Raw genomic sequence first — 60948 nt, 5'->3', positions numbered from 1 at the left:
CTGGAAGTGCTACTCATGATATATTGTGGCTTTTACAAATTTCAACCAATGTGAGAGAATGTGTTTGAAACATTTTTTCCTACAAGCAGGAATTTACTGGTTTTGGAAATTTACTATGTGTTTTTGAGGTCCAAGTTTTAAAAACTGTGTTGCCTTTGTTAAGTTGAATGGATCCAGAAAAGTTTATTAATGAAATTCCAAAAAGTTGATTCATGAAAATTAAGGAACTAACTTAAGATATAATAACCAAAGGCAATATATTAACCAACAACCTTCAATAAAGGCATCCTGTTTAGTTACTCTGTGTCTCATGACTTTGTTCCATTTACTGGCCTCCATTGTTAGTCCGTTTATGAGAGATATAGAGATAAAAGATAGATTAATGATATTCATTTAATAAGTGGATTTTACCGATGGATCTCATAAGTTTTTTATTTGTGTCTATTTTTCCTCATAAATCGATAACAAATGGAGGATATAAAATGGAGCAAAGTCAAACTTGTTTCATATTGAAAGAGTCAAGATTTGCTCCAATTCCTTATGCTCGAGTTAATTTCGTAGATCACTAATGTGGTGCTTAAAATTTTCAGCAGTCAGGATTAAAAGCATAAAAATCAGCTTTTTTTTATTAATAAAATAAATAAATAAAGAGAACACAATGAATGTGTTCCTTCCTCCTTCTTCCTCACCACTCCTTGCCCAACTTTCCCACCTCAATGTCACGACCACCATCCCACGCCCACTGCCTTTATCGTCGTGTTCTCGCCGCCTCACCGTTGTGTTTCTTGCCGTATTCTAACCTCACTGTCACTTCGTGTTTAACAATGGGAAAGTTGAAAAATGGAATAAAATCAAATTCAAGTATAATCAAAACTCTAGTTCACATTCACTCAATCTCAAATTACAACATATGTTGATATAAAATGAAAATTTATTTTGGTACAGTGGATGTTACTTAAAATATTGTATAGGAGTGCGCACTTGTACCTTACTCTTTCTATAATAACACGGAAGGACAATAGCACCCATGGTCGGGGCAGTAACTTCTGCCAATAGGCAAGTAGCGCCCAATCAAGCAATAGAACATAGGTCTCCTAGTACTCGAAGACCAAGAGAAGAGGATGTGAACTGGCTTGGTCTCGTGATCTCATTTACGCAAATGTTTAGATCTTTCTTTGAAGGCCAGCCCCAAGGCAATTCAAGGGATGTAAACCCGCTTGCCCGATCTAAACCGTCCACCAACGATACTATAGTGTTGAATATTGACGGCTAATATTTAATGAAAATCAAATGTTGTGATTGTGCAGTTCCATTCATAAATGAAGAGGATTCAAACCTGTTAAAAGATGAGGGTTATTTTTTTTTTGGATACAGACGAGGGTTATTTTGTAATAGAAAAATCACTTTTACAACAAACTAAATATTATTTTATTAAAAAAAGTGATTTTATCATTAAAAAAAAGGGGAAAATTACACTACAAGTCTTTTATCTTATTTTTTTGTAATATTTTGGTCCTTTATCTTTTTTTTGTAACATTTTGGTCCTTTATCTTTTATTTGTAACACTTTAGTCCTTTGTTTTTTTTATTTGTAACACTTTAGTTCTTTTTTTTGTAACAGTTTGGTCCTTTATCTTTTTTTATTTGTAACACTTTGATCCTTTATTTTTTATAAATAAATAAGGACCAAAGTGTTACAAAAAAAAAGATAAAGGACCAAATTGTTACAAAAATAAGATAAAGGGCCAAAATGTTACAAAAAAATAAGATAAAGGACTTGTAGTGTAATTTTGCCAAAAAAAAAAGTGATTTTTATTGCCATAAACAAGCACAACTATAAAATGTTGATGAAATTCTTGTCGCTCTTACTGGTCACCAGAATCACATAGCTCTCTCTGAATCTCATCATTCGATTTCACCATTTCATCATTTATTGTCAAAGTTCAAACCAATATTCAGGTACTTCAACTTATATTTGCAACTTGTATGAACAAATTTTTAGGGTTTAAGTATTTCTTTAGCTATATGATTTTGGATCTGAACCCCATTTTAACTTAGTTACTTGTCAATTCTGAATTTTCCTTCATCAATATATCTTTTAAAAGTTTGCATCTTTAGTTATATATATTTTTTTGACAAGCGCATCTTTAGCTATCTGATTTTTCAGCTAATTATTTACCAATTTGATGAAGTATGTGTATGGTTTTAAATTGCGGTTGCCAATGCGGTTGCCAATGCGGTTGATGTGATGCACATTGCGGCTGTTGCGGCTTGAAATGATTTTTCATTTTCACAACATATACCAAGTTGCACCACCACTATTGCACTACTACTACACTATCTATCGACTATAGTAGAGTTTCAGTTTGCTCTGTAAATACTGATTGTGAGAAGCTTAAGTACAACAATGTTGAGAGATCGTTAAAAATAAGATTTTTTTTTATTAAATCTGATTATCTGAGGGTATTTTGGGATTTGGGGTTCTGAAATTTTAGTTTTTGGTGAGAAAATTTAAACGAACATGCTCAAAATTGTCCAATGCGACTGCGTTGCAACCATACATGTGATTAAAGATCACACCGTAATTGCGGTGCGATGTGGTTGCGGCCACAATTGCAGATGCAGACTGCAAATTTGAAACCATAAGCGATCATTGCAAATGTCTGTCTATTTTTGCTCCCTTTTTCAATGTGTGCCACAGTCAGTTTTCGTTGATATGCTGTAGTATGATAATATCATATGCTAATAAAAAATTAATGCAATGATATAGTAATGATTTGATCCTTTAATGTATAAGTCATGAATTAATATTTCTTCAATTTCAAGTTTTACGTGTGTCAAGAAGAACTTTGAGTATTGGTCTTTAGATTCGGATACAACCCTTTGTCTTATTATTATTTTTAAAATGCAACCAGTTCTGATACAACCCGGGGTGCTCTTTTTTAAAATTCGGTTCTTGTTAACCGAATTTGAACTAGAAAAAACTTGGGTTTCTACGAACCGAAGTTTTTATCAAGGGCAAAATTGGATATTTTTGGTATAAAAAATATGCTGGGCCATTGAGGTCAATACAGTAAAGCCCAAATTAAAAACTGGGCCATTGAGGTCATCCAGTAAAGCCCAAATTATGTATAGAAACCCTAAATTGAAGATACAAACATTTGTTACATGCTGCCGCCGCCACTTCTGTCTAAAAGCTCACTTCTTCTAAACTCTGCGCTTTCTGCATATCATGCTGCAGTTTTCTTTTCATTGTCAATCTACGTTACGTTCAAGAGAGTGAAAATCTACGTTCAAAAATTGAACAATCACAGTAAATTTTGATAAATTACATGTATCCTTTTCTTTTCATTGGCAACTGATTTAATGAGCAGAAAGGATACCTGTAATTTATCGGGTGATTGAGCAACTTTTTGATCGTAGATTTCCATTCTCTTGGACATTTTGTACCAGTCTAAATTCAGCACTAGAAATCTGGGGCAAATAGAAATTATATTTGCAACTTCTATGAACAAATATTTAGGGTTTATGTATTTCTTTAGCTATATGATTTTTGATCTGAAATCCATTTACCTTAATAAGTTGTCAATTGTGAATTTTCCTTCATCAATATATGTTTTAAAAGTTTGCATCTTTAGCTATATGGTGATTCATTTTTCAGCTGATTATTTACCAATTTGATGAAGTGTATGGTTTTAAATTGCTGTTGATGCGATGCACATCGTGGCTGTTGCAGATTGAAAATGATTTTTCATCATTTTCATTTTCACAACATATTACAACTTTTTTAATCGATAGTTATTATTACATTGAATAGGTCCATTCTGTGGCGCTGCTGGATGCTTTAGATGAATAAAACAGGAAGAGGAGGAAAAAGAAAGCTTACGATGAGCATCTATTTGAGTCGATTATTTCCAAGAAGTAATTCAAGTTTATTCTTATGTAATGGAAAGGCCTTGCAATCTAAAGTTTTACGTTTAGGGAAAGAAATGTTCATGGTGGATGCAGGACCTGGGACCCCTAGAAATTGTATGCAAGAAGAGCTTACAAAGTTACAAGAGTGCCAATCAACTGAGCCACTAGGTTTGAGAATAAGGTGGGATTCCTGGATCAGGTGGCCGGTGAATCACAGATCAGAAAGAAGAATTTGGAGAGGTTATTCGTCGATCTAGTGGCCGGTGTATCAATGATCAAAGAGCGAGCAGCTGCCAGGTTTAATGATTTGGTGGGATCCACAGATGCAGTTGCTGGTGAACCGCGTCTTCTTCTTCCACGAAGATTCAGACAAAACTGATCATGGATCCAACTAAACAAGATTTGGCAAACAAATAAAAAGGTAAAAGGCTTTATTATTGATAAAGTCAAAGGGGAGGTTATTGAGTAGCCATTGCGGGTTTCATTACTTCCTTCCATTCCGTTCTTACAACCAAAAGAGAACGAGGAGGATATCAAATGACCAATTCACCATTGAGAACATTAACCCCAAAACGAATAATATTGTGGTGTTCTAACAGAGACAGATCACACAATAACTTGGTGTTCTAATAATTTAGGTTAATATTGGTGAAGTCATTGTTTCTTGAACTCGATCAGAATTTTGTTTGTTTCCTATGTTTTTTGTAGTGGTTCGTAGAATCTTGTTATTCCCATTGCATCTTATTATAATCACAGATAATGACTGTGGAATCACACAGGGTCCTATTTTTGTTTCATTGTTATTGTTATCGCCTTTTCTGCCATTGCCCAAAATCTTACTGTATGTATTGTTATCGCCTTTTAAGTATGTGATTCTGGTAGGTATTGTGGATTAGCAGGACCTAGGGCACCATCTTCACTGTCTTCCTTAACCTGAATCACGAATTGTAGTTTGTCACGCCGTCTCCATTTATTCATTCAATTCCCTTATAGTTTTCAACTGCCTCAGCCTCTCTTGTTCAAGGCTCTCTTACATATTTTCCCTCATGGATAACAGTCCCTCAAGGCTCAAATCCACATACCAAAATCGCCATATGCATGTCCGTGCCTCGTGTTTAAACCATCTAAGCCCTAAGATATAGGTCTAACTCTTGGAAGCGTTGAAACCGGAATGGTGGGGCACTACAAGATGGAGCAAGAACGTCGTTGATGTCATTTTAATTTTTGATGGAAAGTTGATATCATTTGTTACTTACTCCTACTATGTTCAACACATTCTGTTACAAAATATCAATATTGGGACCTAATTATTGTGATTGAGAAAGAAATATAAGAACTAGATTTAAGCAATTGAAAGTCTACAATTTCAATATCAATATTGGGACCTAGTTTTTTATTGATGAATAATTTTTTATTTGATGGGTTTGTTTGACATCACATATCAGAGTTATACTACAAAGTTTTTATTTGATTTTCAAATGTATACCAAAGGTATTCACATATAATTTTTTGCTGTGGTGATCAATGCATTTTCTCACATCAATGTTTCTTAGTTAATGCTTGCTAGTTGCTAGTATAGGTTCATATGCTTAGGTTCAAAATTCTAACAGCATTAGCATCACTCTCTGTAAGTAGAAGTTTGTGATATTTACTCATCCTTACAATTACATGGTGACTCAATGGAGGCTGGTATATTAGTGTTCAAAACTCAATTATCTATTTTCCTTTGTTTTTTTGAATCAACACCGTCCAAGTCACTATTTCAACCGTAAAGATATAGAGGATTTTGAACGTCTAGATGACAATGTTAGTTATAAAAATGTTTACGATTTTTAAGCATCAGTTCATCATAAAGTCCATATTACCATAACAATTTTTCTTAAAAATAAAAGGTGAAAAATAAAACTTGATTAATTTCTAGTATCTTTTTATTTGGTCAACTTGATTTGTGACACGACAGACAATTTTTTTTTAGTGCATATAGGGTCAACTCTCATTAGTTCCAACACCCACTTATTTTACCTTACTTTTCCCTCAAGCAACTATTTCATTTTAATAGCAACAATGTTTTCCACAACTCACTTATATGATTTTCTTATATATCATCTTCAACGAAACCTTCACTCTCTTATTACTTTTGTTAGACACATCCCATCTCAAATAATCTAATCATAAATTATTATTTTACATCATATTCTTTAACCTACTTTCAACCTAATTATAGCTTAAAGCCTTAAAATAAACCCATTTAACAAAATGAGGTAGTCACTTATTGAAAGTTATTTGTTTATTATATAGATAGATAATTGTATTAAGTCACATATCTAATAGTTGCGGAATATTTAAGTGCTTTAGTTTAATCAATCTTTTTACTATTTGAGAGTTTTTTTTCCTTAAGTTTTGAACCTCCTCAATACTATTTGAAAGGTGCATTTAACCCTACTAATAGAAATTTAAGAAAGGTAAATCCATGACTTAATGGGCTCTGTTGGCATGGGTGCTATTGTGTCAACTATGGTTGAATTGATGTATTTTATTTTTATTTAATTAATAATCATATGATTGAATGTTTTTTCTTTAAACCATTCCAAAAGGTGAAAATATTGCACACTTATGATAGAATATTTGACTTATATATTTTGGTGCATATACTAGGCTATCTAGGATTTAATTTATCCTAATTTTTGGCTGTGGACCATTTTCGGTTAACAATTTAGGATCTATTTAACGCGTAAAATATAAGTATCAGATAAAACAATACAATATACAACAATGAATTAAGCTTTTTAATAGACCCATATCCATTAATTAGTGTGATTTTAGGTGCAAATAAATAAACCCATATCAATCAATTTGACATATCTTATGTCCCATTGTGAAGGTTAATTACGAGTTAGATATAATTTCAATAAAGAATTTTAAGTTTTCACATAGATGTGTCATTTCATCCAAACAGTTTTTAAATTTAATTTTTAATCTAGTGTAGTCATATTTTTTATTTTGAAAATGAGGGAGAAACAAACTTTTGTGGTCCTATATACTACTATTGAAAAACAACAAAAACATGGTTAAGTTGAGATAAAATAACGGCAGCATTTGTTGAATATAGCTTGAGAATTCAATTTAGCAAGGAAAATTCAAGCTACTAGTACCATCATTACATTTTTTCTTTTGAATTGAAGTATTAATTTCAATGTATATAAACCTTATTGATAATAACTACTACTAACATTTATATTTTAATGGTTTTGGAGTGTATATTTTTGAAACCATTCCCACAGCAAAATGATTTAGGCTTGAAATATGGGGGGTTAAAAAAAAATTGGGCGCACAAGTCATCTGGGGGTGCGTGAAAAATTTTGGGGGGTGCGCTAGAAATTTGGGGGTGCGCGAGAAATTGGGGGGTGCATGAGAAATTGTGGGGGGGGGTGCACGAGAAATTTGGGGGGTGCGTGAGTAATTTGGGGGGTACGTGAGAAATTTGGGGGGTGTGAGATTAGGTGTGAGTGTGTGAGTTGAGATTGGCTAGGATTATTACATGTGGATGCTCAATCTATTGGATGTTATTGACTTATGTACCATGCATAAGGATTACACTTATGTATAATAACTTCTCACCAGAATTACAGATCATTACATTTTTATTTTAATGGTTTTGGAGTGTATATTTTTGAAACCATTCCCACAGCAAAATGATTTAGGCTTGAAATATGGGGGGTTAAAAAAAAATTGGGCGCACAAGTCATCTGGGGGTGCGTGAAAAATTTTGGGGGGTGCGCTAGAAATTTGGGGGTGCGCGAGAAATTGGGGGGTGCATGAGAAATTTGGGGGGTGCACGAGAAATTTGGGGGTGCACGAGTAATTTGGGGGGTACGTGAGAAATTTGGGGGGTGTGAGATTAGGTGTGAGTGTGTGAGTTGAGATTGGCTAGGATTATTACATGTGGATGCTCAATCTATTGGATGTTATTGACTTATGTACCATGCATAAGGATTACACTTATGTATAATAACTTCTCCCCAGAATTACAGATCAATCAATGAGATACTCTTTTGCCGACAACTGTAGTCTGTATCTGAAAAAAGCTGTATTATTTCTCTTTTGCCATTATGATATATGATTCTCTCTTCCAAATTCAAAGGGTTTTGCGAGTATAAACCATAATAAGGACAAATATGCAGGTAATTAGCCAAAATAAGTGTTAATTTGTTTTAAAATAAGTTTTGTATTTTATCCAACATTAATTTTTTTTGTTTTTGACTATATTATTAATTATTAATTTATATATTCAACATTTACTCTTTTGTTCTGGACTAGACTAATGCTAGTCCACCTAGACCCTCACAAAGTCCACATGGCTTGCTCAATCACCTCCATGTCAGCATGGCACAACCTCTCCACCAAGATAGGGTAAAATTACTACTCTACCCACTATCTAAGGGTGATATCTTGGCAGTCCCTCTTAATGGGCCTTGGCTAGTCCAGCCCACTAAGAGGACCTTTGGCCCAGAGCTGGGGGCTATAAATACTCTCCCTCTTGGGAGAGCAAGGTAGACACTATTCATTATTGCAATTACTCTCTCTCTCTAACTTCTCTCTAGTATCTCTTTTGCTCTCTATCCTTACTGACTTAGGCATCGGAGCACCTGCAGGTACAACCCCCCCCTCCGTGGATCATCTGCTCGGATTACTGCCTACCACCTGCTCAACGGACCTCCAGCTGGCCTTCTACCTGTTCTGATCAACAGTTAAGATCAGTGGCGCCGACTGTGGGGATCTGAGTTCTCCCCTTCTTTGTTTCGAGCAAGTAAACCAAAGAACAAAACCAATCAATCACTTTTTCATCATGGCCAGTGCATCTCATTTCAACAATGACGTTGAGGACGCTGCTCCTCCTTCTTCTCCCCGTCTGTCTCCTGTTCTCATCACTGACCTCCAGGCCCTCCCCGAGTCTTACCCTAGAGACGGGCAGGAAACTTCCTGGACTTCTGAGGACGGCGACCTGGTCGTCTTGACTGAGAAGCAGGCAGGGAAGCGCCCTCAGTCCGAGCAGGGCAGATCAGCAGAAACCGACTTGTCCACTGCTTCAGTTACCAATGCTGAACTAGCAGCACTCATAGCTGCCCTAAAGCAAACCACCGAAGCTCTCCAGGGCCAGAATCGCCGAATGGACGAGCAGAATATGAGACTTGATCGCTTGGAAAGGAACCAGCGATTCTCAAGGAATAACTCTCCCCCGAGGAGAGCTCCTACTTCTCCATCCCCTCCTCGTCAGGAAACTGTCAGACAACGACGACCTGCCCTTGAGAGGATCGAGCAACCTGGCAGGAAAAGAGACCATGTCTCCCCTACCCGCGAGGGTATATCATCTCCGAATGTGAAGAAAGGAAAAATTGTGGACCGAACACCTCCTCGTCGTCATTCTCCCCAGGGACTCAGCTTGATGACCAAACAAGGGCAGCCAGTAAGCCGCAGCCATCACACTGACCAATTCTCCAGGAGCCCAACTCCTGATCGTGAGGCCTCACCTCCCCTAAACTCACATGAGAGTGACGAGGATGATCCCCGCTGCCCTTTATCTCACGACATACTTCAAGCACTCGTTCCAAAGGGATGTGAGCGACCTCCTCCTCTCCCAGCTTACGATGGACTTTCTGACCCAGATGAACACATCGCATCAGTTAATGCTACCCTGAACTTCTTGAGGGTCAGTGGAGCAATTAGATGCAGAATATTTCCAACTACTCTGAGAAAGGGAGCTATGGCTTGGTACCACAGCCTAGCTCCTCGCTCCATAACCTCATGGATGGATCTGTCCGACCAATTCCGCAGGCACTTCACTGCTTCCCGCAAGCAACCAAAGACCGAAGCAGTCCTGGACGCCATCTTCCAAGCTGATAATGAATCTCTCCGCAGTTTCATAGAAAGGTTCAACAAAGAAGCCGTCCAGGTAGAAACAACTGATGATATGAAGAAATACCTGCTCCAGAGGGGCCTTAGGCCAAACAGTGACTTTGCAAAAGCCGTTGGCATCGAAAAACCGCGCACCTTTGGCGACCTCCTTCTCAAATCTCAACCCTACATCCAATATGAAGAGCAACAAGCTGCAGATGCTGCCCGTTATGGGCGAGCAGGAAACAATCAACCTGCTCCTCGTTCAAATGCTGAACAGTCCAGCCGAGGAGGAGGAAGGCGAAGAGGCGAAAGGCCTAGGGAACCCCGTGGACCTCCCAGCACGTTCAGCAACTATACTCCCCTTAGCAAATCCCAGGAAGAAATTTGGAAAGAGTGCAACTCAGCTGAGTTCACTAAAGCAGGAATTAAATTTCCAAGACAACAACCCACAAAGCCTGGCCAAGACAAGAGCAGGTACTGCAAGTATCACAAAGGTTACGGCCATCTGACTGACGATTGCATACAACTTAAAGACGCCATTGAAATTCTGATTAGAAATGGGCAAATCAAACAATACGTGAAGAGGGGCAATGCTCCCCGGGCAGAAGCTGCTGAGACCAGCAACACTGAAGAAGCTGCACCAGAAAAATCCGGGCACAAACCAGTTGCCCTTGCCATCTCCAGAACTGAAGACTTCTTTGTCCCTGACTACTTGGACGACACCTATGTTGCCCCCACGCTGAGCAAATGGGACGCACTTGCTCACGCTATGGTTATCTCTGGTGGAGGTTTTGACAAACAGACTGTGGGGTCCATCAAGAGAAAATTTGAAGAATTGATAGATGGCTCCTCCAACCTGAGCGCAACTCTAGATAAACCTAAAGGGCAATCAAAGCCCTTAGCCTTCTACATGGAAGAGCTGCCCGGTGGAACTGCAAACTCCCAGATACCCCTGCTCATCAGAGTGGACATGGCAAATATGGACGTCCGCAGGGTACTGGTCGACCAAGGAAGCTCATGTGATATCATGTATTCCCAACTTTTCAAGACTCTGCAACTAGATGAAACCTACCTCACTCCTTATTTTGGATCTGATCTCTCCGGATTTAATGGAGCAACAACCAAGCCATGGGGCTATGTAGACCTGCTAGTCACCGTTGGCTCTGAAGAAACTGCAAAAACGATCAAAGTGAAATTCCTGGTAGTAGACTGCCCTTCTCTCTACCAGTGCATCCTAGGCAGAACAGCTATTGCTGACCTAATGGCTGTCCCTTCAACCGCCCACCTCAAGATGAAGTATTATACTCATAAAGGCCAAGTTGCGACACTGCATGGAGACATTGAAGCTGCAAGGAGAGTCTTCAATGCATCCTCCAAAGGAAATGAATATATCGGGCAGCTCCCCGAGTCCAAGAAGTCCAAGGCAACAACTTCCCTGCCCTTGCCAGAAATCAGCTCCATCGACCTCGACAGCCGCTTTTCCAAACAGGAAAACAAAGATGAGAAGAAGCTCCGCAAGGAGAAGAAGGAAGACGACGAGGCAAGCCAAGAGCACCGTCGTCCAGTTCCAGACGGCGAGTTCGAGCTGATGCCCTTTGGAGAAGACCCGGGCAGGGCAGTGAAGATTGGGACCGGGCTCCCCGAACTTGCTAGGAAGCAACTTGAAGCCTGCTTGAAGGAAAATGCTGATCTGTTCGCCTGGCACGCTTCCGAGATGCCCGGCTTGGACCCTAACATAGCATGTCACCAGCTGACTATTGATCCCACTGCACTTCCCATTGTACAACGTAGGCGTAGGCAGTCTCCTGAGAAATCGGAGGCTGCAGAAAAATGTGTAAAAGACCTCCTAGAGGCAAATTTTATTTCGGAGGCCAGGTATACAACCTGGCTGTCCAACGTTGTACTCGTCAAAAAATCTAATGGAAAGTGGAGGATGTGTTGCGACTATACCGATCTTAACAGGGCTTGCCCTAAAGACTCTTATCCCTTACCTTGCATTGATAGACTTGTTGATAACTCTTCTGGCTTTAAATTATTGTCTTTTATGGATGCTTATTCAGGTTATAACCAAATTCCAATGGCAGTAGCAGATAGAGAAAAAACAGCTTTCATGACCGAGTCGGGCAACTATTACTACAACGTAATGCCCTTCGGTCTCAAAAATGCAGGAGCTACATACCAGCGAATGATGAACAAAGTCTTCCGAGGACAAATAGGAGACATGCTCGAGGTATACATGGACGACATGATCGTAAAATCCCCCGAGGAACTCGACCATGTCGTGCACCTTCGAAAGGTGTTCGAGCAGGCCAGGAAATACAACATGAGATTCAACCCAGAGAAGTGCACCTTCGGGGTCCGAGCAGGTAAATTCCTGGGATTTTACCTAACCGAGCGAGGAATTGAAGCCAACCCTGACAAGTGCAGAGCTTTTGCCGAGCTCCCCACTCCGAGCGATAAGAAGTCCATACAAACTCTTAATGGAATGCTAACATCGCTTTCCAGATTTGTATCCAAATCAGCACAACATGCACTCCCCTTTTTCAAACTACTAAAGAAAGAAGCAGTCTTCGAATGGACAGATGAATGCGAGCAAGCTCTCCAACATCTGAAAAAGGCCTTGTCAGAGCCACCTGTCCTCTCACGACCAAGTGACGAGGAGGTATTATACCTGTACCTTTCCGTCGCCTCAGAGGCTGTAAGTGCAGCTCTTATTCGTGAGACAAACGAAGGGCAGAAACCAGTATACTTTACGAGTAAAGCCTTGCAGGGTCCTGAACTAAGATACCAACAAATTGAAAAAATAGCCCTTGCACTAGTTTATGCTGCAAGGAGACTAAGACATTATTTCTTGGCCCATACAATTGTGGTCCGAACAGACCAACCAATCAAGTCTTTGCTTGGCCGACCAGATATGGCGGGCAGGATGCTCAAATGGTCCCTCGAACTCTCAGAATTCGACATTCGTTACGAAAGCAGAAAAGCTCTAAAAGCCCAAGTCCTAGCAGACTTCGTCGCAGAGATGACGAGCTCCTCCCCTACAGTGGACGGAGCAGATAAATGGACAATCTTTGTAGACGGAGCATCAAGCGCTACAGGAGCAGGTGCAGGCATCATTCTTGAAAATGAGAATGGCTTACTAATCGAGGTCTCCCTAGCACTATCCTTCCCAACTTCAAACAACCAAGCGGAGTATGAAGCATTCCTCGCTGGACTACGTTTGGCCGAGGACTTGCAAGCCAAGGAGATAAAAATATACACAGATTCGCAACTGGTCGCCTCACAGGTGCTAGGAGAGTATCAGACCAAAAATGATAACCTCTCTGAATACCTAGTGCTATTAAAGGAAAAAATCACCAAGTTCAACTCTGTTGAAATATTACACGTTCCCCGCGAGCATAACAAAAGGGCAGATATCCTGTCCAAGCTGGCAAGCACAAAAAGGAAAGGCGGAAACAAATCTGTCATCCAAGAAATACTCCCTCGACCAAGCATAGAAAAACCAAGCAAGGTTGTGGACATAAACGTCATTGGCGACAAAGACTACTGGATGACTCCAGTATACAACTTCCTCGAGCACGGAACTCTCCCTGACGACCAGAAACAAGCAGCTATAGTCAGACGAAGAGCCTGCTCCTATGTCATCCTTGATGGAAAATTATACAGGAGAGGATTTTCCATTCCTCTCCTAAAATGTGTGGACGAGGACACAGCAGATTACATCCTGCGCGAAGTCCATGAGGGCATTAACGCCCAACACCTGGGAGGAAGGTCACTTGCCAGGAAAGCTCTACGAGCAGGGTACTATTGGCCTACTATGCAACAGGACGCCAAAGACCACGTAAAAAAATGTGACAAATGCCAAAGGCATGGGGATATGCACTTAGCTCCCCCTCGAGAACTAAAATCTTTGTCTTCCCCCTGGCCCTTCGCCTGGTGGGGCATGGACTTACTTGGTCCTTTTACCAAAGGACTTTATCAAAATCGCTACCTAATAGTAGCAGTGGACTACTTCACGAAGTGGGTGGAAGCCGAACCCCTCTCCGACATCACATCACTCAGGGTCCTGCGCTTCTTCAAAAGAAATGTGCTAGCTAGATTCGGAATACCACAGGTGGTAGTCACAGACAACGGAACACAGTTTACAGACAAAGATTTTCAAGCATTCCTTGTTGCCCTGGGCACCAAGCAGCACTTCACATCGGTCGAGCACCCCCAAACCAACGGGCAAGCTGAAGCAGCCAACAGAGTGATCCTAAGAGGGTTACGAAGAAGACTTGACCAAAACAAAAAGAAATGGGTCGAAGAGCTTGACAATGTACTCTGGGCCTATCGAACAACCCCACACTCCACAACTGGAGAAACCCCCTTCCGAATGGTATATGGAACGGAGGCAGTTATCCCCGTAGAGATTGGGGAACCATCTCGTCGGACTGAGCAGCCTCTTGACGAGGAGCAAAACGATGAAGCACTTCGAGAGGAGCTTGACCTCGTCGAAGAAATTCGAACAGGAGCTTCCTTAAAGGAGGCCACCCTGAAGCAGAAAATAGCTGCCCGTCATGACACCAAAGTCATCAAAAGAGAATTCGAGGTGGGCAGCCTCGTTCTAAGACGCAATGCAGACTCCCAGGATGGCAAACTTGCACCCAATTTGGAAGGACCATACCGCGTCATTGACAAAACAGAAAATGGTGCATACTATCTCGAGGACCTTCGAGGAAAGAAACTTCCTCGACCTTGGAATGCCCAGAAATTGAAACAATATTACAGCTAAGTTATTGCCACACTAAAAGGCTGCTCGCACTTCAGAACACAACGAATCGAGCACCTTAAACAACGGAGGGCACCATGGCACACGTGCTCATCTAAAACCATAGTAGGGGAACTAATTCACCATAAGGGAAATGGAACTCCTACTAGACGAGGATAACTCTCGAAACGAGCCCATCGTCCCCGTGCCACGACCTAGCACCCAGCTCGCGATGGGAGGTTCAGGTTGCGAAGAAGGGTACACTAGCGTGCTTGTATTCGCGTAACTTAGAAACAACTCTAAGTGCTTATACAGTTCCCCAAACTGTTTAAGTCAAAACAGAGGAGACTACCCTCAATAAAACATGCTCAGTATCAAGCAGGGGAAACCCCCCGGCAAAATAACAACGAGCGCAGCATTCATACATGCAAAAATATGATAAGTATACAAAACAGGCAAAACTTAGCACACCAACTTGCTCGAATGGGCATACCAGCATGCCCAGACGAGCACCTCAATAACGGGGAAATAAGCTCCCCGGCACGAAGTTTAAACAACAAATTTCGTTAAGTTAAAAATGGGGACAAGCTCCCCGGCTCAGATTTTGAGCAAGAAATTAGCATAAAATTTGGCTAAGTTAAAGGTAGGGACCGGACCTCCCCGGTTGGAATTTTAAACAATGAAATTCCGTCAAAAATGTTCTAAGTTATTAGACGGGGAGGCTCCCCGGTTGGAATTTCAAACAACGAAATTTCTCCAAAATTTGCTAAGTTAAAAAGACGGGGAAGCTCCCCGGTTGAAATTATAAACAACGAAAGTTTGTAAAATTTTCTAAGTTAAAAAAGGAGGAAACATACACGCGAGCAGAAAATGTAAACATACATGCGAGCAGATATAGACGAGCAGTTATAAAGAAGCATAGATAAATAAAACGGGCACCTGCCCGGAATTGTCATAAAAATCGTACGGGGACAAAAGCCCACTTGTTCCAATATTACAAACCATGGCTCAAAGGCCCCAAAATTCAAAAAGACAAAATAAACTACAAAGGCCGGGGACATCTACTCCTCGCACCTATCCTCCTGCTCATGCCCGTCGGCTTGCTCGTCTTCTTGACCCTCCTCGAACGCCACATCAACATCATCCTCTTCCTCATCAGAGTCGGCCAGACCTGCTGGGATAACAATCTGCCCATCCTTGACCTGCCCGTTCACATGCATTCCCCGGGTCACCAATTCCACGTCAGGATTAAGGCACTGGATTTGCTGCACGGCATTCCCAAAGGCATACTCAGTGCCCTCTACAAGGTCATGAGACAGCTGAGCTATCACCCTGACCAAGTCTGCTCGGCTGATCAACCCCTCGGCAGCCTTGTGCTCGTTCTCGCCCGGCGCCATAGCAGCAGTGAGCCTTGCAATCTCAACCCGAGCAGCTTCCAACTCCTCTCCCCTTTAACGGTGCTCATCCAGCTGGTCACCCCAGTGTTGTTGCTTCTCCTTGAGGTCATCCACAGCAATTTTGAGCTGGTTGATCCGACCTTTCGCCCGCTCGTGCCTGGCCTGGGCAATGTTCAGCTGCCCGACTAAGGATTCTCGCTCGTCACCAAGGACAAGGGAGCTCGAAATCATCCGCACCAGGGCAGCCATGTCACGAGCATGCTGCTGCTTACGGACCTCAGGCTCTTGGTTGAGAATAGCAGCCCTTTCAGATTCAAAGACCTCCGGAGGATACTTCTCAAAAAATTTGTCCACGGTAAAGCACCGAGGAACTGGAAATTTGCTACATGCACCCATGCCCGCCTCATCAACCGGGGAATCTTCTTCTCTTATCCTCTTTGCTGGAGGAGGCCGGGGAGCTGAGGAGGGGGTGTCCGCCGAGGTCCCAATAACCTGCACGGAGGGGGTCCCTGGTCTCACTTCCTGGGAAGCTCTGGCAACAACCTTCTTCTTCCCTCGGCCAGACCTGCTCGCCTTCTCATCCTGCTTGGCCTTCAGCATGCGCTCGGCAATAGATTCCATTTCGTCTGAAAATAAATAACGAGCACATTAGTAAAGGACGAGGAATACATACCAAAATAACAGAAAATTTTTCTAAGTTAAAAGGAAAGAAAGCAATACCCAAGCACAGTTTAACCTCCCCGGCATTTTTGCACTTAAGGAGGGTCCTAGTATTAATAAAACGAGGAGAGGCCTTAGGCTCCCCGCGTTCATCTCTTATGGTAACTCCCTTACGAGTCGTCCAGACCCCGGGAGTAAAACCGGCCACAAAGGTTTTCAGACTTTCGAAGGCAGCCATGTCCTCGGGAGACAAGTCTGCGTCCCCGGTTGTATATTCCTTGGGCTCCTTCAGGAAATGGGTGTACGACCAGCTTAACGGGAACTTAGGGACTGCCCGAAATATAACTTGCCCGTTGGCATCCTTGCGAGCAACACCTTGCTCGTCCCTATCTTCCTCCAGCTCCAGTAAACTCTCCCGGGCAGATGGAGACTCTGGACGGACAACAAAGTACCTCTCCTTGAAATCCTTAACGGAATCCACAAACATTTTGAATAATTTAACATCCTCGTGATGCTTTAATGAAACCCAATTCTGACGAGGTGCTCGCCCAACCTCCCTCGTCGGCTTACGTTGAATTTTGAAGATTCTAAAGAAAAGGGGAAGAGTGGGAAGAACGCCTTTATACGTACAGAGGTGCTCGAACCCCATAATAAAAGACCACGAGTTTGGATGCAGCTGCGACGGAGCCACCTGCAAGGCTTTAAGCACGCTGGCCGCAAAGGGGCTGAACGGCAACCTGAGCCCCATCTCCTTAAATACAAATTCGTACATAGCGAAATCATGCCCGTCAAATGACGAGCACACCCGTTCACCCTCCCCGGGTATACGGGTCGACCAATTTTGAAGCCCGTCTGCTCTCTGCTGCTCGACGGTCATATATAATCTTGGATCCTGGAAACTAAGCGCCGAGGCTATTCCCCGGGGTTCTGGAGCAACCCAATCCAGCGCAGGATCGGTTATGCAGTCGACCAATGTATACTTCTCCGCACCCTGGCTTTCCACAACCTCCTCGGACTCTGACATTTTACAACCTGAAATGCAGCAAGAACAAAGTGAATTCGATGATCAAATCCACCCTTTCACCGCAATTCAAGTGAAAGGGCGCAGGATAGGACGAGGACGCTGTCCCCGACCAAAGCCCTTTTCAAATGGCAATCAAAATCGTTTCCGAGGAGGATAAGGCAAATAAAGACGGGGAGATAAGCTCCCCGACATGAAATTTAAACAACAAATTTCGTGAAATTTTCTCTAAGATAAAGACGGGGAGGTAAGCTCCCCGGCATGAAATTTTGACAACAAATTTCATGTAAAAATTTCTAAGTTAAAAACGGGGAGGTAAGCTCCCCGGCATGAAGTTTAAACAACAAATTTCATGTAAAAATTTCTAAGTTAAAAACGGGGAGGTAAGCTCCCCGGCATGAAGTTTAAATAGCAAATTTCATGCAAAATTTTCTAAGTTAAAAAGGGGGGAGATAGGCTCCCCGTCACGAAGTCAAACTATCTAAAGTTTCAAACGGGGAGATAGGCTCCCCGGCTCTTAATAAACTATCCAAAGTTTCAAACGGGGAGATAGGCTCCCCGTCACTTAAACAAACTATCTAAAGTTTCAAACGGGGAGATAGGCTCCCCGGCTCTTAATAAACTATCCAAAGTTTGAAACGGGGAGATAGGCTCCCCGTCACTAGTCGTCTAATCTAAAGTTTCAAAAGGGAGGAAAGCTCCCCGACACTAAAGTTTCAAAAGATTTTTTTTTATTAAATTTGATTATCTGAGGGTATTTTGGGATTTGGGGTTCTGAAATTTTAGTTTTTGGTGAGAAAATTTAAACGAACATGCTCAAAATTGTCCAATGCGACTGCGTTGCAACCATACATGTGATTAAAGATCACACCGTAATTGCGGTGCGATGTGGTTGCGGCCACAATTGCAGATGCAGACTGCAAATTTGAAACCATAAGCGATCATTGCAAATGTCTGTCTATTTTTGCTCCCTTTTTCAATGTGTGCCACAGTCAGTTTTCGTTGATATGCTGTAGTATGATAATATCATATGCTAATAAAAAATTAATGCAATGATATAGTAATGATTTGATCCTTTAATGTATAAGTCATGAATTAATATTTCTTCAATTTCAAGTTTTACGTGTGTCAAGAAGAACTTTGAGTATTGGTCTTTAGATTCGGATACAACCCTTTGTCTTATTATTATTTTTAAAATGCAACCAGTTCTGATACAACCCGGGGTGCTCTTTTTTAAAATTCGGTTCTTGTTAACCGAATTTGAACTAGAAAAAACTTGGGTTTCTACGAACCGAAGTTTTTATCAAGGGCAAAATTGGATATTTTTGGTATAAAAAATATGCTGGGCCATTGAGGTCAATACAGTAAAGCCCAAATTAAAAACTGGGCCATTGAGGTCATCCAGTAAAGCCCAAATTATGTATAGAAACCCTAAATTGAAGATACAAACATTTGTTACATGCTGCCGCCGCCACTTCTGTCTAAAAGCTCACTTCTTCTAAACTCTGCGCTTTCTGCATATCATGCTGCAGTTTTCTTTTCATTGTCAATCTACGTTACGTTCAAGAGAGTGAAAATCTACGTTCAAAAATTGAACAATCACAGTAAATTTTGATAAATTACATGTATCCTTTTCTTTTCATTGGCAACTGATTTAATGAGCAGAAAGGATACCTGTAATTTATCGGGTGATTGAGCAACTTTTTGATCGTAGATTTCCATTCTCTTGGACATTTTGTACCAGTCTAAATTCAGCACTAGAAATCTGGGGCAAATAGAAATTATATTTGCAACTTCTATGAACAAATATTTAGGGTTTATGTATTTCTTTAGCTATATGATTTTTGATCTGAAATCCATTTACCTTAATAAGTTGTCAATTGTGAATTTTCCTTCATCAATATATGTTTTAAAAGTTTGCATCTTTAGCTATATGGTGATTCATTTTTCAGCTGATTATTTACCAATTTGATGAAGTGTATGGTTTTAAATTGCTGTTGATGCGATGCACATCGTGGCTGTTGCAGATTGAAAATGATTTTTCATCATTTTCATTTTCACAACATATTACAACTTTTTTAATCGATAGTTATTATTACATTGAATAGGTCCATTCTGTGGCGCTGCTGGATGCTTTAGATGAATAAAACAGGAAGAGGAGGAAAAAGAAAGCTTACGATGAGCATCTATTTGAGTCGATTATTTCCAAGAAGTAATTCAAGTTTATTCTTATGTAATGGAAAGGCCTTGCAATCTAAAGTTTTACGTTTAGGGAAAGAAATGTTCATGGTGGATGCAGGACCTGGGACCCCTAGAAATTGTATGCAAGAAGAGCTTACAAAGTTACAAGAGTGCCAATCAACTGAGCCACTAGGTTTGAGAATAAGGTGGGATTCCTGGATCAGGTGGCCGGTGAATCACAGATCAGAAAGAAGAATTTGGAGAGGTTATTCGTCGATCTAGTGGCCGGTGTATCAATGATCAAAGAGCGAGCAGCTGCCAGGTTTAATGATTTGGTGGGATCCACAGATGCAGTTGCTGGTGAACCGCGTCTTCTTCTTCCACGAAGATTCAGACAAAACTGATCATGGATCCAACTAAACAAGATTTGGCAAACAAATAAAAAGGTAAAAGGCTTTATTATTGATAAAGTCAAAGGGGAGGTTATTGAGTAGCCATTGCGGGTTTCATTACTTCCTTCCATTCCGTTCTTACAACCAAAAGAGAACGAGGAGGATATCAAATGACCAATTCACCATTGAGAACATTAACCCCAAAACGAATAATATTGTGGTGTTCTAACAGAGACAGATCACACAATAACTTGGTGTTCTAATAATTTAGGTTAATATTGGTGAAGTCATTGTTTCTTGAACTCGATCAGAATTTTGTTTGTTTCCTATGTTTTTTGTAGTGGTTCGTAGAATCTTGTTATTCCCATTGCATCTTATTATAATCACAGATAATGACTGTGGAATCACACAGGGTCCTATTTTTGTTTCATTGTTATTGTTATCGCCTTTTCTGCCATTGCCCAAAATCTTACTGTATGTATTGTTATCGCCTTTTAAGTATGTGATTCTGGTAGGTATTGTGGATTAGCAGGACCTAGGGCACCATCTTCACTGTCTTCCTTAACCTGAATCACGAATTGTAGTTTGTCACGCCGTCTCCATTTATTCATTCAATTCCCTTATAGTTTTCAACTGCCTCAGCCTCTCTTGTTCAAGGCTCTCTTACATATTTTCCCTCATGGATAACAGTCCCTCAAGGCTCAAATCCACATACCAAAATCGCCATATGCATGTCCGTGCCTCGTGTTTAAACCATCTAAGCCCTAAGATATAGGTCTAACTCTTGGAAGCGTTGAAACCGGAATGGTGGGGCACTACAAGATGGAGCAAGAACGTCGTTGATGTCATTTTAATTTTTGATGGAAAGTTGATATCATTTGTTACTTACTCCTACTATGTTCAACACATTCTGTTACAAAATATCAATATTGGGACCTAATTATTGTGATTGAGAAAGAAATATAAGAACTAGATTTAAGCAATTGAAAGTCTACAATTTCAATATCAATATTGGGACCTAGTTTTTTATTGATGAATAATTTTTTATTTGATGGGTTTGTTTGACATCACATATCAGAGTTATACTACAAAGTTTTTATTTGATTTTCAAATGTATACCAAAGGTATTCACATATAATTTTTTGCTGTGGTGATCAATGCATTTTCTCACATCAATGTTTCTTAGTTAATGCTTGCTAGTTGCTAGTATAGGTTCATATGCTTAGGTTCAAAATTCTAACAGCATTAGCATCACTCTCTGTAAGTAGAAGTTTGTGATATTTACTCATCCTTACAATTACATGGTGACTCAATGGAGGCTGGTATATTAGTGTTCAAAACTCAATTATCTATTTTCCTTTGTTTTTTTGAATCAACACCGTCCAAGTCACTATTTCAACCGTAAAGATATAGAGGATTTTGAACGTCTAGATGACAATGTTAGTTATAAAAATGTTTACGATTTTTAAGCATCAGTTCATCATAAAGTCCATATTACCATAACAATTTTTCTTAAAAATAAAAGGTGAAAAATAAAACTTGATTAATTTCTAGTATCTTTTTATTTGGTCAACTTGATTTGTGACACGACAGACAATTTTTTTTTAGTGCATATAGGGTCAACTCTCATTAGTTCCAACACCCACTTATTTTACCTTACTTTTCCCTCAAGCAACTATTTCATTTTAATAGCAACAATGTTTTCCACAACTCACTTATATGATTTTCTTATATATCATCTTCAACGAAACCTTCACTCTCTTATTACTTTTGTTAGACACATCCCATCTCAAATAATCTAATCATAAATTATTATTTTACATCATATTCTTTAACCTACTTTCAACCTAATTATAGCTTAAAGCCTTAAAATAAACCCATTTAACAAAATGAGGTAGTCACTTATTGAAAGTTATTTGTTTATTATATAGATAGATAATTGTATTAAGTCACATATCTAATAGTTGCGGAATATTTAAGTGCTTTAGTTTAATCAATCTTTTTACTATTTGAGAGTTTTTTTTCCTTAAGTTTTGAACCTCCTCAATACTATTTGAAAGGTGCATTTAACCCTACTAATAGAAATTTAAGAAAGGTAAATCCATGACTTAATGGGCTCTGTTGGCATGGGTGCTATTGTGTCAACTATGGTTGAATTGATGTATTTTATTTTTATTTAATTAATAATCATATGATTGAATGTTTTTTCTTTAAACCATTCCAAAAGGTGAAAATATTGCACACTTATGATAGAATATTTGACTTATATATTTTGGTGCATATACTAGGCTATCTAGGATTTAATTTATCCTAATTTTTGGCTGTGGACCATTTTCGGTTAACAATTTAGGATCTATTTAACGCGTAAAATATAAGTATCAGATAAAACAATACAATATACAACAATGAATTAAGCTTTTTAATAGACCCATATCCATTAATTAGTGTGATTTTAGGTGCAAATAAATAAACCCATATCAATCAATTTGACATATCTTATGTCCCATTGTGAAGGTTAATTACGAGTTAGATATAATTTCAATAAAGAATTTTAAGTTTTCACATAGATGTGTCATTTCATCCAAACAGTTTTTAAATTTAATTTTTAATCTAGTGTAGTCATATTTTTTATTTTGAAAATGAGGGAGAAACAAACTTTTGTGGTCCTATATACTACTATTGAAAAACAACAAAAACATGGTTAAGTTGAGATAAAATAACGGCAGCATTTGTTGAATATAGCTTGAGAATTCAATTTAGCAAGGAAAATTCAAGCTACTAGTACCATCATTACATTTTTTCTTTTGAATTGAAGTATTAATTTCAATGTATATAAACCTTATTGATAATAACTACTACTAACATTTATATTTTAATGGTTTTGGAGTGTATATTTTTGAAACCATTCCCACAGCAAAATGATTTAGGCTTGAAATATGGGGGGTTAAAAAAAAATTGGGCGCACAAGTCATCTGGGGGTGCGTGAAAAATTTTGGGGGGTGCGCTAGAAATTTGGGGGTGCGCGAGAAATTGGGGGGTGCATGAGAAATTGTGGGGGGGGGGGTGCACGAGAAATTTGGGGGGTGCGCGAGTAATTTGGGGGGTACGTGAGAAATTTGGGGGGTGTGAGATTAGGTGTGAGTGTGTGAGTTGAGATTGGCTAGGATTATTACATGTGGATGCTCAATCTATTGGATGTTATTGACTTATGTACCATGCATAAGGATTACACTTATGTATAATAACTTCTCACCAGAATTACAGATCATTACATTTTTATTTTAATGGTTTTGGAGTGTATATTTTTGAAACCATTCCCACAGCAAAATGATTTAGGCTTGAAATATGGGGGGTTAAAAAAAAATTGGGCGCACAAGTCATCTGGGGGTGCGTGAAAAATTTTGGGGGGTGCGCTAGAAATTTGGGGGTGCGCGAGAAATTGGGGGGTGCATGAGAAATTTGGGGGGTGCACGAGAAATTTGGGGGTGCACGAGTAATTTGGGGGGTACGTGAGAAATTTGGGGGGTGTGAGATTAGGTGTGAGTGTGTGAGTTGAGATTGGCTAGGATTATTACATGTGGATGCTCAATCTATTGGATGTTATTGACTTATGTACCATGCATAAGGATTACACTTATGTATAATAACTTCTCACCAGAATTACAGATCATTACATTTTTATTTTAATGGTTTTGGAGTGTATATTTTTGAAACCATTCCCACAGCAAAATGATTTAGGCTTGAAATATGGGGGGTTAAAAAAAAATTGGGCGCACAAGTCATCTGGGGTGCGTGAAAAATTTTGGGGGGTGCGCTAGAAATTTGGGGGTGCGCGAGAAATTGGGGGGTGCATGAGAAATTTGGGGGGGGGGGGGGGTGCACGAGAAATTTGGGGGTGCACGAGTAATTTGGGGGGTACGTGAGAAATTTGGGGGGTGTGAGATTAGGTGTGAGTGTGTGAGTTGAGATTGGCTAGGATTATTACATGTGGATGCTCAATCTATTGGATGTTATTGACTTATGTACCATGCATAAGGATTACACTTATGTATAATAACTTCTCCCCAGAATTACAGATCAATCAATGAGATACTCTTTTGCCGACAACTGTAGTCTGTATCTGAAAAAAGCTGTATTATTTCTCTTTTGCCATTATGATATATGATTCTCTCTTCCAAATTCAAAGGGTTTTGCGAGGATAAACCATAATAAGGACAAATATGCAGGTAATTAGCCAAAATAAGTGTTAATTTGTTTTAAAATAAGTTTTGTATTTTATCCAACATTAATTTTTTTGTTTTTGACTATATTATTAATTATTAATTTATATATTCAACATTTACTCTTTAATTAATATATGATTTTAATTGCAACAATATTTTCCACAACTCACTTATATGATTTTCTTATATATCATCTTCAACGAAACCTTCACTCTCTTATTACTTTTGTTAGACACATCCCATCTCAAATAATCTAATCATAAATTATTATTTTACATCATATTCTTTAACCTACTTCCAACCTAATTATAGCTTAAAGCCTTAAAATAAACCCATTTAACAAAATGAGGTAGTCACTTATTGAAAGTTATTTGTTTATTATATAGATAGATAATTGTATTAAGTCACATATCTAATAGTTGCGGAATATTTAAGTGCTTTAGTTTAATCAATCTTTTTACTATTTGAGAGTTTTTTTTTTCTTAAGTTTTGAACCTCCAAAAATACTATTTGAAAGGTGCATTTAACCCTACTAATAGAAATTTAAGAAAGGTAAATCCATGACTTAATGGGCTCTGTTGTCATGGGTGCTATTGTGTCAACTATGGTTGAATTGATGTATTTTATTTTTATTTAATTAATAATCATATGATTGAATGTTTTTTCTTTAAAGCATTCCAAAAGGTGAAAATATTGCACACTTATGATAGAATATTTGACTTATATATTTTGGTGCATATACTAGGCTATCTAGGATTTAATTTATCCTAATTTTTGGCTGTTGACCATTTTCGGTTAACAATTTAGGATCTATTTAACGCGTAAAATATAAGTATCAGATAAAACAATACAATATACAACAATGAATTAAGCTTTTTAATAGACCCATATCCATCAATTAGTGTGATTTTAGGTGCAAATAAATAAACCCATATCAATCAATTTGACATATCTTATGTCCCATTGTGAAGGTTAATTACGAGTTAGATATAATTTCAATAAAGAATTTTAAGTTTTGACATAGATGTGTCATTTCATCCAAACAGTTTTTAAATTTAATTTTTAATCTAGTGTAGTCATATTTTTTATTTTGAAAATGAGGGAGAAACAAACTTTTGTGGTCCTATATACTACTATTGAAAAACAACAAAAACATGGTTAAGTTGAGATAAAATAACGGCAGCATTTGTTGAATATAGCTTGAGAATTCAATTTAGCAAGGAAAATTCAAGCTACTAGTACCATCATTACATTTTTTCTTTTGAATTGAAGTATTAATTTCAATGTATATAAACCTTATTGATAATAACTACTACTAACATTTATATAAAAAATTGATATATCTCGACATATATTGCTACAATTACCATCACATGGAGTAATATAAATACCCATAAGTGATTACGAATATGTGGATGTCAAATGAAATCTGTGAGTTGGTTTTGTAAGATATTTGCCGCAGACATGCATGGCTCATCTATCTACCTACATTATAATGTGCATTATAAACCATGTCAATATTATATGACTAATACCGAATTGTTTTTAGTTTTTATATACTTATCTTAGGTGTAATCTACTCAAATACACGTCAACTCGTTTCTCACACCCTTCTAACTCCATTCATTTCAATTTATTAAGGAAGATTATCAATAAGTTAAGGGATTATAGATACAAGTTATTTTCTAGATTTATTGAATAATTGATAAATTTAGTTTATTAATCAAATTCTTCAATAAATCAAAAAAGTTTCTTGTCTCTTATAAAAATAATTAGTAGTAGTATAAAATTTGAAATCACTTTTTAAAGATGAAGATCTATTTTCATCATGATAAAATCTATGAAGTTCAATTTGATCTCTAAAATAAAGAAGAAAAAAAACTTTAAATCAAAACAACTTGCCCTATATTCAAATCACCATTAACAAAAAGGATAATTTGGTCTATCATCAACACAAACACATTATACTCACAAATTTAGGACATCTCTTTTTGTTGGAGAGATATGAAGCCTCAAAAAAATAATGGGGTTAATATTTCAAGATTGTAAGAGAGGGAGACGTCACATCTTAATCTAAAATTTTAAGGAATTAAGTTTATGAGTCACCTCTCTTATGTAACCAACATTCTTCTCAATTATAGTCGATGTGAGACTTAACAACTTACACTTGAAATCTAACAATCTCCACCAATGTGAGTTCCAACATACTATAGTTGATCAAATATCAAGATCCATTATTTCACCAAGCGGGAACCACAACTACATACCACTTGTTGGAGAGTCCAGGCGAGCGTATAGGAGAAACAACTGGTCAAAGCTCCATGACCACAAGAGAGAGATACTACATCTCAACTCAAAACCTTAAAACATTAAGTTCATAATGATGTGAGACTTAACCACTTACATTTAAAATCCAATAATTTTTCCCAAGTGCGAGTTTCCATGTGGTTAAGTAAATATTATTGGGTTAAAGAATTACTTATCATTTAATAATTATTGATCACTAACACGCGTCTGCCTATGCCTAACTTATGTCCAAAAAAAATATAGGCCTTATGTCATGGTGAGTTTGTTAATAAAATTTTTTGTTGCTAAAAAAAAAAGTGTCTTATGTTATGGTGAGTTTGTTAATAAAAGATTATTGTTGCTACTAAAAAAAATTAAGAGTATTGTTGATATTATGAAAAATCCACACCAAATATTCTCTTTATATATAATATAAATATAGATATTTTATTTATCTCTCGGTCAAACTTTACATTATCAAAAATGTCTTTCCTTGGAATCAAAAGGTTAAAAGAAAAATTTAAATATCTTTGGAGGATAGAGATACAAACTTGAACGGCAGAAACTAGTAGAACCATAATCCCACAATGTGCTTTTGCCCACGCTATATCCACTTGTTTCCACGTCGTCGGATCTGGATTTGCTACAGTTCATTTTGCACTCAGTTTCACGCAGTTTTGAATTTCGGTCGTTAGATTAAAATCCGACAGTCCAGATTATATATTATTAAAATCAATTATTTGTAATCTGAACCATTCATTTATGATCGGACGGCTAAGATCCAAAATCACGTGAAACTGTGTGAAAGTTTTACCGCAAGAAATCCTATTCCCACGTCGCCCTCATCCTTATTTATTGATCCAAATTTCTCAATTTTTGGGTTTCTCTAATCTTTTATATTTTATTCCACTCCTCAATATTCTTTCCTACTAGTCAGAATCAGAACGCATCAACCATTCTCATCCCTCTATGCCTATTCACACACCTCTTATTATTAGGATACCACTTTAATTATAATATAAAACCATCTTTTCCACATCTTTCTAGACCAAACACAATCATTCAATCTCTTTGCTTCACTTTCAACATGAAACACACTCCTTCCTCGCTCATTCCTTTTATAATTATAGTCTCTCCATCACCTAATCTTTTTCATAATTACTACTAATTCATATCACAAACATACCAATTCTCTCATCCCCTTATCAATTTCATTTATCATCAAAAAAATTTCTTCAAAATAATCACACATCATTAGTATTTATTATCATCATATCATATAAGCAACCATGAAAATTTTCAGCCCTTCTAATTCCTTTCTTACGAATGTTGTGTGTCCATCCGACACCATATTCCTTAAAGTCCACAATAATATTTCCTATCTTTCCCAGCACAATAAAATTACATACATATAATTTAATATCTTTCTCGTCCTAATATCGAACTCTGAATTATCTGAATCTATTTTTTCTAGAATCTTAGAGGGTGATACATCAAAAAAAAAAATTCTCGCTAATTCCCTTTCCTTTTTCTATGGATCAACAAAACAAACAAAGTTTCCAAAACCCCAAACACATAATTTTCGACAAATACGAAATGGGAAAAGTCTTGGGTCAAGGAAACTTTGCAAAGGTTTACCATTGTAGAAGCCTTTCAACAAACGAGAGTGTAGCCACCAAGGTGATAAAGAAAGAGAAGCTAAAAAAAGAGAGGTTAGTGAAGCAAATCAAGCGTGAAGTTTCGGTTATGCGTCTCGTTCGCCATCCTCATATCGTTGACCTCAAAGAAGTTATGGCAACAAAGGGAAAAATATTTCTAGTAATGGAATATGTAAAAGGAGGTGAACTTTTTGCCAAAGTTGCAAAAGGAAAATTGAAAGAAGATGTTGCTAGAAAATACTTTCAACAGCTCATCAGCGCTGTTGATTTTTGTCATAGTCGCGGTGTGACACACCGTGATTTGAAACCAGAGAATCTCCTCTTAGACGAAAAAGAAGACCTAAAGGTCTCCGATTTTGGACTCTCAGCATTGCCAGAGCAACATCGAGAGGATGGGATGCTTTTAACTCCATGTGGGACCCCTGCTTATGTGGCACCCGAGGTTTTGAAGAAGAAAGGGTATGATGGTTCTAAGGCTGATCTATGGTCTTGTGGTGTTATCCTCTATGCCTTGGTTTGTGGATATCTTCCTTTTCAAGGTGAGAATGTTATGAGGATTTATAAAAAGGCTTTTAAAGGTGAATATGAATTTCCTGAATGGATTTCTCCGCAAGCTAAAATATTAATTTCGAATCTTCTTGTCGCGGATCCTAAAAAAAGGTATTCAATTGTTGATATTATGAATGATCCTTGGTTTCGAATTGGGTTTGTTAGACCCATTGCGTTTTCTATGAATGGTTCGAGTATTGAAGATAACGACAAAGACATCAATATTGATTTCAATGAGGTTGGTGAAGATAATGTTGATGTTCCTGAATTGATAATGGCGAAGCCATCTCGTCCTTTTTATAATGCATTTGAGATAATTTCGTCGTTGTCACATGGTTTTGATCTTAGGAATTTGTTTGAGACGAGGAAAAAGTTGCCATCAATGTTTATATCAAAATTTTCGGCTTCAACGGTCTTGGAGAAACTTGAGGTGATGGCGAAGAAGTTGAACTTTAGGATGACAGGGAAGAAGGAGTTCGTTGTGAGATTTGAGGGGACAAAAGATGGGAGAAAGGGGAAGGTGGTGGTGATGATGGAGGTGTTTGGGGTGGCACCGGACGTGGCGGTGGTTGAGTTTTCTAAGTGTGGTGGAGACACATTGGAGTATGTTAAGTTGTGTGATGAACAATTAAGACCTTCACTCAAAGATATTGTTTGGAGTTGGCAAGGTGACAATCATAACGATAACAACTCTCAATAGTAGTAATTAGTACTATAGTTTAAATACCATTTATGTAATCGGTAATTCGACAAAGGCTGATCTTGATCGAATATTTCAAATTTTTAGGAAACTTTTTTTAAATTTGATTTATCGAACTTATAAAATATGAGTTATCATATATCATGAGTAATCAGCAATGTATAAAACAACCATCAAACTATTGTCTTCATATAAAATCTTATGCTGGTTCCAACTTCCAATTTTTTTTTTTGAAGAGTCTTCCAAAATAATATTTATACTATAATTGGGGATAAAAATGCAATGAAATAAATTATTGATTCTTAAGATAATGGCCAACAAAAGGGTCCCTTGATATTTTTTCTGAGGATAAAGAAGACTAGTACGTACCAATAGGATTACAAAGAGAATTGGAAGATTTGGATTGAGTGAAGTTATATTTTTCCAATAATTGATTTGATACTTTCTGTAACCAAAAATGGTGTTTTGGTTGAGATTTTTATTGGTACTTTTTTGGTGTATATTATTTTGGCAAATAGTATATGATTTAGGAAAACGGGTGAAATAGGGATACTATTAGTTGAAAGTGCGTGAAAAAGTGGACATGGATGGACTCAAAATATCATAATCTAACGAACAAGTTAACTGTGTTAATTAATAAATGATCGTGTCATTGTGTACAAATCCAACATCACGTTGAGACAAAAAAGAAAACTATACTTAGACAGTTAAGCTGCAATTGAATTTATAGATTTGAATATTTTGATTAAGGTCATATACTTAATTCTATAATATAATTACATATTTACGTTATTTTTATCAAGTCAAAGTGTTTTATATGTGAGGTGGACAGTTCAATTTATGTGTCATTTAAGAAGTACTTTCGTCTATACAACATTTGTAGGGGTTAATGGCCTTGGAAGACATGGATTCACTTATTACTCTCACAAAATAATTGTTAATTTAAGCACAAAATAATTGTTTTAGAGGTTTTTTTAAGGTGAATATAAGCATCAAAGAAAATAGAAGATGTGTAAAGAATGATACACCTTGTATAATTTCTTGTCAAGTGCTCATTATATATATAAAGGAAAAATAACAAGTACAATTGTATAAGCGGCAATTCTGAAAATATTTTGCAGAGGTTAAAATTTCCGTAAAAAATGGCTTTAAAATCCTTGCAAAATGGTGCGTTTTTTGTAGTGTACGGCAGTGTGAAATGATTTTTTAATTTTCACAAACTATAATAAGTGGAACCACCGTGCACTATTTATCTACTTGGAATATTCTTGAAATACAGAGTTGAGAGATTGTTAAAATTAAGATTTTTTAATAGAGATATGATGTATTTTTGGATTTGAAGTTCTAAAATTCTGATTTAGTCAAAAAATTTAAATGAATATGTCCAAAATTATCTAATGTGTGTCGTCGTACATATAATTACAATAATATAACTAACATGAAAGAAAAATTGAAGAGAATCTAATCTAGATTTAATTTCCTTCACATCAAGTACGCTCAAAATTTTATTGGTATCTAGTATCTTCCATATAAGTGCTTTTTGCTCCTAATGGAATGGAGACATTGTCATTGATTCAAACCGACCTTCATATAAAGTCAATGAGGAGTTGCCTTCCCTTACGGTTGATATAATTTGTAAACAATATCGATATAATTTATATTTATGTAAATTAATAAAGGAAATAGATGTTTTCTTTTGTATTCCAAGTCCAAGATGCTGACAGCGTTGAAAATGAAAACTTAATAATAATAATAATATCATAAAATGCAAGGTGGATTTTATGGAACAAGAAGAAATTGCCACATACTCCTAGCTTCAACAAAATCATACAATAATTGTTCTATTTTTGGTAAAATAAATTTCTTTTTCATTAGCCTTCTTCTAGTTTTATGGGAAAATGAGTTTCAATAATTCATAGTTCGATCGTAAGGTTAAAAAGTTTGACTAATAATTATTTTCATCAAGAATCAAACTCGAATTTTCCTAAACAATTTGTTATATAAGGAACTCATTAACCATTTGAGTCAAATATTTTATTTAAAAAAATTATTATGTTTGTAAATAACATTTGCTTCAAAATAATTGACATATTTTATTTCTAAATCACATTAATCACTTTTTTTTTGGAAGAGTGTGGGATATATATTATTTCATTGTGAGACAAATTGGGCCAAGCCCAAAATATAAGTGATGGAAATTTAGAGAAGAATCTGCTAACAATTTTGGAGAGAATTTCTTTTCGCATCTCCCATTATTTCTCACGCGCCCTTTGCATTTTTATTTTATCCATTCAGATATCTAAGTAGCAAATGTCGTAAAAAGAGAAATCTAGAAAAAATAACGTTCGCTACTTAACATATGAATTGTGTTCGCATCCAAAGTAGTTGTCACCCCTATATATGGAATTTCAGTATTTTACGCCTCCACCTTTTAGGATGCGATTGCTGGTTGCTACTTAAGATGCAAGCACTTCATATACATTAAATTTTAAGAATTTACACATCTATTTTCTAAAAGGTGAAATTTGTTTTAGATTCTAGAACTTGAAACTTAGTTTTACTAAAACAATTTCGTATTCTTAAGTTTATGCTTTTGATATATTGATACTCGTAGTAAAATTCTTAAGAATACAAAAACTTAGTTTTACGCATAAATGTTGTAATAATCTTAGCCATTCATTTACTCGTAGTTTTAGTTGAGAATTTTACTTTGTGACAAACAACCCCCAAAACAAAGGACTAAATATGATAAAACTGTTATGACAATCCTTTTATACTATTTGCATTTGACATTTTTGGCCTTATATATATCACCAAAGACCGTAGATTTTCTGAAAAAAATTATATATATTTTTGTTACTCATGTATAATTATTTTTAATATACATATAAAATGTACTGTAAAATATATTATCGGTATACATGCATTATGAAGAAAAAAAATTACAATTCACAATCTAGTACTAATCTTAGTTATATATAAAAACAAAAAAATCTATTATTAATTTTGCGGCTTTGATTTTATTAATATTACAAATTTAGGCACCTAAGAATACTATGATGAAACTCAAACTGAAAATATGATATAAAAGGAACAAAAAGCTTAATTAAAAAAATTCCCTAGAAGAAACATTATTGCCTTTTGTTCTACTAATTAAACAAAGTCTTCTTTCATTTGGGGAATAGGAAGGTGTCCTTTCTCTTGTAGACTTCTAACTGTCTCATATAGACATTGCTTCACAGGAGTCAATTCCAATCCTAAGTTTTTCAGCTTTTGATTTGAGAATATGAATGGTTTCACCCTTGGATTCTTTTCATCTGAACACCTGCAAATTAAAGAAAGAAAAAAAAATATGTTTAGTTTTAATGTGTGAAAAATTATATCCCGGTAATTAAAGTTAATTACTAAGACAATTGTCTCACTCTTTTTAAAAAATATATAAAAAGTTACTCAATAAAAATAAATATTAATTAAACAAAATCAATCACATTAATTCTAAGACGGTTGCAAAACAATTTAAACAATTTTTTTTCTTTCATCACTAGTTTAATCTGATTTGATGGTCAATTCTAAAATCCAAATTATTTTACTGAAAGAAACACGTGCACTTAATTAAGGCACCAACCAATTATTTTATGATAATTTATGGCTAGTAGGTTTCTAATATATGATATATGTTTTACTAAACAAGTTTTCAAAGCAGGCCACTTTACTTTACCCATTCTTCAATCAATTTTTTATACATAGTAGTATAATAAGATTTTGATTAATTGGTTGATTAGGCACGTTATTATATTAATTAACTTAAAATGTAGGTAAAAAAGTGTGTGTGACAAAACAAGGGTTGGTAATGATTTATACAACTTGTTGTAAGCTCCACTCGCTTTTACATGTAAAATCATTGACTTGATTTGAGAGGCTTGGATTCACATCTTGAATTTATTCTCAATTCTTTTCTTTGACAAAATTGATTCTCGATCAATAGTACTAAAGTGGAAGTTTGGAATATTACATTAAGAAGTCAAAGTTGGTATACCTATAGACCCACCTTTCCACATCTATTGGGGTTTTCACATTGAAAACACTTCACTTGTCTATTTTAATTCCAATAAATAGGGATTTTTTTTCTTTTCTTGTTGTTATTCGATATCTGGTTTAAGGACGGATTAACTTAAGAGATATTATTTCTACTATTTTAAAAAATATAAATATAAAAAAAATTGTATCATCTTAATTAACATTTCATCTTCTCTCTATCGTCACAATTATTAATTTCTACAATCTCATATAATTTTATTAGCAAATTAACATGAACACGTAGGAAGTGGATACTAAGGAAAATAATCGGCGGGGGCGCAAAGTTACTTACTTGGTAGGAAGTGGATACTCAGGAAAATACTTGGCCAAAATTTCAACAACTTCACCACGGTGCAAGGAAGCATCAGAACATATGTATCTACCAGAAGCAGAATTAGTCTCATAAACAAGAACATGTGCTAATGCAACATCCTTAACACTAACATAAGATTGTGTTGCATTCACATAAGTCTTGGCTGAACCAGTAAGATATTTGAGGATGTGAATTGTACTTGCATTAACTGTTGATTGTAGTAATGGCCCAAGAACCAAAACCGGGTTCACTACAACCAAATCCACTTGGTTTTCTTTTGCTATATCCCATGCTGATTGTTCTGCCACTGTCTTCCCATAACAATACCAATTCTGCAAAAAAAATTAAAAATTAAAATTATTCATCAACTAATTAATTAATATTAATATTTTTCAAAGACTTTAATTAATAAAAATATTAATTCAGGGTTCCGGTTTGAGTGACATTATAGCGTGATAATATATTGAGTATATATAGTTAATTAATCAAACCTTTGTGTTCTTGCAATGTTCTAAATCACTCCAGTACGACTCATCAACCACAACATCTCTACTTGTATTTGGGTTCATATAGACGGTTCCAATTGATGAAGTGAACACCACACGTCTCACTTTAGCTTCTGCGGACGCTATAATCACATTCTTAGTTCCATTTATTGCTGGCTCCAACATTTCTTCCTGAATTCCACAAATCATTCACATTAGTAACTATTTATGTTACATTTTTGTATGAAATTTAGAAATATAAAACAGAAAAATTAAATTACTCACAGGGTTGTCAGTAACAGGGGAGGCTGTGTGGAATACACCATGGCAGCCATGAATAACAGATTGGATAGATTTAAGATCAAGAAGATCAACCTTATGCAAAGTTAATCTCTCTTTTGCTCCTTCCAACTCTTTCAAGTGACCATTCTTTGGATCCTCTGATGATAATATAACAAAAATTCACATATGCATGCATACACATGTTAGAAATGACATAAATTTCATCTAAACAAAAACATGAAATGATTAAATTGATTTGTTGCTTTATTTAATGTAACATGCAAGAAATAGTTCGCGACCATATCCCGACATAATATATATAGTTTTTGCAATCATTATCATAAAATAATTTATGACCACGATTCTATGTAATATTGAGAATCGTGTTCTTAGATACTATATGACTTCGATGTAAAACCTTAATTACCAAATTATCTTATAAATAAATGAAATATAAAAGAAAAAAAATGTCAATATTAACATGCATACCTGGGTTTCGGAGGGTTCCTCTAACGGTGTAACCTTTCTCCAAAAGAAGTTTAACAAGCCAAGAAGCTATGAACCCACCGGCACCGGTGACACACACAGTTTGGTCGGCACCGGAGACTAATGAAGTGTTATCATAGACAGGCATATTTTTGTGTATAAGAAGAAATAAACTTAAGTAAGAAAAAAAAAGTTATGGATGAGAAATTAAGACTAGAAAGAAAGAGCAATGAAGATAACAAAGAATAATTGCTCTAAAGTATGGGAGATAGATGCTTGTTGTTGGAAATGACACAATGAACAATATGGGCAATGGATTCCTTTTATAGATTTGAGAAATTAACACATTCACCTAATCTCTACCAAGTGTTATTTTTATAGTTATTTTTTACTCCTTTTTTGAACATTTCATATTGAAGAAGTAATAACTTTTCCACTTTGTAGCAAAAAACACATAGTGCAGAAGCTTCCCTTTATTGCTTAAATATAATTGTTTTAGGAAACATTTTGGAACACATTTTTTTTTTTTTTTGTAGACATGTGCACATATTATAAGAAATAATTTTAAACGCGGGTCTTACAAAATTTGGTTGACGTACATTTGAACATCATCCTATTTGAACATCGTCCTATTCTTAATTGTACAACAACTTGTACTGTAAAAAAATATGTACATGTTGTGTTCCATATTTTATTTTTATTACGTATTTTAATTACATGTGTATAACGACTTTTGCAAAAGAAATTACTAACCTCTGTTTTTATTAGCTATATATCGGACTCCCTTATGAAACTAAGAAACTAAAAGAAATTGATAGTAATATTAAATTTAAATTTAGAGAAATGATATTGGAACATTAAAATTTTGTTGTCAAATTATTTTCAAGTGTTTTTTTTTGTATATTTTTGAAATATGTGTAAAGTGTAAAAACTAAAAAGTAGGAGAAAGATAAAGATATAATATATCATCAAATATATTATCAATATTTTAATGTTAAAATAACTTACCTCGAATTTTATGGGTCCGGGTTGTTTCCAGTGAAATTTTAACCGGAAGATAAAATTATAATGGATGGATAGGATATCACTGGAGGGTAATGTGATGAGAAAGGATCTCCTCCCGTATTTTATTGATAGTTGATAATTGATATATTGTTTTATAAACTTATTTTATTGAAAGTTAAAATAAGTTGATAATTGATAAGTATATTGGCAATATTATTTCATAAATGTAGTTTAATTGATAGCTATAGAAAAATATTATTGGAGAAATTAAAATTCGAACCATAAATTCTTTACCTTTTCATATTTATAGTGTGATATAGCCACCAATCTTGGGAGAAAAAAAAGAAAGATATTGGCAATATTGTTTGCTTTGTTGGTGGTCTGTCGTTGTTTGTTTATTTTAACCCTCTTTGAAGTTTATATAGTTGGATAAATAACTGTGCTTCTATATGTTTCAAAAAACCAATTCTAATTCTCTATGCATATATACACTATATGTCTATATCTTTGCTTTAAAAAATTTAGTATCTTTGCTTAATAAAATAAAACAACTTTAGTAGTCATATAGTTAATTATCATGGTTTTTAGCCAATATTGCTTTAAAAGTAATTTTTTTTAATGACATGATAAGTAAAAATATTATGGGTTTAAATATATAAATGGTTGCTTCAAATATAGATACGATTCAAATAATAGCATATTGATTCAAATAATTTTTTTAACAACTCACATGAATAATACAATTCAAAATCGTTAATATATAATTGAAAAATGGTGAATCTGCGAACAAAGTCACACTACCCACGTTAATAGCATATCTACAACGGTAAAATGTCAACAAATGTGACAAAAGTGAAATGCTCGGAATACTTATGTCTTCGAGTTTGCAATGTTGACGACGTCAAAGTCATTGATTGAATATGTACGGAGTCGAATCTAATCTGTCAATCTGAATCGAACAAATTGTGCACCAAGACAAGAAAAAAATAACATCACATGCAACAAGACGAAGACCAACACAACATCGCACTAAGACGAAGAAGTCATCACAAAGTCAAAAACTGAATATATATAAAAATCATTTATTTGGATGAAAAGAAAAGGGAAAACAATTTAGAGGGGGTAATTTTGGATAAAAAATTGACACTAAAACCATTTGTCTTTTGAGGGTGAAGAAAAAGTGAAAACTAGGGTTTAATGGGGTGGTTGCTGTCGAAAAGAACTGGCGTTTCGAGAATATGAGAACATTTTTATATTTAAGTCATTTTTATATAATGTGGTTGGCTGCCAAATAATTAAAGTGCGCAATATCATGCCATTTAACAAAATGTTATGTCATCAAAATTGAAAATAGGATAGAGAGAAATCAAATATCTCAATTTTTAAAAACGTGTAAATCAAAATTGCAAAAAAAAATAAGAAAACCAAAATTACGAATTTAGTAAAATAAAAAGATCAAAACTATATTTAAGTCGTTAAAATTATCCATAATTTTTCTAAACAAGTGTATGTATCACTGATCAATTAAGAGTGTACCTTATAAGTTATATACCTTCTCAACTTTCAAATTTTTTTTTTTTTCGTTTTTGTTGTTGATGAAAATGCCAAAAGGATTTCTCAACATACAAATTATAGAAAGACTTTCAATTTTTCTCTATTTTGTTGACACCACCGTTGGTCAAGTAGAATATGTCAATAATTTCATGCAATGTAACTAACTACTCTCACTACTGTTTAGCTAGAAGTGGGAATCGAATTGTGCTATATTTATCCTTTTTCTAGTAAAGTGGGTCGGTTGGTGATTGAAGACATGCAAAATCAAGTGCAAAAGAACAAGGCAAAGTCCTAAATCAACATTTACAACAACTCCTTATCAAATCCAATAAAGGAACATTTTTCTTTGATTCTTTCTAAAGTCCAAAAGTCACGTTTAAATGTACAAAAAAGTGACAAAGGTACCGTAGAAATTTGAATAGCATTAACGTTGCACACATTATTAATTAACAAAACAATAAATAAATATTGCATTAAACTTATTGTAGTTTATGTTAAACGTTTTTAAATATAAACAAGTCACGGTTTGATCCCCACAACTGCAATCAGGAGGAGCTGAAACCACTTGATGTCAAAACTAATCTCCAAATTAGACTAAAAGGTCCAGTATACTGAATACTTGTGGTGAAAAAAAATATAAATGACGTACTAACTTGGCACTAATAAAAAAGATAAATGACTTATTTGAAACTTTAAATTAATTAAATAACCCATGCATGGTGCAGTTTTGTCAACATTTTACTGGTTGAAATTTAAATAAATATTATTATTTCATAATAAATTAAATCATATTAAATAATGTGGATTCTATTAAATTTATCTGTCACTTGTATAAATTTCAACCGATAAAATAATGTGTTACAAAATTAGTACAGTACTCCCTCCGTCCCAAATTATAAGAGAAAAAAAATTATTTTTTTGTCCCAAATTATAAGGGAAAAACACAAACATTTATGTTTTTTTATTATTATTTAATTTACTCTCTCATATATTTTCCATAACCAATAAAAAAAGTTTTAACATCTTCTCATACAACTATTTTTAAGAAAAATACAAAGAAACATATTTCAAATTATTATGTTTTGATTTTTAATAAATGTATTTTTTATTTTTTCCCTTATAATTTGGGAGAGAGGGAATATTAGAGGGTTTGGTGTTAATAAATTTCAAATGATAAATACTAGCATTTTTAGTTTTTCAAAAGGTATGGTAGTAAGTAAGTGGAATTTTTCCACCCTTTTGATCATTTTAACTCCACTAGCTTAGGTGCTCAACTACTGCAGTGTTACCCATGCTTGAATTTGAAGCATACCCAAAAAAATAAGCTTAGCATTAAAAAAAAAATGGTCAACGAAAATTGATGAATTTGGTTTAAAGTTTATGATAAGTGCCAAAAAGTAGTTAAATATCTTACTCAATTAAGGCAATTATCGACTGATTTTCAAAGATATTTATAATTAAAACCCCAAAACTTTGTACATTTTAACTAAAGATATTTTTATATCCTAATCCTAACTTTTTAAGCTTGCATGATCAAAAGAGGAGAAAAATTAATTCTTTTTCCAAGAGACTGGTGGCTGAGCGACCAGGTGGTGGCTGAGCGACCAATTTAAAGAAAATCTTGGAAAACAAGCAAAGAATTCTACACGTGTCAAATAACCCCTTCACCAAGCCAAAATGGTGGCTGAGCGACCAATTTAAAGAAAATCTTGGGCATCAAGCTTCAACTTTTATACGTGTCAGAAAGCCCCTTCACCAAAGCAAGGTGGTGGCTGAGCGACCAGGTGGTGGCTGAGCGACCAATTGATGCCTATAAATAGCAATTCACTCTTACAACAAAGAGAGGAATTCGGAGAGTTCAAAGACAGAGCAATTAAATTAGAATTAAGCTTAGGTCATAGGCAAGAGAAGGTGGATCCATCCAACTTGAGAGATCAAGGGATTGATGTGCACTCTTTGTTCCTCTTTCCACATTTGTAAGTTTACCACCATGACAATGAGTGGCTAAATCTTTTGTTGTTGGGATTAGGTGTAGCTCATTCATAAATATGTACAACTCTTAATCATGTTATATATGTTTTAATTTATCATCAACTTAGTGTTATCTTTGATTTGCATGTTTATCTTTAAGATTTGAATTGTTATAGACATATTTCACTTTGAATCAAATGGAAAAGATAATCACTTATTAAAAATCCTAAAACTCTAGACATAGATTTAGGTTTTTAATATTCACTTTCGTATTGAAACTTAATGCTGTTGTGTTATTCAAATGTTTCGAGACATCGGAGTTTAAATAATACAATTTAGCCGTTATATTAATTATTCAATCGAGACATCGAGGATTAATAAGTATAACGTGATTCTTGTCGTTATCTGGACACAGAAACGTCCGTGAGCAATACGTGATATGTTGATGATTAGTTAAAATATATATGAATGTTTTAGAAACGTACATATAAGTGAAAGAGTGAAGTCTAATCCCGACAACCTTTTCTCTCTGAATCTTTAATCACATTTTTATTTGCATTTATATGCTTTTGCAAGTTTTTACAACAAAACAAACTTTAAATACTTCACTTAAAATTATGGTAATTGTTGAACGGTTTTTAATATCACACTAGTCCCTGTGGAGACGATAATTCTAAAACTTACTTTTGTACTTTCAACAAAATGGCGCCGTTGCCGGGGACTGGCGTTTAGATATTGGAGCATTTCAACAATTTGTATTCTTTTAAGTATTTGTACATATTTGTTTATATTGTATAGTTTTTGCTTGCACTAATCCTTCTTTGCTAGACAAAGAAAGTTGTTTTTCTTGTTTGTTGAATCCTTTTTTCAGATTCCCCATTAAAAGTTAAATCATGACTGATCGTGGTTATTACAACTTCTATACTCCGGGTGAGTATGAATCATATCAACAGTTTCCTCCTTATAATTATGGGCAAACTTCAGAGGCTAGATTGGAGGAGACCATGATTAAATTCATGGAAATGCAGCAGCAACAAAACCAACAGTGGCAACAATATCTGAAAAACAGTCTTGCACGGGCCAAAAATTTGGAAAATCAGCTTGTTCAGTTGGCTAAACAGTTAGCCAATAACAATAACCAAGGAGGAACATTTCAAACCAACACACAAACCACTCCTGACGAGAAAGATAATATTCTAAATGAGGAAAGAATGTTCGAAGGATGTGGTGTAAAGAAAATAGTGAAAGAAATAGATACACCGCATGAAGTTGAACTTCCTCAAGAATTGCCATGTACGGAGGAAGCTAACATTGTTGATAAGGAACAAGTGATGATGGTTGCGGAGGAAAATAAAGGATTATTTAGCAAGGAAGAATCATGTGAACAAAAGAAGGAGATGAAAAACAAGGCGGAGATTGACTGGGTCATAGACGAAATATGTGCCTTGTTCAATATGAAGCAATTGGGGAGGATATGGACTCCGCAATATCTATATCTCAAGTTCATGGAGTTCCTCCCTAACCGAAGGAAAAAGACGGATAATGTGCTTTCCGTCTCATTTTGGCCACCCTAACCAAAAAGACGTCAAGCTAATGACGTAAAAGAAGCGCTTGTTGGGAGGCAACCCAATTTTCTTTCCTTTACTTTTATTTAAAGCATTTTTAGTTTCTTATATGTTATAATAGTTTTTGAACATGTTGTCCAATCACTTTTGAAAACAAAGTCTTTGAATTGGTGTGAATTTCATTTGAAATTCTGTTTTCTGCTATAGTCGCTGAGCGAGACCCTTGCTCGCTAAGCGAGCTTATCAGAGCTTTTGGAAATTCTGACAAAAGCCTAGGGTTGTATGTTTTACCTTGTTGTAAATGCAGGCATAACTTCATTTTCTTGGCCTGAGGACAGTCCACACTTGTTGAAGAGGGAGAATAGCAGAAGCAGAGGATTAAAGCACGCCATATACAGTGACATTTTATTGTTTCAGTCATTAAATTCATGTTTTATGTTTATTGCAAATGTTGACTGAAATTTTTGTAAACATACATGGTTTAAACTTTTGTGATTGTTACATGTGCATATGAATTGAAAAGTTTAAGTGTGTGATTGATCAAATTCAAATGCATGGTTAAAATGACTTTTCTTTTAAATTGCATTGCTTGAGGTCAAATCTTTGTGATTATCTTTGAATGTTAGGATGAATTTGAACTAAGTAGCTTTATTCAAATTTGATTTCATCCATTCCTCCTTAACATGATTGATTGATTATGAATCACATAGACCTAGCCGGGTGAGATTGTGTGAACCTTCCATTGTATATATATTTGAGAGCCGGCAATTGTGTTTAACTCTGTTGATTTTAACTGAATCTTGCTATTACTTGATGTGTTTGAAGTCATGGAAATGATCAAGGCCATGTTTCTTTTTGAGTGGTAACTACTTAAGCCAAAATAACCTACCTTGTGAGTTAGTGTGATCCTTTGCTACCCCCCTTGAGCCAAAAAAATTTGGAATTTTGTTTGATTTTGAACCCTTTAACCACAATAAAGAAAAACAATGACTTAACCCTTGTCTTAGGATGATTGAGCATTGAATTTAAGTATAGTTGAAAACAAGTTGGGGAGAAAGAGGTTATTTGTTTGTTTGAAAAAAAAAAAAAAAAAAAAAGAAGTAGTTGAAAATGGTGATTGTGAAAAAGAAAAAGAATTTTGAAAAAGATCTTACAATCAAAAGAAGTCATTCAAATTGAAAAAAAAAAAAAAAAAAAAAAGAAAAAAAAAAAAAAAAATAAATAAATAGAAATTGTGTCAAAACAAAAGAATCACCAAAAGTAAAGAATGGGGAAAGTGAAAGAGGATGAATAGCTTATGTAATGTAATGAAGATACTCAAAGTTTATGCTCTCTTATCTTTAAAGGCTTTTTGAATCCAAAGAAAAACAATGAATTTTTGTAGCCTAGCCCCATTACAAGCTTAAGAAAGACCTTAGTGATCTATGATTGATAACATGTCTTGTGATTATGTTGAGATGTATGTTTGAATTGATTTGTTGTGAACACATTGCTTGGATTGAGAGAAACACTACACCCTTGAGTTGAAACACTTGTGAGAATTGTGATTCTAGTTGATTGTCTTGTTGATTTGGAAAGTTTGAAATCTTACTTGAATTTTGAAACTATTTCACATTCATGCTTTGATTCTTTGATGATTATGAAGGTTTGATTTTGAACTTGCAATAAATTGAATCATGCAAACTTGAAATGATTTAAAACCAAAGTTTTTTGATTGCAAAGCTTGAATGAATTATGCACTAATGAGGTTTGAACCATATTTTGAGAGTTTATTTTGGACTTTTGTTTGAGGACAAACAAAGTTCTAAGTTGGGGAGAGTTGATAAGTGCCAAAAAGTAGTTAAATATCTTACTCAATTAAGGCAATTATCGACTGATTTTCAAAGATATTTATAATTAAAACCCCAAAACTTTGTACATTTTAACTAAAGATATTTTTATATCCTAATCCTAACTTTTTAAGCTTGCATGATCAAAAGAGGAGAAAAATTAATTCTTTTTCCAAGAGACTGGTGGCTGAGCGACCAGGTGGTGGCTGAGCGACCAATTTAAAGAAAATCTTGGAAAACAAGCAAAGAATTCTACACGTGTCAAATAACCCCTTCACCAAGCCAAAATGGTGGCTGAGCGACCAGGTGGTGGCTGAGCGACCAATTTAAAGAAAATCTTGGGCATCAAGCTTCAACTTTTATACGTGTCAGAAAGCCCCTTCACCAAAGCAAGGTGGTGGCTGAGCGACCAGGTGGTGGCTGAGCGACCAATTGATGCCTATAAATAGCAATTCACTCTTACAACAAAGAGAGGAATTCGGAGAGTTCAAAGACAGAGCAATTAAATTAGAATTAAGCTTAGGTCATAGGCAAGAGAAGGTGGATCCATCCAACTTGAGAGATCAAGGGATTGATGTGCACTCTTTGTTCCTCTTTCCACATTTGTAAGTTTACCACCATGACAATGAGTGGCTAAATCTTTTGTTGTTGGGATTAGGTGTAGCTCATTCATAAATATGTACAACTCTTAATCATGTTATATATGTTTTAATTTATCATCAACTTAGTGTTATCTTTGATTTGCATGTTTATCTTTAAGATTTGAATTGTTATAGACATATTTCACTTTGAATCAAATGGAAAAGATAATCACTTATTAAAAATCCTAAAACTCTAGACATAGATTTAGGTTTTTAATATTCACTTTCGTATTGAAACTTAATGCTGTTGTGTTATTCAAATGTTTCGAGACATCGGAGTTTAAATAATACAATTTAGCCGTTATATTAATTATTCAATCGAGACATCGAGGATTAATAAGTATAACGTGATTCTTGTCGTTATCTGGACACAGAAACGTCCGTGAGCAATACGTGATATGTTGATGATTAGTTAAAATATATATGAATGTTTTAGAAACGTACATATAAGTGAAAGAGTGAAGTCTAATCCCGACAACCTTTTCTCTCTGAATCTTTAATCACATTTTTATTTGCATTTATATGCTTTTGCAAGTTTTTACAACAAAACAAACTTTAAATACTTCACTTAAAATTATGGTAATTGTTGAACGGTTTTTAATATCACACTAGTCCCTGTGGAGACGATAATTCTAAAACTTACTTTTGTACTTTCAACAGTTTAGTCCAGATATATTCACTTTTGTTGACCATTTTTTGCTTATATTTTGGGACGGATGTAGTATATATGAATGTGGTCACTGTGCAGAGACTTGGTTTATTAATACTCCCTTCGTCCCAAAACTTTGATTTTTTTAGAGTCTTGCACGTTGATTAAGCAATAACAAAGATTAATAAGTTAAGTCATTTTTATTCTTATTTTATTAAAAAAGAAAAAATTCATTTAATGAATGCTTTAACTTTTGTAAGGGTATAAATCAATGTTTTAAAAACCGGACCGGAGGTCGAACCGGTGAGAGCTCCGGTTCATGGTTCAATCGGTTCAATCGGTTGAACCGCTATTAAACCGTTATTGAACCGAATAATTAAAAATAAATATAATACTGAAGAATAATAATTTTAGACTCAATAATTTGATTTTTTTGTTTACATAGTAAAAAAAAATAGTTCTCCAAAAAAAAAAAGTTAGTTTTATTTTATAATATATTGGGCCATTATTTTATCAAGTTGTATTGACCCAAAAGCTCAATTATAAGCTAAACCCTAGAATTAAAATATCCTCTCATTCATATTAGTGAGCAGCCCCCACTTCACTTTCTATCTTCTTCTCTCACGTAATTTCTTTCTTTTTCTTCTTATTTTCTTGTTTCTTCTTTTTCTCTCTTACTCAGATCTGTTTCATTCATTTCTTATGTATGATCATCAAGAAATAAAAAACTATTGTGTGAGTACAACAGATCTATTCCTTAATTTCTCAAATTCATCCATGTATTTTTTTCTTCTTCTTTTTCTTATCACAAATAACAGTGGCATTTTCATGTTTCTGTTTGGCATTTTTGTTCCAGTAAAAAGAATAACTCTACCCTAGTTTGAAAATAGAAAAGTTTTTTTTTTTTTTTTTTTGAAATTCCGTTTTTTTTATTAGAAGAGAACCGGCCGGTTTTTTCGGTTTCCCGGTTCACCAGTTTTTCCGGTTTTTACCGGTTCAGACCGGATCAAAGCGGGTTTATCCCGGTTTAATGGACTAGCGGTTCTGGTACTTGTTCCGGACCGGTGCTGTGTCCGGTTCACGGCCGAAAGGAAGGTCGGACAGGTTAGAGGATGAACCCGTTTACCGAGATTCAAAGAAGAGGAGTTTGTTCCATTATGGAACTTGTAAGATGTTAGAAGAATTCCTTGATTGGGAAGCAATTGTGAAACTGGTTGCTACAAATGGTGAGTAATATAGGAAATAGAAATAGGTCTTCATATCTTACAAAATGGTCTTACTCGAAGGTGACTTAACCTTTTTGTTGATGACTGACACTTTTGAAATTCTGGCTAAAATAGGTTGTGGAACCAAATTTTCTGAGCATTTCATACATGATTCAAGTTTCTGAGTATATCTATCTATCCGTGCATTCAATATCTGAGATATAAAGTAATAGTGTTTTACTTTGATTATTATTCTATAGTGATTCTCAGTTTTCCAATTTTTTCCTCATCAAGAAAAGAAAAGAAAAAACCTTGCATGGTCTTAAGATTTTGAAATTTTGAAATTACTGGTACACTTTACATGGATAAGGAACCAAAAATTAAAAAAAATTAAAAAATTTGGATTCTCTCCTATTTTTTCTTTTATATGTTTTTCTCTCTCATCATCATTTTTTTATTTTTTATTTGGAATAAAATATATTTTCAGTCTTTACTTTTATAACAAGATTTAATTTTCGTCCATATAATTTAAAATCATTCTTTTTCATCCCTGAGTAAACATTCCTAGTAAAAAGTGAAACAAAAATGTTATCCCTCGAGACAAAGCACTTGGAACCTTAACCACCTAAAAATGGAGTACCACACCATAGAGGAAACATTGCAAGTTAGGAACCGGTGTTCCACCGACTCAACTAAATTTTCTCACAAAACATACAAATAGTGTTATTAATATACGTAATCATCCTTCGCCTAAAGAGATTCACTTCAATTGGTAAAAACATTGTATTTTATGTAAAAATTGAAATTCAAACATCAAACACTCGTAAAATTCACTAGACTACCGGACAAAAAAAAAGTATATACACAATATATTAATTAAAGAGTAAATGTTGAATATATAAATTAATAATTAATAATATAGTCAAAAACAAAAAAATTAATGTTGGATAAAATACAAAACTTATTTTAAAACAAATTAACACTTATTGGGCCGCCGTAGGGCAGATCCAATAGGGGAACTATTTTTTATAAGTTTTGCTATTTTTTAAGGTTATTTTTTCTTGCTCGGATGGAAAGATGCATGGACGACTTATTGGTAAGTTTCTCAATACTGTATATGGCGAAGAAATGCACGAATTCCCTAACAACCATGCTCCTTATATCTCCAGATTGCAGTGTATGACTGATAGGCCAAAAAATGAAATCATTAAAAGATGTGTAGTTTATTGACTTGAGTACTACCGTATATCTTTCCAATTTCAAGCAATGATGTAGTTGGTAGATGACCGCTCAGTTATTCTGGTCGCAAAAATTTTCAAAACTTGAAAACTCAAGTTTGTAATTACCCGTCATCCCATACTCTCTATAAACTCAAGTTTGTAATTACCCGTCATCGCATCCTTAATCAGTGCCCGGGGGCACTGTTTAGCATTTTCCTTATATTTATATGGCGCTTCATTGTGCATATTTATTCAAAATTTAAGAAGTAGCTATTATATGCGCGTGCACATATAGACACTTCTTACTTTCTCCTATAAAAGTCTTGAAATTGTTCCATGATATTTAACATGTGCTTCCTTTTGTCTGTTAAGTGATGAAAACAAAGTTTATACATATAAAAGTAAAATAATGCATATTTATTTTATCTTTTTCTGTTTATTGTTTGTTACTCTTTAAATCACGTACAGTTTCTCTATCATAATGCTTCAATAATCAATTTAGAACTGTATTTACAAGGTTGTAAAAGCATGCTGGTTTTCCTAAACACATCAATGTAATTGTGGATTAATTAAGGTTCCTTTTTTGTTTTTTCAAACTTAATTTGGTTGTTCTTACTATTAACATAATTTGTGAATTTCACAACCACACAGGCGGATCAATTGTGGCTTCATTTGCCGATTCTTTCGATCCTCTTTATTTTACAATGACACAAATTAAGGAAGTGCTGTCAACTGAACAGCCTTGTGATTTAGCATATGAATTTGGGGATGGATGGACTGTATGATATCAAAGAGCTTCCACTAGGATTTCCTAGACCAGGTCAGAGCTTCCACTGGGAGCCCAGGCATGTGCTGGGCATGCCTGGCAGCATAATCGCCCCTGCCTGCTAGTTAATAATAACAAAGAGTTAATTTTGTAATCTTTTTCATTGATCAATCAGCAAGTTGAACTTAGTGTATATAGTTCAAGTCGAATTGGATCTAATTCCTCTCTTATAAAAAATAAATAAAAAAAAAACTTATAATTATAACACTACATGCATTATTCTTGATTTAGAGTGAAGAAACCACACATGTGATCCTTAAGGACAATGCATTGACGACACAGATCACAAAAGTTCCGTCACAGAAAAGTATCGTTCAACAATAATTTTCAAATTAACCTACTCTTACTTACATTTTATGAAGACATTTTAACGTCAATTTAGATGGTTAATATATAATTTAAATATCTAGTTAATTACGTTCAATAAACGCAACAAAGTGTCACAACATTAGTATTGGGCACTAGACGGATTGTAAACTAAATAATTTTTTATCATTTAATATTAAGTTGTGTTATTTTGACGCGCAATTTTGATATCAAATTTTAATGTCAATTTAAACGGATATTTTTTTTTATTTTTGCAAGTCACGGGCTAATTGGATTGACCAATGTTTTCTTATGTTAGGTAGGATAGAAAAGTTTTAACATAATTTTTTATTTAATAAACTTGTACTCCCTCCGGTCCTTATTATAAGGAACACTTTGGGAAAAAAATTTGGTCCTTTTTATAAGAAACTTTGACTAATTTTCAAATGTTCTAAATGTTCAATTTCACTTATGCCCTTATTTATTATGAAAGAGAATTTAAAAATAAGTAAGTTAATTGAATAAAAAGTAATTAAATAATGGTAAACATGGAATAAATTTAAATTTATAAGAGTATTAAATGAAAATAACTATGTTAAATGTGTTTCCTTGGTCTGTGTGATTTTTTCAAAGTGTTCCTTATAAAAAGGACCGAAGGGAGTATTAAAGAGTTAATCTAAATTTAAACTTATTTATCACGGAAGATGAATAAATAACTTTTTTGGTTACATGAGGAGAAAAGAAAAAAGAAAATTACACCATTAACATTTTCAAAGAGTGGCTTAACCAAAGTTCTTGGAGGTGTTGAAATCATAACCAATGAAGTATTCGCAAGAGCCTCCATTTTAGCTAGAACTGTTTTTAAATAATACAGGCAACTTAAAAGTAGAAAAACAACTAATTGAAGATAGTTTTTGTTCAAGAAAAAAAAGTTGAAGATAGTTTTGGGCTGGCAATCCCAACCTGCACGGAATAGATCAACAATTCTTTGAGTGCTACTATTTGCATACTCATGTTTACTAGTATACCCTCTAATACTTCTACAATTTTTTTCTGTTGTTTATGTTAAAAGAAGCCTACATATAGTATAGAGAGGCCTCTAGATTGGTTGGTGTAGCCAATTCTACAAATTCAAATACTTGGATGGGAACTGTCCCATACCAAGTTTAACTCTATAGAACAATTAGGACCAAATTATATTTGGATGCAATTAAATAACCCATGTTAGACAAACAAAATGACTTTTCTACAAGCAGTCATTGTTGTATCATAATTTCAACCTTTCTAAAAAATATATATCGATGTATATTAACTATTCTCTGGCTTATAAACACGCCTAATCTAATTAAGAATTGGCCTCTTAATTTGGAGAAGGAACAAAATGTCCTAATCCACCTAAGAAACACACCTGGCCTGTAGATTTCAAGGTTACGGGAAGTTTACTGTCACATGCTACTTTGAACCATTTGAAACACTCAAGAGTTTGCATAATGCATTTGTTAATATCTAAAAGGAAGAGTTTGCAAAATGCATTTGTTAATTTTTTTTTTTTTTCCATTTCTCCCATTACTATATAATTTTTGTAATATAAATAAATGTAAAATTATGACATTAAATGAGTCAAAATCTCTTTTATACCATATTTAAAATCTTGTTAGGCAAAATATTTAAAATCTTGTTAGGCAAAAATATTTAAAATCTTTCATAATGGAAAAAATAAAAATCATATAAAATGGAGAGAGTGATTACTCTGCTAATATTAGTGGCACTATTTGCTATAGAGCCTTAAATTTTGATTAGAGCATGAGCCTTACCATCCTTATATGTGATTGTTCAGACCGTCTACAATTTCTTTACATAATCGTGGTCATTAAAATTCCCCATCACTAAAATTTGTTAAGAGTTGGGCTTAGGTCCCGTTGTATACAAAAAAAAATGGTTATGAGTTGGATAATAGACCATGAAGTATGTCCAGAAAATTTTGCATCCTACCCACTCATTTTTTCTCCCACTCCTTGTTTTTTCATTTTTGCTTTTGGTCAAAAAATTCGGAACGTGTTTTCCGAATTTTTTTTGCCTTTAAAAACCACTTCGGAATGTATTTTCCAAATTTGAACTAAAAAAAAATTCGGAAAACGCGTTCCGAATTTTTTGACCAAGAGCGAAAATGGAAAAAAATGGGTGGGTGAAAAAGTGAGTGGGTGGGATGAGAAATTTTCCTATGTCCAGCCAATGGTTGCTTGAAAACTAGTATATGAGCCACATGTGTCCTCTACACTGAATAATGAGATGTCGTTTCTTAGTGTTATTGGATTTTTAGCTACAAATCATCTTCTACATAAATATATGTGGTTTGTATTATTATGTTAGCTATTATTTTGGTAATAATGAATAAACAATATATTATAAAAAAAATTTACAATCCATACAACATAATGTTTACCTTACATTTATTCATAGAATTCTTGCATCAAGACAATTTTCGGTGGTTCTCATTCTCAGATATCATATTACTCCCTGGAGTAAAATTTAGAAAATATATGATGCAAAAATAATTTTACATATGTATATTTATACTAATAATCACAGAAAATGAAAGATAAACAAAAAACATAAAAAACTACACATAAAAACACCCTCAGGAATACAAACAAATTGATAGTCAGTCAAAAGTTACACATAAAAACTACAATAAATAACAACCAGTAGAGCATAACCAAAGATGGCACAAAAACAGGCCTAAAGGGAATAAAAACAGCAGTAGAGAATAACCAAAGATGGCGCCAAAACAGGCCTAAGGGGAATAAAAAGCAGCAGCAGAAAAAGTAACAATACCTCAGACCCCAACCAAACCATCAATGCAGTAGAGTAGAGGGTCTAGTACCCCAGGGACAGAACTAGGTACAAAAGCAATATGAGCACTGAAGTTCATAGTATCACTACTCTAAAGCAATTTTAATTGCACAATAATTTCATGCGATTCTTCACTATTTTTAATAATTAGTCAGGTTAATTAATTCATTTAAATATTTTTCTTTTATGTTGAAAAGTTAATTAATTAAGAAAAAACTCAAGTTCACCCTTTTTCCATATATGACAATAATAAATAATCGCTTCATCTATTATTATAAGTGTTTCATTTATTATATTCTCTCCGTCCCAATTTGACTGACACAGTTGACTGTATTGTACTATTCATACATGTTGCTTTGACCTTATTTTTCTACTAATAAACAAAAATAAATATCATCATATAAGATTTTGTTTGATTCGTTTCGATGAGTATTTTCAAAATATCAAATTTTTATAATTTTTACTATTATACAATTAAAAATATTAATCGTCAAAGTTATGCATCGGTATTCGTGAAACAGTCAACTGTGTCAATTAAATTGGGACGACGGGAGTATTATTGTATCTTAAATATAATTCATTATCATCGCTTTAGAATATTAAAGAAATTAATGAAATATAGTATACCGAAACTATATTTAGCTTATTTTAGAATATGAGTGTCAGATAAAATAGAGGTTTTAACCATGATGGTTCCACATTTCTACTTTATTACATGTGATTTGGTCCTTTTCAAAAGTCAGCAATTTTGATTATTTTGACCGGATTAATTTTAGAGATTAGAATGATTAAATAGTTAAAAGAATTAAGAATTGAATTGTGTTTTTAATTAAATTAGAGACTAATATGAACCTACATTCTTAGGCACAAAAATGATAATTTTTATAAGAAAAATCTCTCTCCACAAAAGACAAAATTCATGTTCTCATTTTTCAGATATTTGCACAATCTTCCCTGCTGGCTGCTGTGATGTGTGTGTATTTTTGGCGTGCGTTGTTGCCACAATATTGCAAGCGTCATTGCTCTAACTGTACTCTGTACCTCAAGTCTCAACTCAATGTTTCTTTTCATTTCTCATGCAGCAGCAGGATAGATTGTACTATTATATTACAACAATAAATAAAACTCTTGGTAATAAAGGATGTACCCAAAATAAACTACATAGAAGATTTTTATTTTTTCTTTATTTTTGACAGCAAAAGGAACCATTTATAATGTAATAAATGTATTTTAAACTACACATTATTATTTATATAAAAAATGATTTAGAGATAACTAAAGATATTAAGCTCAAATAGTTAATTACCTTCTTTAGGATAAATCGTTTGGAAAAATCCGAGTACGATTTCTTGTGAAAACAATTTTTGGCTAACTAGGTTTTACTTATCTTGCAGCTAAACTCTGAATAATCGGAATTTATTCCTTGAGAACGATAGAGTTAATACCAAAAATAAATAAATAATAATTTAAAGATTAAATTTGAAAGAGTGATAGTCTAATTACTATATTGTTTTTTTTATAATTAAATATTACTCTCTTTGGTCCTATATATAAGAAAAAAATTATTTTCTAAATTCATCGTAAAATTAATATATAAAAATATAAATGAAGAGTGGATATGAATATTAGATTTCCACCAGTGAGATATCCTATTAAATATATTGTCTCTAGTCTTTTGTAGTATCTATTTATTTTGAACAGGTTTTTCTCTCTAAATATAAAGACTTTGTGAAACTCCTTGAGTAAATAAGTCGATAATTTTATATTTGAGCTCATAATTTTTATCTCTTATGATGATCTAGTGGGATTTCCTTTTATCTCTACTTCGTCCTTTTCACTAAGGTGGCGTGCAGAACGTAGAAGAGCAATAAAGTGTGTAGTGTCTCACTATTCTAATGCATTCTATTTTTCTTAACAGGCGTGTCACTATCGCAATATTGTTATCTTCTAGTCTATAGTACTCTAGTATTAATTCAAAGGATTTTTGTACTATTAAGATTATTACAAACACACGATCAAAATACAACGTGATATTAAAAATGTAAAAAAGGTAAATGATAACGTGATATTAATCAAAATACAATTTAATCTTTGAATTTTAGTCACTTTAATCTCTATTAACCCTAAAATGTTAACCCAGTTAAAATTGTTCTCGCAACAAACACAATTCGTATCATAACTTATGCAATCGTATAGTCTCGCAACAATCACAATTTGTGTCGCAACTTTTGCAATCGTATAGTCTCGACAACCATAATCTAAAGCCATGTGTTGTGGCCCCACTGATTTGTTTTCGATCAGAGCATCAAGCAGCGTAATCCGGTTCTACTTCTAAGCCCCGCGCTCATAATATTATGAGTTTTCTTATAGCCTTTTACACTAATTTATGTAATTTAACTCAACTTTTATACGAATGTTTTCAAACATAATTAATCACTTTACTTTAATTTAATATTTTGTCAAAATTAGTTTTATAAAATCAATTTATTCAAAATTAATTTTACTCACTGTAAAACTAAACAAACACTCTAGTATATGTAATTTATTCCACTTTTGGAACTAAAAATGATTTAGAAAGTCAAATTTTTTGTTCTGCTCACTTTTACAAGAATATATCCAAAAAAAATAAATATATATTTTATCTCTAATAATAACTTTGAAACAAAATTAATTTTAGTGATTAAAAATCAATCCAATAGGGTACTCACACCTTACACCTGCCCTAAGCAACATGACCTGCTACGTACCGCCTTCTCACACTCAAAATAATTAAACACCGTACAGACTCACATTAACGAAAAAATTACTATAATACACTGATTGCTAATTCTCTCTCTCTCAGACACCGCTTAAGAGGTTAAGCACATAACTAACTAATTAATTAAAACGGTATCAAGATTAATGGCAACTAAAATAAAAAATAATAGAAACACCACACTAGAGAAGACGGAAGCATTAAACAAGTTAAACACAAATTCCATGGATCACAGACTAATTAAACACAAAGTTACTCCCTAATTAGAAATTAAACACAAATTCCATGGATCACATGACACACTAAACAAAAGTAGTACGTACGTACGTACCCTAATTAGAAATGAATCAGAAATTAAACGCAGAACAAGTTGCAACAAACAAAGTTAAGCCCTAATTAGAAATCATGAAATATGCATGCATATATGATCGATCGATCGACCGATGGATCCAGCTTACAAGCCAAAAGTAGTTCCGATCTTGGCGGACACGAAACTGGAAACAGCAACAGTCTCAATCTGTTTTTTGCTCAAGCGAGTAGCATCCCATCCTCTTTGACTTGGAGGTTTAGGAACAATGTCCTTTCCTAAAACTCTCCTTCCCATTGATCTCAGATTTGGTGCAACCAGATGAAAACTAGGATGTGCATTACACTGGACAATATCAATTATGTCCATCGTATTCTCATTCATGAGGGGAAAGATTTTGCTGAGTTTGTTAACTCCATCATGTATTCGACTTCCCACAAAAACATGTTCACTTGGAGAAAAGATATCCATAAACTGCGCAGGAAACACACGTCCTCTCCTTCCAGTTGGATCTGGATACATCTGATAAATCAAGCATTCATTACCATAGCATAGAGAAAAAATAGCAGGAATTTCTCTAACATCACCTTCAACATCATCGGACTCATTATCTGAATCAAAGAGTGGTATGGATTTTACAGTTAGTCCAAAGATTCTTTTCTTTGGTTCATCAGTCACAGCTATGGAGGTTCTTTCAAGCCACTCATCAATTGATAAATCACTAAGAACTAGAGTGTTAATGATATGAGTTCCATCGATTGATACGGTGTATAAATCACGTTTGGCTCCAGGTTGACCAACAAGAACGGTTTCAACAACAGCTGGTGGTGCTGCTGCTGCTGCCATGAAAAACGGTGAAATGGTGTACTGAAGAATGGAGAGAAAGAAAAGAAATGGTGAAATGAAAAACGGTTAAGAGTGATGATGAGTGAGAGAGAGAGAGAATCTGTATGTATGCATTGCGAGTAATATAAAGACGGAACTTGTGAATTTAAGCCCATGTTAAAAGACAAAAACACCCTCAAAGATAGTGGAAATTATCAAAATTAAACGTATATCTTCTTTCCTTATAGAAAAGAACAAAAGTATTCAATATAGTTTGGATTTAAAATAATTTATCACATTTAATTTCAGATTTAATTATCCAAAGGACTTGTAAATGTTTTAATAATATTACTTTTTAATATATATTGACTTATATATGTTTGAATTTGTTTTAAGTTAAGGTAGTTAGTTAGAGTTAGGATAAATTGGATAATTGATCTTTTAATTAATTAATTTATTTTATATCGGTATCTTAACTAATTAACGTTACAAATTGATCTCCTAATTTTAATTATGTTTGTAATATCAGTCATTTTCGCTAGTTTTTCTATAAAGAAATGTTAGCAATATATATAATTTTTCATGAGCTAATTTACTATACTACTATATTTTATCCATCAATATGCTTCATAATGAGTTTTTATCTCATGAATATGCTCTACCTCACTTATATGTATGATTTTCGCCTTTTTATTAAAAAAAAATTTTGTTTAGTAACATTGTTGTCAAACTCGCACATTATAAATGTATAGAAATGGATAATTCAAAATTCTAATTTTCGTCATTTCAATAATATTTGCGGTAATTATTAACTGAGCTAATTTTTAGTCGGATAGTCTAGTGGTTAGAAATTTTTTTTCATAAGATGGATAAGTAGACAATAGCTAACAGAGAGACATGAGACTGAGGTTCGAATCGCGACCCATGCATATAAGCATATTTGATGTCCCTACCAATTGAACTAAGCTTACGAGAACCTAATTGAGCTATTTTAATTAATGGGACAAATGAAGATCTTTTATTAAGAATACTTTATTTTCAATATTAATTAGTTATTTTTCTAAAAATATTAAATCTATTGATTATTTTATTTTTTGGTGAAATATATTTTGATAGGCTAGTCACTAACATTGATTTTTATCGCATCCAAATCAAAAGCAGAGGAATTCCTTTGATCTCCTTGCTTTCCACTAACGCGTGTCTCACAAATTCAAAGGATTTCCTTCGTACTACAAAATATTACAAAGACACGATCAGTATCATGATGCCAATGAAGCCTTTATATTATATGGACTATCAAGCACATTATTAAATGGATGTATCCGTGGATTATTATATATAATATATATGTAGTACACACATTATTTTATTTAATGTTTTCTTTAATGACTAATCATAATAGATTGACTTGTACAAAATAACTATAAACAGGTTTTCATTTTTAACGTAACACTCATTTCAGTGTGTTACATGGCCACATTATAGTAGCCATGTAAGTAAAATTAATATTGGCTTAAATGCAGTTTTACCCCCCCTATTTTGAAAAATGCGGAATTTTACCCCCCCTATTTTAAAATGCGGAATTTTACCCCCCCTATTTTATAATTTGTTGGATTTTGCCCCCCATCAAAATTTTGCACAAAATCTGCTTCTGAGCCTCAAGTTCAAAGCTTCGCACAGAACTCAATTTGGATCAATAATTCACCAAACTGATACCGAAACGACCGCAATCGAGTTAGTTTTCCACAGAATCAAACTCCACTAAATTTGGAGTTACAGAGAGAGATTAATTACTGTTTTAGTGAAGGTCTATTCAAATTAATTATCGTATGAAACTACTACTGGTATTCTCGTCATTCCTCTCACCCTGTAGCTCATTTTTTAATACTATTTACATGTATGGAAATATAACGAAATTACCCTTGTTGGAATTTCAATTTCGTCGAATTTGGAGTTACAATGTGTTCGGTAGACGATGTTGAATTTGAAGATCACAAGTAGATTTCTGCAGAATTAGTAATTGGACAGACCTTCACTAAAACGGTAATTAATCTCTCTCTGTAACTCCAAATTTAGTGGGGTTTGATTCTGTGGAAATCTAACTCGATCACGGTCATTTCGGTAGCCATTTGGTGAATTATGGATCCAAATTGAGTTGTATGCGAAGCTTTGAAGTTGTGACTCGAAAGCAGATTTTTTGCAGAATTTTGGGGACATACCTTCACTAAAACGGTAATTAATCTCTCTTTGTAACTCCAAATTCAGTGGGATTTGATTATGTGGAAAGACAACTCGATTACGGTCATTTCGGTAGCCGTTTGGTGAATTATGGATCCAAATTGAGTTGTATGCGAAGCTTTGAAGTTGTGACTCGAAAGCAGATTTTTTGCAGAATTTTGGGGGACATACTTTCACTAAAACGGTAATTAATCTCTCTTTGTAACTCCAAATTCAGTGGAGTTTGATTATGTGGAAAGATAACTCGATTACGGTCATTTCGGTATCCTTTTGGTAAATTATTGATCAAAATTGAGTTGTGTGCGAAGCTTTAAAGTTGTGACTCGAAAGCAAAATTTTAGGGGGGGCAAAATCCAACAAATTATAAAACAGAGGGGGTAAAAGTCCGCGTTTTAAAACAGGGGGGGTAAAATTCCGATTCAATCAAAACAGGGGGGGCAAAACTGCATTTAAGCCATTAATATTTTTTGAATAAAACTAAGTAAAAAATATAAAACTAATAAACAAGTTAAAGAATTAATTATTATTATCCAATTTTACCACACCACCTAAAAATGTTATCCCTCGAGACAAAGCACTTGGAACCTTAACCACCTAAAAATGGAGTACCACACCATAGAGGAAACATTGCAAGTTAGGAACCGGTGTTCCACCGACTCAACTAAATTTTCTCACAAAACATACAAATAGTGTTATTAATATACGTAATCATCCTTCGCCTAAAGAGATTCACTTCAATTGGTAAAAACATTGTATTTTATGTAAAAATTGAAATTCAAACATCAAACACTCGTAAAATTCACTAGACTACCGGACAAAAAAAAAGTATATACACAATATATTAATTAAAGAGTAAATGTTGAATATATAAATTAATAATTAATAATATAGTCAAAAACAAAAAAATTAATGTTGGATAAAATACAAAACTTATTTTAAAACAAATTAACACTTATTTTGGCTAATTACCTGCATATTTGTCCTTATTATGGTTTATCCTCGCAAAACCCTTTGAATTTGGAAGAGAGAATCATATATCATAATGGCAAAAGAGAAATAATACAGCTTTTTTCAGATATACAGACTACAGTTGTCGGCAAAAGAGTATCTCATTGATTGATCTGTAATTCTGTATCCGCCTCCAAATCAAAAGGTACAGAGATTTCCCTTGATCTCTACTCTTTTCCTTTTAAGGTTGGCATGCAGAACGTAGAATGAAGAGCAATAAAGGGTGTGTCTCACAGTACTATATATTTTATATACTATTGCATTGCATTCGTTTTCTCTTAACACCGGTGTCACTCACTGTCACAATATATACTGTTTATCTTCTAGTTTCTATTGACCAATAAAATTAGGAATAAGAACCATAAATAAACTACCAAAATATTTTTAGTATATTTTTTTTATAAGTTTTTTTTCACATGTTTAATGAATTCATTATCTCATCGGTGATTTTTGCAACATTGTACGTTTTTTGTCACACCAATTGTAATTGACATTGACTAGTTCTATATCTTCCACTACTAACAATTTCACCTAATAGGGTTCTATAAGTTTTATTAAGAACTAAATCATCAATTTTCTCTAGAACAAGTTCATCTTCACCAAATGGACGTGCAAATGCAGCACCAATTTCCATCATTGTATCATAGTGTGACATATCAAGTAATTGAGATTCTGATGGATCATTATCAAAAAGACTATAAATTAGATTATTGCCTACTATTGTGTTATTGAACTCTTGAGAGTTACATAGGACTGTGTGGAAATAAATTTAGAACTTTTTAACATACGATGAATTATTTATGAATTTTTATGTGCAAAAAAACTAAAAAAATTCATATATACATTCATCTTTTGTTAGAAAAATTTAAACTTTTGTAAGAGAGATTCATATATAATGTATTCCCTCAAATCCTTTTTATAAGTGACAATCAACTTTTTAGATAAATTGCAAAATTGATCTATTTGGTGTATATTATAGCTCAGATACATTAATTATTGGATGAATCTAAAAAATCAATTGTCTCTTATAACAAGGACCGGAGGGAGTACTAAACATGACCGCAAAAAAAATTAAAATTTCGTATAATATGTACGAGTTGAATGAAAAGTACGGACTAAAAATATTGACGAAAAAACTTAAGGAGTAAAATGTGTGAAAGAAACTTCAGGAACTAAAAACAAAATTCTAAGAAACTATATCCAACCAATCCAAAGTATCCACGACCACTAGTTGCCAGAAAAAAGAAGTCTTAAATTCATTTATTTCATGCATTGTTTGGGATTTTGATCTATTGGGAAGTCTCCATGAAATTCTAAACGGCTCAACAATCTCTACAACAGAGTATGCTTGGTTTCGGAAGCACGACCCAAGTGGTTTCTACTCAGTTAAGTCGGTTTTTTTGGCGCTTATTCGTTCCACAACCGATGAGGTGATCTTCTCTGTAGAGGGAGAAAGGATGCTATCAAAAGTGTGGAAAACTTGGGCCCCTTCAAAAGTGACAGTCTTGGCAACTTCTGCAAGATAGGCTGCCGACTCGTCAAAATCTTTGACATCGGGTGTCTTTGGGGATGCTAGAGTGTGAAAAAAACTTCAGGAACCAAAAATAAAATTCTAAGAAACAATAGGGACCAAAAATATATTTAACCCTAAATTAAATGACATTAGAAACTAATTAACAACTATATCCAACCAATCCAAATTATCCACGACCACGAGTTGCCAGGAAAACAAGTCCTAAATTCATTTATTCAGAAACCATTATAAAATATTCAGAGAATCCATATAAAAAAAAAACAGAGAATAAAAAATTTATTTGAGTTTGTGTAAAAAAAAAAAAAACTTATTTGAGTGTCTTACACGATGGGTATAGATTTGGTGGTTTTCTGTTGGTTCTTTCTTTGTACTGTTTTATTTCAATCAAACTTTCCATTGCTTAAATATTAAATAAAATTTTACTTGTAAAAAAAAAATTAAATTAAATTAAATCGTGGACATCAGCAAAAAAATAAAATAAAATATGTATATAAAAGACAACTATAAGTCCACGTAAATGACTTAGCGTGTTAGTGAATATGATTATGACTTATAAAAAATGACTATTGCCAGATTTTCATTTTCAACATAACACTCGTTTCAGTGTGTTATGTGACCACATCAGTAGCCACATAAGCAAAGTTAACATTTTTTGTGAAAAACTAACAAAATAGATCATTATAACAAACATAATTAAAGTTAAGATACTAATTTAAAACGTTAATTAATTAAGGGACGAATATGAAACTAATAAATAAATTAAAAGATTAATTATTAATTGTCCAATTTAACCTTTATTTATATTTGTAATATTTAAAATTAATTCTATTGATGCATAAGAAATGAAAATGAGAGTTGAGACTGGTAGAGAATCTTGCTTTGTGGCAAACTGGCAATAATGGGCGTGACTAGCTTGTGCAAATAAGGATTGTGCAAATAAGGCAAATGAATCTTATCCCTATAGCCTACAGCTGGTGGTGCTGCTGCTGCTGCCATAGTACTACTACTGAATGGAGACAAAAAAAAAGAAATATGGTGAAACGGTTAAGAGTGATGATGATGAGAGAGAGAATAAATTGATGGAATGAACTTTGTGATATCCTTTCTTTCCACTAAAGTGGCAGCAATAAAGGGTGTCCCACAAATTCAAAGGATTTCCTTGTACTACAAGAATTACAAGGACACGATCAGTATCACAATGCCAATGAAGCCATTAACGACTATCAAGCACATTATTAAATGGATGTATCCGTGGATTATATATATGTGGTACCCACATTATTTTATTTAATGGCAAATAAATTATATATTAATAAAAAAAAATGAGAATAATATAAGAGAAGGTTCTCAACAATAAAGAGGTATCATAATCTAACAATCTCTAAAAT

General features: G+C 34.2%; 2 protein-coding genes and 2 pseudogenes across 2 annotated transcripts; 3 read left to right on the top strand and 1 right to left on the bottom strand.

Annotated features, from left to right (window-relative positions):
- Nucleotides 1-3174: 3174 nt before the first annotated feature.
- On the top strand, nucleotides 3175-4738 carry LOC123919482 (annotated as a pseudogene).
- A 14365-nt stretch (nucleotides 4739-19103) lies between these two features.
- Nucleotides 19104-20667, top strand: LOC123919488 (annotated as a pseudogene).
- Nucleotides 20668-27278: 6611 nt separating this feature from the next.
- LOC123924366 (CBL-interacting serine/threonine-protein kinase 25-like) lies at nucleotides 27279-29765 on the top strand. Its single transcript, XM_045977228.1, has one exon. It carries the CDS (start codon nucleotides 28253-28255, stop codon nucleotides 29624-29626), a length of 1374 nt encoding a protein of 457 aa, XP_045833184.1. The 5' UTR covers nucleotides 27279-28252; the 3' UTR covers nucleotides 29627-29765.
- A 2840-nt stretch (nucleotides 29766-32605) lies between these two features.
- Nucleotides 32606-35614, bottom strand: LOC123924373 (cinnamoyl-CoA reductase 1-like). The gene is made up of 5 exons (XM_045977238.1): nucleotides 35273-35614; nucleotides 34787-34941; nucleotides 34508-34693; nucleotides 33996-34348; nucleotides 32606-32951 (listed from the first exon to the last, which is right to left on the bottom strand). The coding sequence occupies exons 1-5, from the start codon at nucleotides 35415-35417 to the stop codon at nucleotides 32780-32782; spliced, it is 1011 nt and encodes a 336-aa protein (XP_045833194.1). The 5' UTR covers nucleotides 35418-35614; the 3' UTR covers nucleotides 32606-32779.
- Nucleotides 35615-60948: the final 25334 nt, after the last annotated feature.

The sequence above is a fragment of the Trifolium pratense genome, linkage group LG4 (assembly GCF_020283565.1).
Source record: "Trifolium pratense cultivar HEN17-A07 linkage group LG4, ARS_RC_1.1, whole genome shotgun sequence".
NCBI classification, from domain to species: domain Eukaryota; kingdom Viridiplantae; phylum Streptophyta; class Magnoliopsida; order Fabales; family Fabaceae; genus Trifolium; species Trifolium pratense.
The sequence above is the reverse complement of the archived record's forward strand: the minus strand, read 5'-3'. Positions and strand labels throughout refer to the sequence as shown.

Coding starts and splice junctions, on each gene's coding strand:
- LOC123924366 (XM_045977228.1), top strand. CDS start 28,253: ATGGATCAACAAAACAAACAAAGTTTCCAAAACCCCAAACACATAATT.
- LOC123924373 (XM_045977238.1), bottom strand. CDS start 35,417: ATGCCTGTCTATGATAACACTTCATTAGTCTCCGGTGCCGACCAAACT. Junction 34,942..35,272: donor AGGAACCCTCCGAAACCCAG/GTATGCATGTTA, acceptor TATTATCATCAG/AGGATCCAAAGAATGGTCAC. Junction 34,349..34,507: donor AACATTGCAAGAACACAAAG/GTTTGATTAATT, acceptor TTTTTTTTGCAG/AATTGGTATTGTTATGGGAA.